This window comes from Benincasa hispida, chromosome 2 (assembly GCF_009727055.1).
Source record: "Benincasa hispida cultivar B227 chromosome 2, ASM972705v1, whole genome shotgun sequence".
Lineage (NCBI taxonomy): Eukaryota > Viridiplantae > Streptophyta > Magnoliopsida > Cucurbitales > Cucurbitaceae > Benincasa > Benincasa hispida.
This window is the reverse complement of record NC_052350.1, coordinates 1,216,055-1,284,278: the sequence shown is the minus strand read 5'-3', so window position 1 is coordinate 1,284,278 and position 68,224 is coordinate 1,216,055. Positions and strand designations below refer to the sequence as shown.

Sequence of the window (68,224 nt, the reverse complement as noted above, 5' to 3'; positions counted from 1 at the left end):
ATTCAAGTTTCACCCCAATTTAAAATTTTGGAATTAAAAATGAAAATTCAAGTTCCATTTTTAATTTAAGAAAAAATTCAAGTTATATCCCTAATTTAATTTGATTGGAGATAAAAACTTAAGATTTGCATTTCAAAAATGAAATTTGGAATATGGTCAAATTTTTAATTTAAGAAAAAATCAAATTTTATTCCCAAATTAATTTGATTTTGAATAAAATTTGGAATATGTTCAAATCTTTTAAAGATAAATTTAATGACAAAATCTAAAAAAAATAAATTAAACAAATTAAATAGGGAATTTGTTTAATTTAATTTTTTTAATTTAATTTGAAATCAGGGTAGAATCAAATTAGGAAATCTAATGAAAATCTAATATTTTAAATCAAATTTCTATTTAATTTGGATTTCTTAATTTGTTACGACATCTAGGAACCTCTATAAATAGGAGCCTGAACCCATCCATTATCCTCATCCTCTCCTCTTCTTCTACACTTTTCTTTCTCTCGTTTTCCTCTTCTTCTAACGTTTTCTTTCTTCTTCTCTCTTTTTTTTTTTTTTTATCCTTTCTTGTTTTCTTCTTTTTTTTTCACCATTTTTTTTCTTTTTATTGTATTTTCTTTTTCTTTTCTTTCCTTTTTCTACTTCCATTTGATATGATTTATTTTAACAAATCTCTTTAAAAACTTCCTATCGCTTCCTTTTTTTAATATAATATATATATATATTAAATTTTGTTTCAATATTCTTTCTACAAGCCGATCTTAGTCCGTGACCTGAAGACTCCACCCTAAGTTCTTGAAGACTTTGGCCTTTGTTGGCTTCGATCTTAGTACGCGGCATGAGGTTCCGTTGGTCTCAGCCCCAGTCAAATTTCAACTTGATGCTCTAATGGCTCTGATCTCCATCCCTTATTGGCTTCGATCTTAGTATCGGCCTGAGGGTTTCCGTCAGTTCCAGCCTCAGTCTTGACTTAAAGCATTCCGTCAGTTTCCAACTCAGTGCTCTAACGGCTGTTGATCTCCACTCTTTATTAGCTTCAATCTTAGTACGTGGTCTGAGGTTCCATCGATTCTAGCCTTAGACTTTGACTTGAACATTTCGTCGGTTTTCAATTCAGTGCTCTAACAACTCTGATCTCTGCCCTTATGCTTCGATTTAATACGCAGCCAGTTCTAGCCTCAGCCTTTGACCTGAGCATTCTGTCGGTTTCCAACTCAATGCTCTAACGCTCTGGTCTCTGACCCTTATTGGCTTCGAATATTAGTACACAGCCTGGGATTCCGCGGTTCCCACCTCAATCTTTTGACTTGAGTATTCATCAGTTTCCAACTCAATGCTCTAACGACTTGATCTCCACCCTTATTGGCTTCGATCTTAGTTACGCAGCCTGAGGATTCCGTCAATTCCTACCTCAATCTTTGACTTTGAGCATTCCGTCGGTTTTCAACTCAGTGCTCTAAAACGGCTCTGATCTCTACCCCTTATTGGCTTCGATCTTAGTACGCGGCTTGAGGGTTCTATCAGTTCCAACATCAGTCTTTGACTTGAGCATTCCATCGATTTCCAACTCAGTGCACTAACGGTTCTGATCTTTGCCCTTTATTGGCTTCGATCTTAGTACGCGACCTGATCTTGCACATAAGGCAAAGCTTGGCAGACCGAATGCGGAACCTGGTAGATTGGACTTGATCACTCAAATGAAGTGAAGCAAGGTAGACCGGATTTGACTGTGCAGTTGGGGCAAAGGCAATAGGGTCGGACTTGATCTCACATATAAGGCAAAGCTAGATAGACCAAACTTGATCTCACATATGAGGCAGAACCAAGTGGACCAGACTTGAATCAAAGCAAAGTTGCACCAACAATTTTAAGGTGGAAGGAAGCTGCACCAATATTTTGAAGTGAGTGTGAAGTATCCAAACCTAACTTTGAAAAGAAAGTGGTGAAGCCTTCAAACTTGAAGATGGAAGAGCATCGATGAAGCCTCTAAACTTGAAGATGGAGAAGCATCGTGAAGCCTCTGAACTTGAAGATGGAGAAGCATCAATGGAGCCTCTGAACTTGAGCTTGAAGTATCGGTGAACCCTCCGCACTTAAGTTTGAAGAAACATCGGTGAATCTTCGGCGTATGAGCTTAAAGTATTGGCAAATCCTCTGCATTTGAGCTTGAAGAAACATCAGCGAATCTTCCGCATTAACTTGATTTCACAACTTTAAGCATGAAGATGACAATGCAAAGCCTCTAAACTTAAGCATGAAGATGCAATATCGATGAAGTCTCTAAACTTGAAGATGGAGAAGCACTGACGAAGCTTCTAATTTAAAGATGGAGAAATACTGACGAAGCTTCTGAACTTGAAGATGGAATAGCATCGACAAAGCCTCTGAACTTGAAGATGGAGAAGCATCGACGAAGCCTCTGAACTTGAAGATGAAGAAGTATCGACAAAGCCTCTGAACTTAAATATGGAGGAGCATCGACGAAGCCTCTCGAAGATGGAAGAGCATCAACGAACCCTCTAAACTTGAAGACAGAGGAGCATCGATGAAACCTTTGAACTTGAAGATGGAGAGGCATCAATGAAACTGTCGAACTTAGAGTTGTAGAAGTAATAGTGCAACCCTCGAACTTAGAGACAGAGAAGCAGCAATGCAACCATCAAACTCGTAAATGGAGAAACAATTGTGCAACCATCAAAGTAGCGATCTGATCCTTGAACTTTGAGATGAAAAAGTAGCAACACTAACGTCTTTATAGAGGAGGTGGAACTACAACAACTTTTGGAGAAGAATCGAAGCTGCAGGGAATAATATATATATTGTTTTTTTAGGGCAAGTAGGGAAGTTACACCAAACTTGAACTTCGAAGAGGAAGAAAAGAAACATCCAAACTTGACTTCAACGAGGAAGTGGTGAAGCCTCCAAACTTGACTTCGAAGAGGAAGCAAAGTGCCATACCAAGTATTTGCTTTTAATTTACTGTGTTAGCTCATTACGAGGGATGAATATCTTCAATTTTTTATGTTGCCCCTTAGGGATGGACATCTTCAATCTGAAGAGTCATCCTTTAATAGGGATGATCAACATCAATCTTGTAATGTCATACTTAGGTGGTTATGGTACTCTTTTTAATGGACTGAACTTAAATTTCTTTAAGTTGTCCATGTACCCTTAAAGAAAGGGATCAAGCCATGACATAGTTCATATTTTTTGTTTGTTTAAACTGAACTTAGAGTTTCTTTCAAGCTGCCTACGTACCCTCTACAATGAATAGGGATCAAGTCATAACGTAGTTAAAAAAGAGATTTTTTTTCCCTTTTTTTTTTTTTTTTTTTGGGGGGGGGGGGGGGGGTGATTCACCTTTTTTAAGCTCATGTGAGCCAGGAGAAAAACAATTTAGGCTCCTCTTTTTTTTCATGTGACTGAACTTAAATTGCTTTAAGCTGCCTACGTACCCTTTATAACGACAGGGATCAAGTCATAACATAGTTCAATAGAATATATTTTTTATGCGTGACTGAATTTAAATTTCTTTAAGTTGCCTACTTACCCTTTATAATGACAAGGATCAAGTTGTAATGTAGTTCGTACAAAGATTTTTTTTTTTTACATTTGTTAAGTGTAAAACTTCTTGAGAAACTTGCCGTTGATTGGGTCGATTCTTACTTTGTCTTGATCAACTATCTTGTATGCTTCGTTTGTGTAGACTTCTTTGACGACGTAGGGCCCATCCCATTTAGGTGTAAACTTATTACCTGTATGTCTTGTTGTGATAATTGGTCTTCTTACGGCGAGCACTAGATCACCAACTTGAAAAGATCGAGGCTTTACATGTTTATCAAAGGCTTTAGATATTCGCGCTTGGTAACATTTCAACGCTTGTTGAGCTTCTAATCATTTTTCATCCAATGCTTCCAACTCTTGGAGACGCAGTTTGGCATTGTCCTCTATAGTCAATCCCTCTTGCATCGCCATTCTTAGATATGGAATTTCTCTTTCCAAAGGAAGAACAATGTCTACCCCATAAACGAGAGAGTATGGGGTGACTTCTACAGGGGTACGATGAGTGGTGCGATAAGACCACAACGCTTCACCGATCTTTTCCTGCCAATCTCTTTTCGACTTGAAGACAATTTTCTTCAGTAGGTTGCACAATGTCTTGTTGAATGCCTCCGCCAACCCATTTGCGGTGGTGTTATACATGGACGACTTGTACTGCTTGAATTTGAATTTTTCACATAACCTATCCATCAAGCTGTTGGAGAATTGCCTTCCGTTATCTATCACGATTCAATGGGGAATATCGTACCGATAAATGATGTGGGTGCAAATAAAGTCCACCACAGCTTCCCTTAAAGCGACAGCCTCAACCCATCTTAAAAAGTAATTAGTGGCTGCAAGGATATGAGAGTGCCCTGCTGATGACTTAGGTGTTATAGGGCCGACCAGATCAAGCCCCCATGCTTCGAAAGGCCACGAAGCTATAGTCGGATGCAAAGGCTCGGGTGGTCGATGAATGAAATTAACATGATATTGATAGGCTTCGCACTTCTTCACGTATTCTATCTAGTCCTGGATCATCCCCAGCCAATAGTAACCCATTCTTTTCAACTGGAATTATAGCTTTGGTCCAGCTTGATGTGCACCGCATACGCTTGAGTGTGCTTCCTCCAAAGCCTTTGCTAACTCCTCCTTACCGAGGCATCGAAGGAAGAGTCCTTCAAGGGATCGTAGCGATATAATACCTCTTTGTAGTAAATGAAATGCACAGCCCTCCTTTGAATCTCGGTTTTATTGCGAGGGTAGTTCGAGAGCCTTCCATGCCCAAGGTAATCTATGATGGGCATCTTTGACAATGTGTTATATCAAGGGGCACATTATCCAAGACCGTTAGGGCAATAGCTAGGTTTGCCAAGGCATCTACTTTCTTATTTCCATCCTCGGGACATGCTCCAATGTCACGCTTTTGAATTTTTTCATCACTGGCGAGCGTAAACAAAGTAAGGTTTCAAGTCATCATGCTTCACATCGTAATGGCATGAGAGTTAATTGATTATCAACTTTGAGTCACCGAAAATCTCTATCCAAGCCACCCCAATCTCCAAAGCCATTTGGAGACCAATTATCAAGGCTTGGTATTTAGCGATATTGTTCGAGCATAATTCAACAAGTGCGAAGCTATAAGGCAGCATGTGTTTTTCTGGCGAAATGAGAATGATGCATGGCCCTACACCACTTCTCCGTGCCGCACCATAAAAAAACATGACCCACAGTCCTGAGGTTTCTATGAAGATAATTTCATCGTCGGCAAATCTTCACTTAACTTCCAGTCTGATGGAACCGGGTGATCTGCCAAGAAGTCGACCAATGCCTGCCCTTTGACTACCTTTTGCGGTACATAAAAAATGTTGTACTGTTGAAGCATGATTGCCCACTTGGCTAAATGCCCCGAGATGATTGGCCTTGACAGAACATATTTGATGGGATCGGCTTCCGCAATTTAGTGGACTATGAAGGCTTGCATGTAGTGTCTCAACTTATCTATGGTGAAGAAGAGCGTAAGGCACGTCTTCTCAATAGGAGAATAGTTTATCTCAATTCCATTTAGGGTCCTACTTAAGTAGTAGAGAGCATGTTCTTTTCCCTTCTCTCCTTCTTGTGCCAACAGTGCCCCCAGTGATCTTTCTTGCACTACAATGTACAGTATCAACGACTTGCCCGCTACTGGGGCTCCTAAGACAAGATGACTGATCAGGTACCTCTCTTTGCTATCGAAGGCATTTTGGTAGGCCTCATCCCATTCGAATTTTTCTCCCTTTCTCATCAGTCTCTGAAAGGGTTAACATTACCTTACCAGGTTAAAAATAAACCTCCGGATGTAGGGCAGACGTTCTTGCAAGCTTCTCAACTCATGTAGATTCATTGGCCTTGGCATCTTCTAGATGGCATCGATCTTGGTTTGATCTATCTCTATCCCCCGATGTCTCACAACGAAGCCCAGAAATTTTCGTGGTTACGCTAAATGTGCACTTGAGGGGTTTCATCTTTAATTGGTACTTTCGTAGGCGATCGAACACGGTTTTTAGATCTTTCAAGTGGTCTTGTTGTCGCTTGGTCTTGACCATAAGGTCATCCACATAGCATTCCACGTGTTTGTGCAACATATCGTTAAACACCTTATGCATGGCACGTTGATAAGTAGTGTCAGCATTCTTCAACCCAAAGGACATCATCTTGTAGCAATATATCCCTTTTGGGGTTCAAAATGCAGTCATTTTCTCGTCTGCGAGGGCCATTCGTATCTGGTTATACCCAGATGATCCGTCCATGAAGGATAAAGCCTCATGTCCCGTCGTCGCATCGACCATGATCTCTTGATGGGCAATGGAAAATCGTCTTTCGGGCATGCGTTGTTTAGGTCGCGATAGTCCACGCAAACACGAAGTTGTCCATTTTTTTTTCTAACCGGGACAATGTTGGCTATCCACGTTGAGTATTCGACTTTGCAGATGAACCTAGCTTCAATCAACTTATTGATTTCAACCTCAATCTGGGGGATAAGTTCTGGTCGAAATCGTCGCTGAGTTTGTTTAATGGGTTGAAATCCTTGTTTGATCGTGAGATGGTGCACTACTACCTTTGAATCTAGTCCCGACATCTCTTTGTATGACAAAGCAAAAACATCCATGTATTTAGTGAGCAGACTCATGTATTCGTCCACTTTCTCTTCCGAGAAGGATGCACTAATGAAAGTCGGACGTGGCTCTTCTGCTGTGTCCAGATTTACCTCTTTGAGCTCGTCTACCGTGAATTGACCGCCATCCTCGAGACCTTGTGAAACATCCTCCACCTCCTCCTCGGTCATATCATCTTCAGATTCGTCGATGACGATGATGTGGTGGCATGAAGTTTCGCCCTTCTTATGCTCTAAGTCTTCCTTCTGGGGTTAGTAAAGACAACATCGTGCCTCTTTACTTTGAGTGAGCATTTCACTTGTATTTAGCATAACGAAGGTCTTTCTCTTCATTCTGAGGGGGCGTTACTACGAATTTCTTTATCGCTTTTTGCTTCACATGATAGTTTCTCATTCGATAGCCCTTCAGTGTCTTTAAGGCCGAGGCGTCGCCAGATTGACGCCCGGGGTATTGGCCCCCTTTTCTTGTAGTCCTGTTAAGGGCGTCACTGCAGGTCTTTTCCTTCCTCTTCACCTCACTGGAGACATGCTTTCCATAGTGATCTCCAATATTCTTGCGCTTCAGGCTATCAAAAATGGGTGTGCAGGGTTTTCCTTCACTTTTCTTCGGAACTACGCCTAATCTCTCAAAGGTTGAAGATCGCACCACTACCGGTGATTGACTGGTGATTTCCTCTTCTGTTTTGCTAGGTAGAGTCCATCTTTGAAAGGATGAGCGTCGAGTAACTCCAGGAATCGCACGCGGACTTCCTCTTTCTGCTTTCGTCATGCTTAATCTTTCGAAGACCAAAGTGCGTGCGGTCGATGGCCTAATATGATCGAAGGCTGAGGTTTTTTTTATCTTTGCCCTCATTCTCCTTTGTGTCATTGACCTCTTCCGTAATGATGTGATTACACCTTTTTCTTCACCTTTCTGGTTATGTGAACCAGCTCTGACGATCTGTATCCGAGTCCGGCCCTTAACGTAGGTATAGCGTGTCCCTCTTGCAAAAGCTTTTTCTGGGTCGACGAGAGTCTAGGTTACTCGTAGATCTTCAAGCTTTTAAACTCAATGTAAGTTATGAATTCATAACACGCCTTTGCCAACAGCTTGTAAGCATTGGGGTCGAATCCGTCTTTAGTTCACTTCTCAGGAAAATTTAATTTTGTCAGATCTACCTCTAGTTTGTGGACTTTCTGCTTTGTTATGGGTGTGAGAGATGTGACGAAACTCTCCTTTAGGATTTCTACATCGCCGACCTGCAAACCTTTTGAGCATTCTGTAAAAGGTGACTCACCCTTCTTTCGTCTTAACAAAGGGACATAACTCAGAATCAAAGGTTTTGAGGTCTTTTCATCCCTCACCACAGGTGCCTCTCCAACACTAGGGGATGTCTCACTCCCTTTTGGACTTGAGGCTTGTACCTTGCTATCCATTCCTTTCTTCGCGTTTATTGGCGAGCTTGACCAGGATCCACCTGCTTTCTTTGTCAGCAAGGTCCCTGCAAGTATTGTCTCATCAAAATTCTCACTCTTCGAGTAAAACTTCACATCTATGAAGTGAGACTCAGCCTTAGAAAATGGGTTAAAGTCTGCTTCAACCTTCTTAAACCCATCCTAGTAGAACTTGAAACATTGGTGCAATGTTGACATAATCACACCATTCTCGTGAATCCAAGGACGCCCCAATAGCAACCTATAACTGGTTTTTGAGTCTATCACATGAAACAGTACATCAGCCTTTAGATTGCCAATGAGGAGCTCTAAGCGTATCGTGCCTATCGCCATTTAGCTGCCTTGATTGAAACCTTGAATCACTAATTTTCTATTTGATAGCTCTACCATGAGTATGCCCAGTTATTTCATAGTCGTCTTAGGCACTATATTGATGGCAAATCCGTCATCGATGAGGATTCGACCCACTCTCTGTTCTCGAATGTATCCAGAGATGTACAAAGGCCTATTATGAAATTTGGATCCCAGTAGCAGAACTTTGTCTGAGAAGCCTATGGATGTACAACACGAGGCGTATGCATATGCTGCAGAGGTCGGTGCATCAGATGCGTTGGATTCCAACAATGCCTCAATGACAGTCGTCTTGGCTTCTTGTGGGAGTGAGAGCAGGTCGTCTATGTGGAATGATGATAAGCCCTTTGGCTCTTCTATGATTTTAATGGGCTTGGAAGGGTATCTTCTTCTTCCGCGATGCTGACAGCATGACATGTAGCAGCCTCTGGTGCTTCTTCTGAACCCCAATCAAAAGTTCTTCGGGAGAAAATCCGCCAACATCACCTATTGCCTGGGACGAGTCCTTGTTTCCCTAGTCAATAGCCTTGGGCCTATAGGCCTTTTTTCTACCCTTCTTTTTTTGCGCCTTGCTCCCTCTTCTGAAACTTCGATAGGAGCATGACTCTTTTTTGGTAGAGTTCAATCCTTTCTTCTTACGACATGTCACAAGGATCCAGCCTTCGTTATCATCATTATCAACATCCTCTCCTCTGTTGGCTTGGACCTTCTGCTGAAATCGCACGACCACAAGTTCGAAGGTCCAAAACTAGACCAAACTCTCACTTTCTTCATAACATATGATCGGTGCAAACACGCTTGGAGTTACTGTCACCGCAGCATGATTTGTTTGGACCACCTCGTCTAGATCCAACTCTATTTTTCTCTCACGGGCCAATTTGAGGATTAACTCCTTCAATACAAACCAATTTTCAACTGGGTGGTTAACGACCTTGTGATACTTGCAGTAATTGAGATTATCAACTTTGTCGGTTTGTTTCGGTCGTTTACACTCTGATAGTTGGATAAGGTGGTTCTCCAATAATTTCTCAAGCATATCTGCAACGTCGAAGTTGGGGAATGGATAGACTTTTTCCTGTCGCTCCTTCAGAGTTAGGTGACGTCTTTCACCTTCTTCGTCTTTCTTTTCTATCTTCTTCTCTTTCCCTTTCGAGGAAAACTTCAATGGGATCGTATTAACAACCATTGATTCCTTGGTGGCACCTTTCACAATCTTCTTGGTGCCCTTCATTTCCTTCTTATCTTTCTTCGACTCGGGGATCAGGAAATCCTTTTTTCCCCTATTGGCGATGCTTAGCTTCAGGTCGTGGGCATCGGTCACCATTTCTTCAAAGGTACAGGGCTTTATTCCCTGCAGGATATAGAGGAGTTCCCAGTGCATACCTTGAGTGCACATTTCTACAACAGATAATTCGGTGAGTCGATCTTTGTAGTCGAGACTCAAAGCCCTCCATCGATTGATGTAGTCAATGACTGGCTCGTCTTTCCGCTGCTTGGCGTTCGTCAGCTCCATCATGCTGACAGTGCGTCTAGTGCTATAGAAGCGATTCAAGTATTCCCTTTAAAACTACTCCCAACTTTTGATCATCTCAGGCTCTAAGCATGTGTACCAGTCAAACGCATTTCCTTTGAGAGTTTTGACGAACTGCTTAACTAGCAAATCTCCCCTTGTTCTCGCATTCTCGCATGTTTCTACGAAGTGGGCGATGTGTTTCTTTAGGTTGCTCTTACCATCGAACTACTGGAACTTTTGAGGTTGATACCCCGTAAGCATTCTCAAGTTGTCGATCCTCCGGGTGTATTGATAACGGACAGAAATGCAAGTTATTACAGTGCTAAGTTCTTAAACAATATTGGCTTGCATGGATAAAATATGTTAGATTGCATCCAAAAAGCATTAAGTTCATAACATTGCGGTCGCATGTGTTCATCGCATAGAAACAGTTAATTTTTGTATTTTTATGCAGAATATGCGGTGACGCAAGACAAAAAGTGCGATCACAAGAAATCAACAGACGAGCGCAGCATTACCGCAAGGCTTTGCGGTGATTTGTGTTCGCATACATCTGCTCAAGAATGATTGTCGCAAAGAGTCGGCGCAACCTGGTGGGTGCATCTGGGTGAAAGGCATAATTAATCACGATGGGACAGAAAGCTAAAAACGGTCGAATCCGAATTAAGTTGACAAGTTGTTAACGATAACAAATACATTTAGCTTTTCGATGACAAATATTCGACGCATCAATCAGAGAATTAAAGCCATCCCATCTGTACAATCATAAGAGAGAAGCCACCTTTCACCCCAAAGCTCTATAAATACCAAAGGCATCCTTCAGGAAAGGGGTTCACCAGTTCAGCAAGTTCGGATACTTAGATAAATTTCTCCATAGTTTAGCCTTGTCCATAGTTTTCCTTTTTATTTTAAGGCGGAGCAAGAGAAAGGCCCAGACGCTAGAAGATTGCTCAGGGCAACTCAAGAGAGAACCCGGAGGCGTAGAAAGCAGAGAGCGGGCTGACTCTCGCGAGAGTGAGATTATCTTTTGAACACGAGTAAAAAAGCCAGTGTAAAAGCCTGAGAAGCAAGAGATTGCTACCAGGCTCTTTATTCTCTTCTTACATTGTTATTTTGTACTTCAACTTTATATTTATACAATACAAGTTCTTATTCTACATATGTTCACTCTCTTAGCACGCATGAGTAGCTAAGCTTATCGAATGGGTTGAGAAGAACTAAGCTAATATGACCTAGGATCTTCATCGCATACGATTATCCTGTTTTATGTTGTGCTTAACATCCTTTTAGAGCTACTCGAGAGAGAGCCTAAAGAAAGAACCTGAGACTGGAGAAAGCTAGGTTAGAATCTAGACTCGAGAGAGCAAGATTAGATCTACATAAACAAGAGATAGGGACTTAAAGATAAGCTCTGTTTGTCAACCTGCATCGCATGCATCCTAAAGATAGGTATGATATTATGTGGTCGCCTTATTTATGTGTATGTCATTTTGTCATCGCATAAATAAGAATAGAGGCTTATGTGTAAGTCCTATAGACTTATCGCAGATATCGCATGCGTTTTAGCATTAGAAGCCGTAGCATTTGCATCGAGAGATGGTTTACTATTGTATGTGTGTTGCATGATCGCATAACATGAACGCATCCTAGGAAGTGTTAGCCGAAACCTTTCTCAACCCGTTCACCGCATACTCATCCCATCTTCCGTTTATCAACACTTTTCGAACTCCACCGCATTTGTTTATTTTTATCACCGCAAACAACATTCTCAATAATTACTTGATTTATTTGGTTACCGCAATGTGTTCTAAAAAATTACCACCACATATTGTTTTCCCAAGTCCCTGAGTTCGACCCTGGACTTACCAAGAAACTCAGTAGGGTTTACACTTGGATTCCACTGAGAAAACTTGAGTGTTCAACGCATTTTCATCATCGCATTTCATCCATAATTCCACAATCATAAAATAATGCATCAAATTTTTTACGTTATTGTCAGGGACTTCAACAAATCAGTGTACTAACAGTTATTTTTCTGATTTCTTTGCAGACTCTCAATCTCTGGCAAATTACGACCTGGAGATTGAGAGGATGTTCAAATGGAGATTAAGAGACCGCCAACAACAACAGCCAGATAAAGGAGATATGGTGGAGCAGCCTGGAAACAAAGCACCAAACGAAAACAACGCCATGCAAATCCAATCCTCCTAGCAAACGATCGTAATAGGCCCATCAGGGACTATGCATCGCCATACCTCTATGATTTCTCTTCAGGAATCATGAGGCCTGCCCTCGATGGAAGCCGATTCAAAATGAAACCGATGATGCTGCAGATGATCCAGACTGTAGGACAATTCGAAGGAAGGCATGGCGAGGACCTGCACACCCACCTCCGTAGCTTTATAGAAATCTGTACTATTTTTGTGTTCCCGAACATCTCTGTCGAAGAAGGTCGACTAACCCTGTTTCCATTTTCTCTGTATGATTAAGCAAGAAAATGGGCGTATTCCCTCAAGCTGAGAGAGATCACTTCATGGGAACAGGTCGTTGAGAAGTTTATGAATATTTCCACCTACTGAGAATGTTCGACGAAGGAAACTAATAACCAATTTTGAACAAGACATGGACAAATTGCTTAGCAATGCCTGGGCGAGGTTTAAGAGGTTGGTCAGGGACTGTCCACACAATGGATTGCCAGACTGCCTTCAGATGGAAATCTTTTATCATAGTTTAAAGCCCGCTTCGCAGACCGCTGCCAATGTGGCAGCAGCTGGTGGTCTGCTAGACAAGACGTATGATGATGCTACGAACATCTTGGATCGCATCTCTAAAAAACACGAGGATTGGAGAGAGTGTGATCAAAGACTGAGAATAAAGGATAACAACAAAAATAATGGTGCTATTGCTTCACTACAGAATCAGATGACCGCAATGATGAACTTAATTCGGAGAATTGCGATCAACAGTCCAACACCGCAAACTGGGAAAGTAAAAGCAATTAATCAAAACATCGCAAGGTGCGCAACTTGTGGTGACGGACACGCAATGGAAGAATGCCTACAGAATCCAAAGTCTATTTACTTTGTGAAAAATAATCCATTTTCTAATACCTACAACCCTGAATGGAGAAACCACCCCAATTTTGCATGGAAGAATCAGCAGCAGAATTTTCAATCTGTAGCGAAAAAAAAAGGGCCATTTGGATTTTTCCCGCGGAATAACGGTCAGACAAGCAATCAAGCCAGTAGCTCGCAACCACTGCAATCTTCCTCCTTGGAAAGCTTGTTAAAGTAGTATATAGAGAAAAACGAAACTGTGCTTCAAAGTCAGGCTACGTCCATCCGCAATCTAGAATTACAGATGGGCCAGATTGTAAGCGAGCTAAAGAACAGACCGTAAGGGGCTCTGCCGAGTTCAACAGAACTCCCACGCAACCGAGGGGGATCAAGTAAAGAGTAATGTCAGGTTGTGACATTACGGAGTAGAAAAACTTTAGAGGGAGAAAGAAAAGAGCCTAGTCAGACTGCTCCCATTGAGTTGGAACCTGAGATTGCGGTGACCCAAGAAAAAGAAAGGGAAAAAGAAGCGATAGAGCCAGAAGTTGCGTCTAACTCTAAGCCAACAGAAAAGGGGACCATGAGAGTGCAGTTACCACCTTTCCCGCAGACACTCAGAAAGAAAAAGAATGACGAGGTATAGTACCAACGCTTCCTGTCTATGTTAAAACAATTACATATCAATATTCCATTCAGTGAAGCAATTGAGGAGATGCCTGCTTACGTGAAGTTTCTGAAGGATATGGTAACTAAAAAAAGTGGCACTGGTAAGTTTGCCACGGTGGCTTTAACGCAAAGCTCAAAATCAATAATTCCATCGAAGATAAGTGATCCTGGGAGCTTTACTATACCTTGCTCCATTAGAGGATTGTACATTGGGCAAGCATTGTGTGACCTTGGAGCTAGCATCAATGTAATACCTCTGTCGATCTTTAAGCAGCTGAATGTGGGGCAACTTACGCCCACGACCGTGACTCTTCAACTTGCAGATAGATCTCTGGTGCATCCAGAGGGGAAGGTGAAGGACGTGCTGGTCACCATCGACAAATTTATACTACCAGCCAACTTCATCATCTTAGATTACGAAGTCGAAAAAGATGTGCCCATCATCTTGGGGCGACCATTTTTATCAACAGGTCGTGCTCAGATTGATGTGCACAAAGAAGAGATCACTTTAAGCATAAATGGACAGAAACTCAAATTCAACATAATCTGTGCCATGAAGTTTCCTGACGAAGAAAACCTGCATGACTCTGACGACGACCAGAATTTGACTGAAGAAGAAAAGCTTGACGAAGAGAATGAAGAGATGATACAAACGCATCCATTGTTGCATGTAATACGATCATAAAAAAAAAAAAACAAGGAAGTTGAGATGATCGCAACCCAAGAAGAGGAACCAACAGAAAAAGAAGAAAGAAAAACAACGCAACCGTTCTTAGTAAAACCATCAATATTGGAATTGAAGACCCTACCGAATCACTTAAAATATGCATTTTTAGGGCAGAATGAGAAGCTGCCAGTAATTATTTCCTTGAACTTAATGAGGACCAAAAGAATACGTTGATGAGCATTCTGAGGAAACATATGCGAGCAATTGGCTGGACGCTCGCAGACATTCGAGGAATTTTCCCCACATATTGTATGCACCGCATTCATCTCAAAGAAAACCACAAGGCATCAACCGAACATCAGCACAGACTCAACCCTGCGATGAAAGAGGTCATTAAAAAGGAGATCATTAAGTGGTTAGATGTGGGCATTATTTATCTGATAGCAGATAGCACGTGAGTCAGCCCCGTGCAATGTGTGCCGAAAAAAGGCAGCATGACGGTAGTCCCCAACAAGAATAATGAGTTGATACTGCAAAGAACCGTCACCGGATGGCGTATTTGCATGGACTACCGCAAGCTGAATGTGGCAATGAAGAAAGATCATTTTCCTCTACCGTTCATTGACCAAATGCTAGATCGTCTAAACGGAAATGACTTTTACTGCTTTCTGGATGGCTATGCCGGGTATAACCAGATTATGATTGCTCTAGAAGATCAGGACAAGACCACATTCACCTGCCCATATGGGACTTTTGCTTTTCGCCACATGTCGTTCGGCCTGCAATGCGCCGAGCACGTTCCAAAGGTACATGATAGCCATCTTTTCAGACTATCTTGAGGACTCTGTTGAAATCTTCATGGACGACTTCTCTATCTATGGGCACACCTATGAAGTCTATCTGACCAACCTGAAGAAGATACTGAAAAGATGCAAGGAGATGAATCTCGTTCTTAACTAGGAAAAATGTCATTTTATGGTAAGGGAGGGCATCGTGTTGGGGCACAAGGTTTCTTAGGACGGGCTGGAGGTGGATAAGCAAAAATAGAAGCAATTGAAAAACTCTCACCTCTAACAAGTGTGAAGGCTGTAAGAAGTTTCTTGGGGCATGCCAGATTCTATAGACGCTTTGTCAAGGACTTTTCGAAAATAGCACGATCACTGAATGCGTTGATGGAGGCTGACAGAAAATTTGATTTTGACAACAATTGCCTCAACGCATTCAGGATTTGGAAGAATGCGCTGACAACTGCACCCGTGTTAATCACACCTGATTGGACACTTCCTTTTGAGTTAATGTGCGATGCAAGCGGGTATGCGATGGGAGCAGCTCTGATACAAAAGAGAAAGACAATCTTACATCCCATCGCATATGCGAGTAAGACGTTCAATCCTGCTCAGACTAATTACACCACCACAGAAAAGAAGCTACTTGCGGTAATTTTTGAGTTGGAAAAATTTAGAGCATATCTGCTGGGAACAAAGGTACTTATCCACACTGATCATTCGGCGATAAAAGTATTTAATGATAAAAAAAATACGCGAAGCCGAGGTTGATCAGATGGGTTCTCCTCCTCCAAGAATTTGACATAGAAATAATTGATCGCAAGGGGACGGAGAACCAAGTTGCGGATCACTTGTCCAGACTGGAAATTCCTGAGGTTGATTGCAATGAGTAAGAAGTGAGTGCAGTGTTCCCAGATGAGCAGTTGTTCCATATTGAAGAATTACCATGGTACGCTGATATAGTCAACTATCTGGTTTGCGAGCAATTTCCAAAGGATTATATTAACCACCAGAAGAGGAGGCTCAAACACGAATGCAGATAATATTTTTGGAACGAGCCAAATCTATATAAAAAGGAGGCAGACTAGATTCTGCGACTATGTGTACCAAATGCTGCTCAACAACGCATATTATCACAGTGTCATGACTCACCATATGGTGGGCACTTTGGAGGACAGCGCACCGCAACTAAGGTTTTACAGAGTGGATTCTTTTGGCCAACATTGTTTAAGGATGCAGCCGACTACGTGATGAAGTGTGATAAGTGCCAACGCACAGGTAACATTTCATGGAAACATGCAATGTCGATGAACATCATCTTGGAGCTTGAGTTGTTTGACGTATGGGGTACCGACTTCATGGGACCATTCCCTCCATCGAATGGTAAAACTTATATTTTGTTAGCCGTCGACTATGTATCCAAGTGGGTAGAGGCAGTGGCATGCACCGCAAGCGATGCGATGGTAGTCTCTAAATTCCTGAAGAAAAATCTTTTCGTTCGTTTTGGCACCCCACGTGCTATAATAAGTGATGAAAGGTCTCACTTTGTCAATCATACTATCAAGGAACTGCTACGCAAATATAACATTTTCCACAAAGTGGCCACTGTATACCATCTGCAAACGAATGGTCAGGCTGAAGTGTCCAATCGAGAGATCAAGCTGATACTTGAAAAGGTAGTAAGGCCTTCACGAAAGGATTAGGCAACAAAGCTCGACGATGTGTTGTGGGCATACCAGACTGCATTTAAGACACCTATAGATATGTCCCCATATGCGTTGGTATTTAGTAAGGCGTGTCATTTGCCTCTGGAGCTAGAATACAAAGCACTATGGGCAGTAAAGAAGCTAAACTTTGACTTCAGGAAAGCAGGAGAAGTGAGAAAACTTCAATTGGTCAAGCTGGAGGAATGGAGGATCAATGCATATGAGAATGCAAATATTTACAAGAAGCGCGCAAAGTGCTAGCACGACAAACATATATGCAGCAAGAACCTCCAAGTCGGGCAAAGGGTCTTACTATTCAACTCACGATTACGGCTCTTCCCTGGAAAATTAAAGTCTCGTTGGTCTGGACCATTCATAGTTAGAGAAGTATTTTTGCATGGTGCGGTCGAATTATCGAATAATGACGGAACCAACATATTCAAAGTTAACAGGCAACGAATAAAAGTATATCACGGAGAAGGTTGGCATCGCCAAGTCGACTCCGTAGAACTAAGAGACTTTAAATAAGAAAGAAGTAGGTAGTTCATGCGCTATCAGACGATCGAAATTCATTAGGGATGCAAGTTTTGGGAATCATGAAATTTTCAACTTTTCTCTACTTTTCTCTACTACTCAGAATTTTCATTTCACTATATCTTTTCAGTTCTTTATCTATTGTACTCTATGGAAAAAAAATGAGGGGGGTGCAATCGTGTTAAACGATTGCAGTAAAAAAAAAAATCTTTTTGTTTAATATTATTTGACCCTCTCACTGTTTTTTTTGCAACGATCGAGGCAAACAATTGCGGAGGCGCCACACGATGAAGCAACTTATCTTATTCTATCATCGCAATCTAAAGAAAGAAGATCCCTGCAAAGAAAGATGCGTCAACAGACAATGCGGGCGACAACGCAAATTTGGGNTGGAAAAAAAATGAGGGGGGTGCAATCGTGTTAAACGATTGCAGTAAAAAAAAAAATCTTTTTGTTTAATATTATTTGACCCTCTCACTGTTTTTCTTGCAATGATCGAGGCGAACAATTGCGGAGGCGCCACACAATGAAGCAACTTATCTTATTCCGTCACCGCAATCTAAAGAAAGAAGATCACCGCAAAGATGGATGCGTCAACAAACAATATGGGCGACAGCACAAATTTAGGGGTTGTATTCTTTCTTGACTTTATTCCAAATTTTGCACTATCGCATCATATTTTAATTTAAAAGTTTTATCACCGCATCCTCTTTGATTACCACAATCATTTAACACTGATAAATTTAGTAAGTCATCGCATGTTGTCTCTTTGCCATGATGAAACACATGCTTCTATTTTTTTCATATATACTAGAATCAACTTAATCTTAGAAAAGTCACTTCATGAAATATTTCTAGAAGTTAGAGGTCTTCTAGCTTTCTTTCAAAATCTCTTTACATAGCTTCCTAAGAACATCGCATGACTTCTTTCAATCTTTTGGCAATAGGGACATTACCGCATTTTAAATTTGGGGGTGAGGTATTTATTTTTTGACCTTGTTATTTTTAGCTTTACGAAAAAAAAAATAAAAATAAAAATAAAAATAAATTTGAGAATAACAATTCTACTGTCAACGCAATGGGGAAACCCATGTTGATAAGAGTTAAGTTGTGAATGGCACTTACCCGTAGTTGGATGTCTGTGACACCGTGGGGGCAAGCCAAAACGAAAGTAAGACACCAGAATCAACGCATAAATAAATGACCGCAATTCCGCTGCCAAGTAGATATGAGTTTAGTCTGAGAAAGAGCGCATTGCTCGTAGTTGGATGTTCGCATGACACACGTGGGGGCAAGCCAAAACGAAGGCAAGGCATTTGGATCAGCGCAAGGTCAAAAAAAAAAATAATAATGTCAAAAAATATGTAAGGATAAAAATCATTTGACACCCCGGTGGAAAAGTTTTCTTTTTGAAATAAATCATGCGATGTCCCGAAATTTAGTAAAGTCCTTTTGAAGGTTAAGCTTGCGGTCCCTAGGTCTTAGAAATATTTTAAGATGTGACTTGAATAAGACTTAAGGAAATTTTTGTGTATAGGATTTGAATGAAGTATCCTTGAGAAATCTAGGAAAAGAGATTTGTGGTTGACTTGCTAAAGGAAATCTTTAGCTTATGCTTGAGGACAAGCATTGTTTAAATTTGGGGGTGTGATAACAGGCAGAAATGCACGTTATTACAGTGCTAAGTTCTTAAACAATTCTAGTTTGCGTTGATAAAATATGTTAGATTGCATCCAAAAAGCATTAAGTTCATAACATTGCGGTCGCATGCGTTCATCGCATAGAAACAGTTAATTTTTGTATTTTCATGCAAAATATGTGGTGACTCAAGGCAAAAAGCACGATCACAAGAAATCAACGAACGAGCACAGCATTATCACAAGGCTTTGCGGTGATTTGTGTTCGCATACATCTGCTAAAAAAGGATTGCCGCATAAAGCCGGCACAACCTGGTGAGCGCATCTGGGTGAAAGGCATAATTAATCACGATGGGACAGAAAGCTGATGACAGTCGAATTTGAATTAAGTTGACAAGTCGCTAACGATAACAAGTACATTCATCTTTTCAGTGACAAATGTTCGGCGCATCAGTCAAAGAATTAAAGCCATCCCATCTGTGCAATCATAAGAGAGAAGCCGCATTTCACCCCAAAGCTCTATAAATACCGAAGGCATCCTTCAGGAAAGGCACCAGTTCAGCAAGTTCGGATACTTAGATAAATTTCTCCATAGTTTAGCCTTGTCCATAGTTTTCCTTTTTATTTTAAGGCGAAGCAAGAGAAGAGCCGAGACGCCGGAAGATCGCTCAGGGCAACTCGAGAGAGAACCCGGTGTAACGGTAAAATTAGTTCCTTATTAATGATACATGCGTTAATGGACTCAATTCATGTATTACCACTTCTAAATATGCGTTATTAATGGATGCTCTTGTAGTATGTTGTGCATTTCTCATAAGTTTTCTTGCGTTGGAACCAAGTATAATTCCACCGCAAGTTTCTCGGTGTGATCCGAGGTCGAACACAGAGACTGTTTGAGGTTATTGCATTATGTTTATGATACATGCGACCAGGTTTTTCAATTTAATAAAAGTATTTGTGTACAAGTATATAAAGTTACGATGAAGTAAAGGAAAGCAATAAAAATGAGATGATAAAATAAAATGCAGTAACCTAAGCTAAGATGGCACAAGATACAAGCAGCATGATATAAAATACTGAGGGCAAGGCTGGCTGTGAAGATTATACACAGAACATGTGATGCGATGGAAAGTCTTATGTATGAAGCAGGAAGAGGAAGATGACTAATATAAACATCGCAAGTTTCTTAATTGCGCTAAAGTTATAAGTACGGTTCCATTTTTTCCTTAGCGTACACCTTTCAGTGATCAACCGCGTTCTCACATGTCTATTGTGATACAGAGACGAACGTAATGAACGTAAGGTTGCTTCTATTCCTGGAAGTACTACTCGCTCTAGTTAATGCATTCTTCTGACCTTCTCTCGATAGATCAGAATGACATCTTCACTTCTACTCTCACAGGTGAAGATGTCGTCTAGCATGCCTTAGCTAAACGCAATTATCTCTCTAACACAAATTAAGTACTCGTTTAATTCATATTGACTACCCGGGTATTAAGAACACTTCATGAAAAAAACGATAAATGGAGGAACTGAAATAGACAAAGAAGTGGTAATGAAAATGATTGGGACATTCAATATATCTATTTAACGTCTGATACATGGTGTGTGAATGAAGAGATAAAGAAGATGAGATACAATGATGAAAAGAGATAAAAACAAATACAAACAAGCGCCAACGTCTCGGCACCGATTTGGATGGAGATTTGCATGTCGGAATGGATGGATCGGGTGGAAGGATGAGCTTCCCTCTCAAGTTTGCTCAACCAGTAGCTGGGATTTGAGTATAGAGCTTCACGGCGGGGATCTGGCAGATTAACACTGAGACTCACCTCTCGGTCTTGTCTCTTCTTCTTCCCAGATTTCTTCAATTTAACACTCAGCTCAGCCTTTTTCTCAATATAATAGCAGCAATTAGCCCCGTATCAAGTAACATCCTTTTCTGTGAATTCTATGAGGTATTTATAGGTGAAGATCTTTGACTCCGGCCTTGTGGTCCCTACTTGTTGTTATGGAATTTCCGAAGATGGAGGGATATTATTCCTTTTGTTATGCAATCAAACCGTCAAATCTGCACAACCATTAGGCGTACATGTGGCACAATCCTCCGTATTTGCATTGCTCAGCTGCATCTTTCGATCGGGTGTTCGCATGCGGTGTTGTTTTTATTATCGCATGCAGTTGAAAATCAACTCTGGATCAACTGTCGTATTGCGCCATCATTGCGTTAATCGTCTTTTCATTGTTGATTGATGGGCGCAAAGTGTCAGAGATGCATTGGTCAGTTTTTCTTGAGCCTTAATCGCAAGTGGTGACTTGGTTTCCTGCAAAACAGAGTAGAAATCTCCTCTTCCTCCATCTTAATGATGTTAGTGAGTGTTAATTGTGATCATTCATAATTATTGTATTTCTAAGCTAATTTTCATACAATTGACGCATATCTATTCTCTTTTGGCCGCAATATCTAGATAAGGCAATATAAATAACTTGTATTTCTACAAGTTATCACTCGAAGGCATAGAAAGCAGAGAGCGAGCCGACTTTCGCGAGAGCAAAATTATCTTTTGAACACGAGTAGAAAAGCCAGTGTAAAAGCCTGGGAAGAAAGAGATTGCTACCAGGCTCTTTATCCTCTTCTTGCATTATTATTTTGTACTTCAACTTTATATTTATACAATGGAAGTTCTTATTCTATATTTGTTCACTCTCTTAGCACGCATGAGTAGTTAAACTTATCGAATGGGTTGAGAAGAACTAAGCTAATATGACCTAGGATCTTCATCGCATACGATTATCCTGTTTTATGTTGTGCTTAACATCCTTTTAGAGCTACTCGAGAGAGAGTCTAAAGAAATAACCTGAGACTGGAGAAAGCTAGATTAGAATCTAGACTCGAGAGGGCAAGATTAGATCTACATAAACAAGAGATAGGGACTTAAAGATAAGCTCTGTTTGTCAACCTGCATCGCATGCATCCTAGAGATAGGTATGATATTATGTGGTCGCCTTATTTGTGTGTATGTCATTTTTTCATCGCATAAATAAGAATAGAGGCTTATGTGTAGGTCCTATAGACTTATCGCAGATATCGCATGCGTTTTAGCATTAGAAGCCGTAGCATTTGCATCGAGAGATGGTTTACTATTGTATGTGTGTTGCATGATCGCATAACATGAACGCATCCTAGGAAGTGTTAGCCAAAACCTTTCTCAACCCGTTCACCGCATACTCATCGCATCTTCCGTTTATCAACACTTTTCGAACTCCACCGCATTTGTTTATTTTTATCACCGCAAACAGCATTCCCAACAACTACTTGATTTATTTGGTTACCGCAAAGTCTTCTAAAAAATTACCACCGCATATTGTTTTCCCAAGTCCCTGAGTTCGACCCTAGATTACCAGGAAACTCAATGGGGTTTACACTTAGATTCCACTGAGAAAACTTAAGTGCTCAATGCATTTTCATCATCGCATTTCATTCATAATTCCACAATCATAAAATAACGCATCATGTATGGCTTGGAATACATGAAGGAAGTCTGAGTCAGGCCTCCATACTGAGCCCTTATGGAGGTCATGATCCTGTCTTGCAGTTGTTGGACCGACAGAGAGGCCACCGAAGCTGACTGTTGCAGCTGGTTTTTTTGTAGCACAGTCTTCCCTTTGTCAGTTGCTTTGATCGTAGGTGCTTGGCTTGATTCAGCAGCCTCTCAAGACTGCATTTGTTCTCTCAGGACAACGATCTCACGATCTCGCTCCTCGACGGCCTTCATTAGAAAGTTGATCTTCCTTTCCATCTCTGCCATGGCCGCTTTAGTCGTTACATCAATCATCATGACAGAAATCACATCTGGCTGCGAATCCGGCTTGTTGGAGGCGGAAGTGGAGTTATCAAACAGAGGGTTCTCCTTGATGACAACCCTGCCTTGTAGGGATTCCGTCATTTGCCTTAAGATGTTATGTGCGATGAAGGAGCTTTGTTCTTGCTTCTGCATAACTTCCCTTGAGCGACTGCGGGTGACAGGTCCCGTGTAAGAGCTGTTTGTGGAAGAAGCTTTGGATGCCATCTTCTTCGATGCCATTTATCTTGTTTGGATGCTGAGAGAGAGATGAGAGGTCCCACCGGACGTGCCAATTTGTTCACACGAGGTTTTCGGAGAAATGTATTTCGTAGAGTTGAACTTGAGTTGGTGTTGATGTTAGTGTTGATTTGATGCGATATGGTTCGAACTCTAGTACTTGAGCCTCTTGTTCTCTCTCGGTTGAGTGGATGTGTTTGGTTTGAAGAAGAAAGGCACCGAACATTCTTGAAGTAGAAGTCTTGGAAGAGTCTTTGTGTCTTTAAGGGTCTTCTTTCTTTTAGGAGGGTAGCTTCAAGAGTCTTGGGAGTCTTCTACTTATGAATTCTCTCTAGGCTCTCTGAATGTAGAATTGTTGATCCTTACAAATGAGAGGAGTTTCTCTATTTATAGAGCTCCCTGATGGGCTTCATGGGCTTGGGCTTGGTTGGCCCATGTGTCTGGGCTTAATTGGCCCATGTGTCTGGGCTTAATTGGCCCATGGGCTTGACCTTTGGGCCTAATTAACTGGACCTGAACCTGGTCTTTGGGTCTAATTAATTGAACTTGGTCGGGCCTTTGAGCCTAACTATTTGGACTTGGTCTGGCCTTTGGGCCCAATTAACTGGACTTAGGCAGCCCATATTTGGGCGTAATTTGGGCCAACGCCTAAATTATATAGTCAAATTGGGCGAAATTAATTTTACTCAATCGACATCTACGACGAAAACACAGAGAATTTGTCCTCAATTTCAATTTGAGACACATGTCTAACTCTTATTTGGTCACAAATTTGACGATTTTCGAATTCTGTTATTAATTTAACAAATGACGTGGTTGTCCATGATTGGTCTGAAATACCTCCTCCAACACTGTTAATTTTGAAAGTATTTTCGCATATTATATTATATTATTTAACAAAATTTTAAAATCTATTAAAAATATATGTACTAAAATTGGACATTTAAAGTATAAAAATTAAAATTGAATAAACTTCAACCGAAACTAAAATGATAATTTAATGAAAAGGGAAAAAAAAGTATTGTTATAATAACAAATGACATCTTAAAAAAAAATGTTTGTTTAAACAAATAAAAAAAGAAAAAAATTGGCTTATGAAATGATTGAATTGGCTCCTAACGAAATGCCTCTATGTTCACGCACGTGCCACCTGCCGTCTCGCATATTCGTTTTCTTTCCCTTCAAATTCTTCACCCGCCCCTTCTCTTCCATCTGTCCCCAAATCAAAATTCTCTCTGTTTCTTCTTTCTTCTTCAGTCAAGCTTCATCAACATTCAACAATGGCGGACACCAAAACCACTTCCATTCCCACTCCTCTTCTCAGAGATGAGCTTGACATCGTCATCCCCACCATCCGTAACCTCGACTTCCTCGAAATGTGGAGGCCATTTTTCCAGCCCTATCACTTGATCATTGTCCAAGACGGCGACCCTTCCAAGACTATCAGAGTTCCTGATGGCTTTGACTATGAACTTTATAATCGTAACGATATCAATCGGATTCTCGGTCCTAAGGCCTCTTGCATTTCCTTTAAGGACTCTGCTTGTAGGTGCTTTGGCTACATGATTTCTAAGAAGAAGTATATCTTCACGATTGATGACGACTGCTTTGTGAGTTCACTTTACTTTCTTGTGTTTGATTCTTGTAACGGGTTTTACAATGTGGGTACTCGGCTACTGGCTTTGGCTATATCTTCTTGCTTAGTTCTGAATTTTTTATGTTTGAATGGAGAGTTCTTTTGTGATATGGTTTTCTTCAGTTTGATTATTTGGTCTCTCAATTCTATTCGATTGATATGTCAATCATCTTGTCCTGTTTTCTGCCAATCTGGTCTTTACCACTAAGTTTTCTTGAATTTGGGATGATGGTTCTTTGGAATTTCGGATAATTTCCAAAAGGATTGTTACTTCATAAATGTAGCTTTTAACGGCAGGCAGAGAGACTGCAGAGAAAAATGAAAAAAATGAAAGTGTAACGTATCTGTTGAATAAGAAACCTTGTCAATGTTAAAGGTTGAAGATGGAACTTCATGCTGGTCCATTAATTTCATGCTTCAGTTTCTGATGGTTTCAATCTGGTAGATGATTTAATGTTAAATTTAGCTTTACTTATGAGCTTAAGCTTTTGAGTTAATCAGTGATTTAAGATGATATCAAAGCAACCTTGTGTTCAAATCCCTGCAATACTATTTACTTCCCAATTAATATTGATTTTTACCTGTTGAGTCTTGTACATATTTTATGATTATATAATATTAAATTTACCTTCACCCATGAGTTTAAACTTCTGGATCAATCGGTAATTCAAGATGGTCTTTCCTATCTCTAGTTATTGAACTTTAGTTTAATTTGAAAATAGGGTAATGGTTGATTTTTGAATTGCCCTTTACATATTTAGAATTGTTGTACTCTTATTCTCTAAAACACTGCAATCACTGCATGCCATACTTTCACCTTGTATCTGGGCGCTTTTCAATCTTCTAAAAAATTTTTAAGGAATAAAATGTGCTTCTTTTAGAAACTTCTTGTGATATCCAACTGCAAACTGAAATGTTTGAGACAAGCAATGTGTTTTCTGAAAGCATGTTTCATTTAGATTCACTCAGCTCACAACTCATTTGTAGTAGTCCAGCTTTAGAATGATGATGAGATGTATAACTATAATCCCATCCCTCATTCGTGCAGCCACAAGAGAATTTCGAGTATAAAAATCTTCCGTGTGCATTTCATTGCTCTGTATTGGGATATTATTGTGCCTTCTTTAATCATACTTTTGTCTGGATATACGTTGATTCAAACTATGGATGTGAAGTTGCAGATGTTGATCTTGTAATGCAGGTTGCTAAAGACCCCTCTGGTAAAGAGATTAATGCACTTGAACAACACATTAAGAACATCTTGACGCCATCAACCCCATTTTTCTTCAACACCCTTTATGATCCATATAGAGAAGGTGCTGATTTTGTCCGTGGATATCCATTCAGTCTCAGGGAAGGTGTCCCCACAGCAGTGTCTCATGGACTTTGGCTAAACATTCCAGATTATGATGCACCCACCCAACTCGTTAAACCACTGGAGAAAAACACAAGGTACCCGGAGAGAGACACTTGCCAAACATTGTAGAAATTTGGATTTCATAATGTTTGTGCAAGAACACTTCTTAGTTCTTACTTTGATATTACAAACAAGATAAGCACCAATTATGGAAATATAAATTTGAGAGTGCTGGTATCTCTTCCTGCTATAGAACTACTGTTCTATTCAAAATACATGATGAAGAACGATAGCATACAAACAAACACAAAATATATCAGACTACTAAACTACCGTGCTAACAACCACTCCACATCCCACTATCCTTTTGTCCCCTGGTTAATTTCCTTACTGCCGTTTCCTAACATGAGTATTCACAATCGGCGGCCTAACAGTTTGCTTCTGGAATTCTAATGTTTTGACAGTGCCTTCACATCTCAGGTACGTCGATGCAGTTCTGACAATACCGAAGGGCACCTTCTTTCCCATGTGTGGAATGAATCTGGCATTCAACCGTGATCTAATCGGTCCCGCCATGTACTTTGGACTCATGGGAGATGGCCAACCCATTGGTCGCTATGACGATATGTGGGCTGGCTGGTGTATGAAGGTATATCTTATGCCTATATAACCACTCTCTTCAATAATATGGAATGTTCAGTTCAACCGTTCATGTCTTTCTTTCTGCATTCTGCATTCGTTCTGTTTTTGCAAACATAATCTCCAACAAACCCTCGAGTCGTAACCAAATGACTGACATCTTTTAGGTCATTTGTGACCACTTGGGATTTGGAGTGAAGACAGGATTGCCATATATCTGGCACAGCAAGGCAAGCAACCCATTTACAAACCTCAAGAAGGAATACAAAGGAATCTTTTGGCAGGAACAGATTATACCATTTTTCCAAACTGTTACCCTACCAAAGGATTGCAACACCGTGCAGAAGTGCTATATTGAACTCTCCAAGCTGGTGATGGAAAAACTCAGTTCAGTTGACGAGTATTTCGTCAAGCTTGCGGATGCCATGCTTACTTGGATTGAAGCTTGGGATGAGCTGAATCCATGTGGAGAGGAAGTAGTTGAATTATCCAAAGTTGTTTCAAAATAGTTTATTTGATGTTTTTTATTACTGCTTAAAGGTTTAACATTCATTCGATCAATGCTTTTGGTCTAAAGTTGTCTCAAAGTTCTGTGTGTTTTACGCACTCATTGTTCTTGTTTGAAAATGATTTGGCATTACATCTTGAATATCAAGAAAACCACATTTTTACTCCTATGCAAAAGGGAATCTTTAAACTTGGAACTTAGAAAATGAAATGAGGATAAATTTTGACATTTCTTATCAGATTAGGAATGAAAGAACATCTTTAAACTTTCTCTTCCGTTGTAATTTCAAATTCTTGTAATATTTCTTTTTGGGAAATTGCATTATATGGCAAATACATTTTAAAAAACCAATGTCATAACTTCAGTTTTTTGACATGTTTGCAAAAAAGTAAAACCTAGGGACACATGCCTAATTTTCAATTTTTTTTTTTTATTAAAGTTGTAGTTGTCCCTTTCTTTTTTATATGTGTATATATATATCATAAGAATATCAAACCTCTAACCTCAAGAGAATGAATACACAATTGAACTATTGCTCAATTTGGGTTTAAAAATATAAATATTGACACTTAAAAAAATGGCTAGTTAATTTTGGAATCAAATACATATTTATTTCAAATGAAAAAATGACTCTTGCCCATCTCTTACTTATCCAAAGCATCTCTTTCTCTTCCTTTTGACTTTTAAATTGAAGATTTTTTACTAAAAAATATGAACCGAGTTTGGCACCTTCCAAATGAAAAGGCCACCTTATCAAACTTTTGAAGTCATTTGGTAATAAGAGAATCCATATGAAATTGATTGCCATGTGAGATATGACCTACTTGGCTGGATATCTTTAATTTGATTCAACCTTTTAATCATCTATAACATTGTAACAAGTCCTTATGTTCCCAACAATCCTTGTTTGGACTGCACTGCAATAGTTCTGCTTTTGATTTCCCTTTTTGCTTTGTGAAAAACCCTACCAGACAAGCTCAACTTTCAAAGCTAGCAAAAAGGATCTCCAATCTTTTTTATCGTTTGAAATTTATCTCTTTAAAACAAGATCCATTTGTTAGACGAATATCTCTTCATTCTGTATAATATTATCCACTCAACTAAAAGAAATCATATTAGTAAAGATAAGGTCTTTACTTGTATACCTAGAACCTTTTCATGTGAGACTATATTTGGATCTCCAACATCGTCAAAGCGTTGTAATGAGCTTAAAGCTTTATCACTCCAATTCCCACCAATTCGATGAAATAGAAAACAATATCTTTCGCAAAAGGTATTCAACAAAAAGTACTACATCAAATAAGGATTCCAGATCTCAAGGATACAAGTAGAATACATCCTTAAAACGATGGATGCCAGAGAAGAATGAGTAGACAATTTTACAACTCAATAATAGAATACTTCAAGAATGGTCCAAGAACTGTACCAACATATCAATGTTTATGGAACAAAGTTAGTTCATATAAGAGAAACATATCATGCTACTTTATTTTGAAATTCTCCTCAGCCTACCAACAGCACTCCCAGCAGCAGTGCATCAAAATCCACTGCATTGTTCACAATCAGCACAAGTTTTGTCCTGTCACATCGCCTTTTCCAATATGAATCAGTCGTCAAAACCATCCAAGCCAGTGCTGCTTACGGATCTGAGTATATGCAACCGTTTACGACATAACAGAATAATCAGAGATGCAATAAGAGATTGTTTGTTCACAGTTCATATTGTTGAAGTGTATAAAGAGAGCATAATGTTTTTCTTATTCTAGATTTAACAATAATGTAACTGATACAGGCAGCTCCAATATGGTATGTGATAGGAATTTGAAAGCATACTAGTTCAACAAAGAAAGTAAAAGAAAAAAGTTGGTCGTTCTGCTTCCTAAGCATTGCGCATCACCTTCCAAACATGAAATCAAACTTCGACGAAAACCATTCCATGCATCATGATTCCTACTAACCCTTTCCCACGTAATTTAAAAAAAAAAAATCCTAAGCTACATTTCATGAGTTTCTCCTACAAAAGGCCCGAGTATAGATATGAAAATGAAACTTTGCACCATTTTATTTTGAACTAATGGATTTCTATGGAGGTTGTAGCATAAGCTTCCTTTAGAGATGCTGTATTATGGGTTCATCTATATAAAATCTCTTGTACTTTTGGTGGATGGGCTCCTAAACGAAAGAATACCGATAATGCATTCGAAGGAATAATATACATGAGCCACCCCAACTTTTAGGTAAAGGGGAAATGGTAAGACAAGGGATTTATTGTTTTCTTCTCTATGGCAAAGTATGCAATGATAGATAACAAGTTGGCAAAATTTAAAGAGTTGGATTTCTCTTTGGAAGCAACCATCCTGTGTTAATACCTCTCGAGTTTAAGCTCCAGAACTATAATCCAACTTCTCTGGAATTCCTTTACTCCCAAATGACTGTAGACATTTTTATGGACAGGATTAATTAACTCGTGGTGGGTTGGGAAAAAAACACTAGTAAAAGATTTACTACCATACTAGATAACTTTCAAATATTCATATCATTCTGCCTATTAATGTTTTTGCAATTTAAGATCTGAATGCAAGTTGGAAACCTCATCGATTTCGATATCATCAAGATGTCAGGAGAGAAGGATCCTCCAGGAATTAGTTCTAACATCCCAACAGTCTTTCACCATACCCTTCCCATACCTAATTGTGGTTCTAAAAACTCAACCTCCCCATTTAGAGTCTTGAAAGAAAAGGAATCCTCGCATCTCTTCCTACATTTGATCACAAAATTCCGTGGACAATGAGGTCTTAATATTACAGTAATGTCTAGCGAACCATCCACAACCACGAATAGTACTCTTCCCCCATAAATACTAGCAACCACTTAGAGACCAAAAGCTCGGTTCTTCTCTCGACGATTTCCCACCCAAAGGCTGCCACCTTATGGTTAGTAAAATTTTTCCATTCCACAAGTTGGTTTCCAGAATCAATGCCTTCATGAACCCAGAGGAAATTCACATGTTCACTTCAAGGATGCCAGAAACATTCATAGGGATTTTAAAGAAGGAAGATAACAAGTAGGTATAATGATCGGAACAGGCTCAGTGAAAGTAAATCCTCCCCTTTTAGAGAAATTAACATTCTTCCTTTTTTCAAGCCTTTCTGAAACCCCGTCAACCATAGAATTCCAAAAAGTTATCCTCATTGGGGTTACAACCAAATGCAAGCCAAGTCCTCCAATGGCCAACCAAGAATAGTGCTTTGGAGATAGATTCTCATACCTGAAGGCTGAAGCCCATTCAAAACCCTATTCTCTTAATAATCCCCTAAAATAATAATATCATTAACAAGCAGCAGGGCGTCCATTTTGGTTGTTCTCAGATGAACTTTCAAGGCTATACTGGAGACTACAAATCAATATTAGAAGGTTGATAGATCCCCTTGCCTCATGCCTCAAGAAGATTTCAGTTATAGATATTAATCTTTCCTTATTCACATTATACATACAGATGGTGGAACACATAATCTGGAATGAATCAACAAACTACCCAAAGTGGTCAACTTCATTCAGAATCAATGATTTCAGTTCCAACCTGATATTTTTATAATAAAGCTGTTTGGTTTTGTTTATTGCCAGTTCCAGCAGGACAGATCCTGACCAGGAAATAAAACCTATGATTCCAGTAGACCAGCTTTCCCCTATATTAAGTTATTCGATCCAACTTCTCATGTTACATTTTCTCTCTCCCCCTTTAGATCACATCCTTTCCTCTCCTGGCCTGCCCTTATCTTGTTTCCCTCCTAATCTTGTCTTAAATCTAGCATCTTTTCTCCTTCAAAACCACTTCATTCCAAAAGAAACCAACTCAACAACCTAATGGGCAACGGGACAAGATGTCCTCCCCAAAACCAAAAGGGATAACAAGAACACCTTCCGATTTAGGTTAATAGTGAAAGTGATGTCATTACAAAAGTGGCATACTTCTCTCATTTATCTCTTAAAAACCTTTTGCAGCATCTAAGAGGTTAAATTTGTTGGTATTTCTTTCCTCCTCCTCTCTTCCTCAAAAGCCACATTATTTCTCCCTCTCTCTCTCACTCATTCTAAATTGTTTGTGCTCAACATTTCAAGATGGTCACGTATAATGAAAAGTGTTAGTTGTAAAATCACCTTAGCCCTTAGGATTGCGTTACCTCCTTTCCCTCTTCTGTTTCTTTCTATTATATGGTTTTGATCCTGATTTTAACAACTATCAAGTTAGTTTTTGTTGGTTCATGCTATTTGTTGATTTTTGTCAATAAGGCTCTCATTGTAAACACAACTTCAGTAATACAGTAAATCAATGACAAGAACAGTTGGTAAACAGCTAAAATCACATGCTTTCCAAAAGCCATCACAACTCAACTACATATTTCAGGAATACAGTAAATCAATGACAAGAACAAGAAAACTTCCATTTAACAAATATATATATCTATATACACACACACATATCGGTAAGGGCCATATCAAATAAATTAATTCTAAGTGAATATGATTATACATTCAACTCTTGATCTTCATGTTATGTTAATGGAATTGACATGGTGAAGATAATCCAGCTCGCAGTCAAATAAATGAAGCTAATTTTGTTTTAAAATGAAAGTAAAACATAGAATATTTCATTTTCCTTTCCAGATATTTCCTGAGGAATTCCTTCAGCTCGGGCTTACTAACGTGGGAATAAAAATCCAGTTTTGCAAGAGAGAATCATTGGTAGGTACCTGTTTTTTCATAAAATCTAAGTGATCCGGAGGCAGCAAAAAGCATTACTTTCTTGCTTCACCTGCATGGCTTGCCTCTGGTGCTCAACGCGCTGGAGTTGTGATGAAAGCTGCAACAAGTCAATGGTGGGGCCACCTTCACTAGGATCTGCCAAATTTGATCCATGGAAAATCCGATTTGTAATTTCAAAATTTACTGCATCACTGGTTTCAGATGTTGATATGGGACCAAGGGTACAACCTTCCGAAGCATTCAACCCTGATGAATTGAATTTATTGGACACACCACTCACAGAAACATGAGAGCTTACTCCCATGAGCTTTTCAGAAAGTTGACTCATGCTATAATGATTTTGGCCATCAAGCAAGACCAAAGGACGACCAATGGGAATCCCTGATGAATGAGTTGAGGAGTTTTGTGTTTGAGATGACAGAAGAGAGAGAGCACAACCGGAGTCTGATAATCCTGATAGTCGGTCGGTTGATGCTGCACTAAAAACACTGAAGTATTCACTGCCTAATGAGGGGTTGTGAAAGTAAGAACGAGAACTGGAATTCACACCTCCTACACTAAGAGGATATTGATTACTGTTCTCCTTGAACATATTTGTGGCAGATGCATTCGGTCCATTGTCATGGAAAGGGGGAACTTGAGTTTCGATGTCGTAAGGAGAGAAGAGGGGTTTTGAATGCAAGTGGCCAATAGGAAGATGAACAGCAGACAAAGGCATATATTCATTCTTGTCTTCAATTTTCACAGTCCTACACCAATCACTTGTTCCATATTTCTCTGGGTGCAAAAGACCATTTGGTAATAACTCTTGGCAGATAAAGGACGTTGCTGTTAATGCCGTTCCTTGAAGCCTGCTACCTGTAGTTTATTTAAACAGTTACACGACCAGAAAATTGATGTCTGGAACATTAAAACTAAAATAAAAATAATAATAAACCGTTTAAAGTATTCACATGAACAAAATATTAAATCAAGAATCATGAATTGGAAAGCAGAATATTGGTGCCTTTGGTTAGTTTGTGTGTGAAACGAATTTGGTAACGTGACATTCCACAGAGTGCAGAACCAATAGTTACACAAACATTTGACAATACAAATATAGGAAGCTGCAGGTGTTTTTAATATTTTTTAAAAACTAGTTTTGGATCTTGATATTTCCAATTGATATTCAGGCCACTCAGAATCAGCTGTCACAAACAAAAATCTTTGTTGACGTGAATCTCATTACATCAGGATCAGAGAGAAGTTGAAGAGAAAAAGAGATGATAGAAGCCAAAATTTCCATTGAGCTCTTTCAGTTTTATAATGGGTTTTTGTTTGGAAAAAATTATTTGACAGTAAAAAGATACTCTACAATTCAGATGTATCTTTAGGTCATATTTATGTTGTTAATTTAATAGCTACAATAACTGTATGGAATTCCTTGCATGTCAAAATAAAACATCTCCAATTGATGGATAATGTCATTTCCATGTATAAGTAATGGCACCAGATTCAAAATAAAGGTTCAACACTCAGAAACTAATCTAAACCTTTAGTTTCTCTTGATAAGACCCAAGAAGAAGAAAAAACAAAAAACCCAAAGAAGTTCATTAGTTGTTATGTTAACATTTGGAAAACCATTTAGACTATGTTTCTGTTTACATTGTCCTCAGTCTAAGCGTATATCAGAATCAGATAAATATTTAAGAAGATCCACGAATATCAATTGCATGATATATGGGTGTATCTAAGAAAGATCATAGGAACCAAGAACATGAGGGAAGCTAAAAGCGCATATAAAAAATGATGAGCAAGATCATGGTTAAGCACACTGAATAATAAAGATTCCTTCTCATCTTGATGATTTTCAATAAATAAAATTTTAAGAAACAGAATGTACATTGATAAAAAAAAAATGTGGTCGGGAACTCTAGATGCTAATTAATTGAGCATATTAGGATAGATCAATAAATAGTTTAGACAATGAAATCAGAATGCACAGATGCAGCCAGTATAATGAAAGAAAGATTGCAAGAGATGCTCCAGCTTTAATACCATTATATGACTGAAGAAACCTTCCAGCCCTGCCAGAATTTATAGCCACCTGAGGCTTTCTTCGACGTTCATTATGACCTGCAAGACGTTTACGACAGCTGCGCTTACCATCATCAAACTCGGCTAGCAAATGAAACCTGGAAGTCAAAAGCTAAAACATGTTACAGCAGCATTCGATTTGCTTTGTGGGTGGAGAACAAGTAGTAAAAGCCTAAGGTAAGTGCCCAATCAGGACATTCAATGAGGTCACCCACTTCCCCCTCATTTGATGTTAAGTGTAAAGTTAACGAGGATGTTAATCAGCATAAAAATCAGGTTCAAATGGACTAAAATTAATTTCATGAACCTGTGTGGATCTCCAGAGTGAACGACATGAACATACATATAGCTTGGGATACCTTTTACACCAAAGACATTTATAGAACAATATGTAAAAGCTATATGCTAATTTTGCAACTAACTTTATACAGATCAAACAAAACTAATTTAGCAAATACATTGACCTTGATGAAGAAAGAGATAAGCACAGAAAAGATTAGAAGTAAAATAAACAAAACTAGTTTTATGATTTCAGAAGAATCTGTGTAAAGCAAAACACTTAATATCCTGAACAAATTTTAAAGGGAAAATGGAGATTTTTAGGATAAGTTAGAAAAAAAAAGAAGTAAATGAAGTCAGGGATCTTGATTCGAGGGAATTAATTACTTGAAAGAACAGTTGGTAACAATTGTACAAAATAGAACCTCCTTTCTTTTTGCTTTTTACTTTTAAGGAGAAAAACCTTGTTTTTGTTTCAATAGATGCGAAGAAAGAAAGTACATCCGACGTGTGAAGCTTTGTTCAAGTATGAAGTTATTTCTTTTTCATGTTAATTGCTATCAGTTATGGGAGACAAAAAAGTAAGCACATAGGATTATGACTGATGAAAATTAACAAACCTGCTACATTGCTGACAAAATCTTTGTTCTATACCATTCACAATAACTTTTGCAGTCTTTGAGTGAACTTCACAAACTTTATGCCTCTTGTGGTAATCTTTAGAGGAGCTGAGATCTTTATTACAGCCATAAACTTGGCAGAAATAAGTTTGCGAATTCAAACCGGAAGCCCGTACCCGTTTTGAAGGCATCGACGACTCCGATGATGATAAAATGGGGGCTCCCTTAAAGAATTTGTAACCATGAGGATCCCTTTGGTCAGCAAATCTCCCCAGCTTTAAATCGATAAATGACGAATCCCGGCTGCTAGAATCCACAATAGAGCCAGAGAGCTTTGAAGTGGATTCATCCTCCCCCAGAAATGCATTGGAGGAATTCATAGTTGGATTCAAAAATCTTCCACCAACAACCTTACTGCTCAAAATATCACAAACTGAATTGTCAGGTAATTGTTTCCCAATCATTTCAGGGAAAACAAGTTCCCCAAAACCTTGATTATCAACTTGTTGACTTGTTGGTAACATATTGCTACCAAAGCTGCAAGGATTTTTGAATTCCCATCCCAACAAAGAATCTTTATTCCTTGCAAGTGAACTAGTAGGTGAATTCATTTCATCAGACATACATCCCTTTCCTTCAGAAACATAACTCCAAGACTCCATTACAGAAACAGAATGAATCAGCAAGAGCTCGCCTCGAAAGGAAAAAGAAAACAGCCTTGAAAATTTCAAGAACCACCAACTCCCTCTGGTGCAAATTTACCCAAATTTCAAAGCAAAGTTGTACTTCACTAGTTAAACATGGAAGATCTTTCATAATCACTGTTCAAAATCTCAAAACCCCCACTTGAACACAAGAAGAAGAAAACCCATATGTCGTTTCCAGCTCTTCCCCAACCCAACATCATGGCCAAAAAAACAGAAAACCCCAAATGGGTTTTGGGGGTAAAAAAAGAAGAATATATAAAAGAGAATCTCAGCTCAGAGAAGCACACGGCCAGAAAGCACCAAAATCAACCCAAAAACTCTGAACCCTATGTTGAATCATCAAAAGGAAAAGGAAGAAATCAAGAAAAAACCAATCAATAAACTGAATGCAAAGAAAGTCCCAGAGAAATTACAGAGCAAAAATGCAAAAGCACACAGACCCAAGTACTGAAAAGCCATCAGAGAGAGGGCTATAAGAAGGAAAACAATGAAAGTTACTGTGAGAGAGAGGGAGAGAGGAGAGAGAGAGAGAGAGAGAGAGAAGAACTCACTTTAGCAGTGCACACTGTTCATAAGGGGTATTATGAAAAAGGGCTGAAATGGGGTTTCACTTAATGTCAAAGATATTTTTGGTGTGCTACACAAACTCCATGGAAGAAGAGCCTTGTGGCTGCCATTTCTGGGGACAGAAAAAAAGGAAAAAAGAGGAAAAGGGGATTAGAAGGTAACGGTTTTTAGCTTTGCAGAGCAGTCGTTTTCCCAAATGAGTTATTTGCTCTGATTAGTTACAAACAAAGTAATTGATGGATCAAAAAGAGAGAAATTTCCCACTAAAATTGACACATTCATGGGGTTGTCTTTGCCAAGGAGGCAAAATATTGATTGATTCCCCCATTAGCCTTGTTTGAGTCAACGATTATTACCCAAAGCTTTTAAGACAAACAACAAAAGGCTGTCCTTTTCTTCTTCTTCTCTCTCTTTTTCTACTAAATCATTACGTTATTAAACAGTTAAACCTTACCAAATTTTGTACCTAATTCTCCCATTACCATTATTGACGGTGTAGCATTTCATTTCTTCTTTTTTTTCAAAAATGTTGTTTTTTTTTTAAAGAAAAATCCAAGCTTTGTCCACTCAATGTTCATTCATCCATTGTCTGATCTGACCACCCCTTTGCATTAATTTTCTTTCAACCCAAATTTTTCACATTTTTTTCTCGTTTGTAAATACTTTTTTATTTCTAAATTTTGGATTTATTTTCGATTTGATTTTCGAAATGTCACATATTTAATCTTAAAGTTTAGTCTATAGTTTCAAAAAATTATAATTTTATCTAAATTTGAGTTTTATTTCAATTTAATCCTTAAATGTCAAGATTCATACTTTAAACATCGAATTTTTTTTATTAAATACTTGCTTTTTATCTTTAGAGTTGACATCTATTAATTAATTTAAAAGAAGTATCAATAATAAATTTTGCTATTTGAGTAACTAATAAAAAATCGATGTTAAAAGTGTAAATCGTTAAATTTAAAGATCGATTTAAAATAAAAACCAAACTTCAAAGTTTAAATTGTAATATTTTGAAATTTAGGGATTAAACTAAAATCAAACTCAATATTCGAAGGCTAAATATATAGCATTTTAAAAAATAGTGATAAAATTGAAACTAGACCAAAGATTCAAGGGACTAGTTTTTTTTTTTTTTTTTCTTGGTCAAGCTTCAATAAATTTAACAACTTGGGAGCTAAAAGCTTGAAATCCAGTCCAGCTATTATTCAGAAGTCTTTTCTGTAGAGAAAATAAAAGCAAAAAATTTATTAAAAAAAAAAAAAAACTGTTAGAAGACAAAATGTGGTGATAATCTTTAACAAGTTGGGAATCCCTCCATTCTTACTCTGTACTTTTATAACAAAACAAACAAAAAAACAAAATATCATTTTCTAAAAAGAAATAATAAAAGAAAGTGTGAAAAAGAATATGTGAAATGAATGGTGATAAACTTTCATTTGTAAGAATGAAATGAATTTAAAAAATAAAAATAAAAAAACTTAACTTAATTTGATAACGATTTTGTTTGATAATATACAATTTTCACTTTTATTAAAAAGCATCTGAAATATTTATTAAATTCTACAAAAAAAATATTTTTTAAGAACTAATTTCTCTTTTTTTATTAAAAAAAAATATTGATTTGATTTTCAAAAGTATGGATAGAATAGATAAGTAAGCAAAAAAAAAAACACTTTATAAAAGTTAAGATTTTCATAAATAAATTTAAATGGCCTCTATGGTTTAACAGGCTTAAATAAAAATTAGAATTTCATAAATAGATAAAATGTTTATAAATAATATCTATAAAAGTTTTTATAATATTTTAGGAACTAAATTCTAATAATGAAATAGAGTGGTTAAATTCTAATTTTCTTCGAATTATAAAAATCAAATTTTTAAGCTAATCATTCCGTTACTATAATTTCCACTTTTCTTTCAATTCTACCCATAAAAACATGTTTTTAATTTTATTTTTTTTTCAAAACGTGTTTTAGTTTTTAAAACATGAGTGGAAACAAAACGAGTGACAAAATAAATATATATTTATGTAAAAATAATATTTATAAAGTGAGGAGAAAAGAAAAACATAAAACCAATAGGAGTTTGTTGGGAGTTTGAAAATTCAACAGAAACAGAAGCATGCAGATTCGAAATAAATAAGGTGAGAGGGACAAGTAATTAAGCATGAAATTACGAAGTCAGTCAACACCAACAACTATAAGTTCTTATTTATTATTTTATTTAATAAATTAAATTAATTAATTGTTATGATTTTATATTTATATTTTGAAGATGTTGGGATCTAAAAGACAGACCCCACAGGCAGCAAGCACTGTCATAATTTAAGATTTTTTTTTTTACGTATGACTTTTTAACCTTATATTCTCCATCCAACGGTCTCTATCTCTTCTCAGACATCTTTGTCTTATCGCTATCAAACATTAATCATCATTTAATTTCCATTTGGTCTATTCTGTTTGGATTTTCAGATTTTTTTTTCCCTTTTAACTAAATTCAATTTTTTTCAAAAAAAATATTTCTTTTTGGGTTTGTTTTGATTTTGGTTGGTCCAAAAGGAACAATTAAACCGATATAGAGTACCTATTTTAGATTCGGATCTTCCAACCCCAACTTATGTAAGGGGAAAAAAAGGACAAAAATTTGGCTAAATTGATTGGGACCAAAGTAAATTGAAAAAATGAAGAGGGACAATTTAATTATATTTGTTTTAGATTCAATTATATGAAAGAAATTTAAAATTTGAGGTTGTACTTTTAGTTTTCCATTAAAGATTTTGGAGTAATGTGGGTAAAAAAAATTGGGAGGTCATGTAAGCTAATCGATTCTTTTTTTTTTCTTTTTTAATAGTGTTTATTTTCTTGTAACTTATTTATCATGATTTTCAATTATAGTTACTAAACAGTTTAATTTTAAACTATACCCCAAATCAAAAACTTCCTTTTTTTAGGCTTTAATAATCCTTTCGTTTCTTTTTTTTTTTTTTTCTAAAATTTTAATGATTTATTTTGAGTTTTTGTAATCAACATTTGAATTCTTAGTTAAAATCTAAAAATAATATTTTTTTTCAAAAATTAACTTAATTTTTTAAAAACATTGGTTGAAAGTGGACAACACAATATATAAACTATTTTAGTCCCTATACTTTTGGTTTTGGTTCATTTTGATTCTTATACTTTAAAATTGTTTATTTTGATCTCTATACTATTGACTTTGGTTCATTTCGGTTCCTATAATTTAAAAATGTTCATTTTAGTCATTGTACTTTTAACTTTATTTCATTTTGATCCTCATACTTTTAAAAAGTTGTTATTTTGGTCTATTCCTTTTCATTTATAAAGGATAAAAATAGTCACTTTTTTAAAATTCAATGAACAACATGAACTAAGGTTTAAAATATAGGAACCAAAATGAACATTTTGAAAGCAGAGGACCAAAATGAACAAAACTCAAAAGTATAATGACTAAAATAGTATTTAAATCTAAAGAAACTTAGAGGAAAAAGTAGAATCTATAAGCTGAATTTTCAAAAACAAAAAATCAAAAGACTATCAAAATGGGACTTTAAAATGTGGCTTGATTTTTAAAATATTCCTAAAAGTAAATAATAAAACAAACAAAATAATCGACCAAAGTAGTATTTATAAACTTTATTTTAAAAAATAAAGTAAATACAAAGAATCAATTGGTAATAAATCACGCCTAAAATTTTGATAAATTTGCTCATCGATCCGAGGACCCTTTATTTGAAATATTTATTTTGGGCTCTAATAGAAAAAAGTGAGAGAGATATTATTTTTTTTAATACATAATTATAAGTGATTTTTTTTTTCTTGGCAAAGTAGTTGTAAATGAGTTCACGAGTCATATTTATTAAATTAATGTTGACTAAATTGAAGTGACTAGTGGCTAACAATAAAAAATCAATCTTAATTAGTTGCGTTAACATTTTGTTAATAGTGTTAGATTAATTATATATTAGAAGGTCGAACTTGAAATTACGCACGTTTTCTTTTTAGTTTGTGTCCCTAAGAAATGAAACTTGATTTGAAATAAGACATCAAAATCAAATCTAATATTTCATAGCTTTCATATGTGCTTTTCTTTTTTTAAAAAAAAAAAATCACGTATACGGTTAGCCTTACTAGTTTTATAATATGTGGGTGGAGGACCGAACTTTCAATCCCGGAGTTGATAGTACAAATATATATTATTTAAAGTATGCTTACATTGGCCACAACATTAATATTTATATACTAACAACTCAAAAAATATATATATTAAGATTTAAAAAATATCGATATTGATAGAAATATCGAAATCTCAATTTTAATGAAATATGTTGGCATTGGCATATATATATTTATGACAAAGAGTAAAAAAGCAAAAAATAAAATAAATATTTAATTTAATAAATAAACCTGAAATACAAGTTAAAAAGATATTAATTTCATTTCGTCATTTATTTTTTATGTTTCACATTTTTTTTATTTAATAAAAATATTGATTCACCCACTATATCGATGTCGAACCTTTGTAAACATAGAAATACCAATATATCATTAGAGATTTAATATTATATATACAAAGTTAAATTTGATCTTAACATTCAATTTCAATTATAAATTAAACTTTTATAAATAACACTAATTTAAGTGTAGTTCTCTCTTGCTTAAGTTAAATTATAGATTTGAACCTCTAGTCATATATGAATTTTTATTTTTTTTTTAAAAAAAAGAAGAATAAATAATAAATGGTTAAATTTCTATTTTGTATCTCATATGCATTTTTGTCCAACAGGTCATTGACCTATTTGAAATATTTTATTGCTTAGCTTTAATTTTTGTTCTTTGTTTAAAAAAAAAAATCCAACAGGTCATTTTCTTTTTCTATTTTATTTGATTAGCTTGAGTATTTTGACATTTGATTTAATTTTTTTTATTGCACAACCCAATTGTTTTCTTTTTCCAAGTTAATTTTGAGTAAAGTTAAAGTCAATAAAATTAAAATAAAGGGAAATTATTTTAAAGAAAAAAATGGTTGAAAATATTTATAAGATATAGCAAAATTTTAGTGATTGATAGACATTGATAGAAGTCTATCCGAAATTTTCTATATTTTGTAAATATTTTAGTTCATTTTTTTATATTTAAAAACAGTCTTAAAATAAATGGATACACGTAATTAAAAGCAACTTGAAAAATGAAGATTTCTCGATATAAAATTTATTGAAAAAGTTTAAATTTTTAGGGAAAAAAACATTCTAAACAAATGATGGTATATATAATAGTGGAATAAATTTAAAGAGAAGTCCTTTCAATTATTTAAGTGAATTATTTGAATATCTTTGGAGTAATATAGTATATTTTGGCACCATAGAAGGTAGAGGCTAAAGAGGAGAGATAAAGCAAATCTCACTGTTCCAATACTGTTTGGGTTTTTGGTTGAGGATTGAAAGCTCCATTCCACCAAAATATTTCTCTTTTCTCTCTCTCATCCCCACCAAAACTTAATGCATTTTATTTATGTGTAAATCCCAACGTAGTTGAATAGATAAGACAAATATTTATTATCCTATCATAAAATTACGATACTTATTTCTACCTCCTTAAACTATAAGAGAAGAAAAAAATAAATTCCATCATATATATTTCGTTGACACTTTTTAACGGGGGCCAATATGAGATTTGGTAAAGATAAAACGAAAAAAACGAGGATCGTTAGAGAAAATGGAGTGATTTTATTTGATTTATAAGGTTATTTTTATTAGTTCCATAATTCATAATATTTGGAGATTTAACTATCTATACAAAAATTCAATTTCTATTTTTTTTAGAGAGGAAATGCATTGGAAAAAGTTATTTTTAATATTTTAAATTAGGAGTTGTGAATTAAATTTGAGTTACGATTTATTCTTTAGTTGAGTTGGTTTAATCTTTTATTTTTGAAATATAAATTAATTGGATATCATCTTGTTTGCTCTTCTGATGATAGTAGTCATTAGAAAATAAAGTTATTTATTAATAATTATTTTTAATGTTAATTTACTTTCTAAAAACTATGGCTCTAACTTAAATTTGAGTTATGTTTTCTTGATTAATCAATTTGGTAAAATCATTCATTTACAAATATAAATTAATTGGATATCATCGTGTTTGATTATAATAATTATTTTAATTGATTAAACTAAAAGTGAAGCTACGAAGGTTTATGTTTAAAGTAAACAATATCATAGATATAGATTCTATTATCAATCTATTTATTTTAAATTTTGAAATAATATTTCAAAGATAGTTTTATAATTTATAAAATTAGATAATAAGACGAAGAGTTTTTTTTAAAAAAAAAACAAACAATACAGAGCGAAACTAATGAAGACAAAGAACGCCTAATATAACGAAATTGACATACAATTACATCCTTATTCACATCCATAATCTCCTTGGCCCAAGATGTAACATTCGTCGAATTGACGTCCTGACCAGTTAATATCCACATGACAAATAAGCTTATCCAATTCAACAATAATGGAACACTGACCTTGAGAGGCAATCGCCTTCAAACCTTCATCTATAGCTAGTGGCATATCCAGAAATTTAAGACAAATTTATCACTAAACTACCTAATGATTTTGATAGTAGGTTAGTTTATATATAATATATATATATAATATATATATATATTATATATATATATTATATAAAGAACATAAAGTTGAGAGACTCATGGGTTCATATTAAATCGGTCAACTGACAACCGACAACCGACACCTCGTAGCAAATTTTCTTGATCTGGTAGGAGCCCTCCAATAGACTCCCACAAGAAAGACGATGGAAACCTCCCCAACGTCTACGTCCGCCACAAAACCACCAACAACCTCAACACATCACCACAACACCCATCCTCCCGCCCGCAGTTTGTGTAAAACACTTATCACTTCAAACTCATTATTTTTAATAAAACTCCACCCACAAATCAATCAACAAATATTACATAATTCTTCATAATATATAAACTCACAACTTTAAAGAATTTTTTTTTTCTTATCTCCTTTTTTTTAAAGTCCTATCAATATCCTACGTTTATACTAAATATATAACATAATTAAGATAAAGATCAATATATGTTATCAAGTTTGAAGATAATAAGTAAGAACCCTTTAAATTAATGTCTTTATCAGTTGAGTTGTTGCTTAAAGTTGTCGCTCGGGTTCGATTCGAGCATTAGAAATAGAGTTGGATAGATTTTATTTTTACAGCTGAACGTCTTAAATTTACTGCACCAGGAGGGTTTACCACCCCACTAGCAGTTAAAAAAAATCCTCATTTAGGGTTGGTAGGTAGAACAAGTGGACCATCTCCAACAATAAAGTGATAATAATTCACAGTAAATATTAATAAATGTTTGTTCCTTATTTGTACCATTTAGACTTTGTTTTACTTAGTAAGAAATCAAAATATCTAAAATGTAAATAAATCGAAATCAAATCAATTGCTATGTTCTTTACTGAAAGTTATCTGAAATCCCAATGAGTGTACCAACGTTTTGTTTTGTGTTTTTTTTTTTTTTTACTTCAAATTATAGTAATCAAAATAGAAATATTCTAAACTAATTAAAAATAAATTACTAAATAATTTGTTATTGTTATTTTTTAAGTTAACATAATGATAATATGGTTCAAAAAAAAAAAGTTATCGTAATAGTATTCGATGATAAATTTAAATTTATTTTATTACATTTTTTTGTTTCATAGTAATAATTAGTTAAAATAATTAAAATAAATTACATCAACTAACAAGTATTAATATAATGATAAATTTAAATTGAATAATTTATTCGTTATCGATCAGTGATCATAACTAACCAAAATAAGGTACATCAACTAAAAAAGATTAAAATAAATTTATTAGAAAAATATAAACCAATTTTCTTTTATGTTATCTAATGAAAATTTATTTGACCAAATTAAATAAAAAATAGTTTCTAAATAAAATTAAATAACAATTTCCATTATATAGAAAAATTGCACGTGAGCTTCTTTTTTTTTTTTTTGGGGGGGGGGAATAAAAAATATATAATTAATGTGGATAAGGAAGATATAAAAGTTGTAAGATAATTAATATAGGATCTAATTAATAAATAAGGGAGAAAAAGATCAAAGTTGTTAAGTAATTAATAAAAAAAAAATGCAGACCTGCATAACGAAGTGAAAATATCTACTACTCTTGTCGTGTATACTACTTTATTCATAATTCAACACATTATTAAATAATATTTTAATTTATTTCATGAACTACACGTTATTCTTTAATATTACTATTTTGTTCATAATAAATGTCAATAAGATTGATTACAGTTTTGGAGGAGAATAAAATCACTTCTCATAGGTGATTGAGATTTTCAAAATCAGTAGTGAATTATACCAATTGATTTCATTTAAAAAGTTGTGGTAAGGACCATCAAAAGGGAAAGAAAGCCTTCATTCTCAATCCTTTGGAGTAAAGAGACGCATTGAATGTATTTATTATTATATTTCTAATTTATTTTAACTACTTATAAATCCAAAATAAATAAATAATTGGAATTTTTTTTAAAATCACAAAACTACTTAAAATATTTACAAATAATAGTAAAATATTACAATTTATCTGTGATAAACTGCAATAGACTATTGTCTATATCTATTATGACACATATAGATACAGATAGTAGTCTATCACGGTATATCACAGATAAATAGTGAAATTTTGCTATATTTATTAAATATTTTTATTCATTTTCTTATATTTGAAAATATTCCTAAATAATAGTCACGACTTCTTTTTCCTTTTTCAATTAAAAAATGTCAAGATTTGAATATGTAAACTTTTCATTGATGATATATGTTCTAATTAATTAAAAGATCTGAGAATTGGCTAAATATTTTATCTACTAAAATTAAGCTACTAATTGGCAAAAAGAACGGTCTTTTTGAAGCATGATCTTTCTTCTATTTATGATTAATTGGTTTAGGACTTTGTTTGAAAAATCAAGATGACTTCAAAATTCAAATTATTTTTTCAAGCTACGTCTCTATTTTATAAACTATTTTTGTATTATAAAGAAATAATGAGTAAAAATTGACCTTTTAGTATAATATATGTGTGGTTTATTGATTTATAGTAATATAAAGATTAACATATATATATAATAAGTAGTTTATTTATTAAAAAAAAACGAGATATAATGTAATATGAGGCTTATACATCTTGAGAGAAATAAATTTATTAACTAAATGAACTCACATATCAAATATATCAGCACCATTTCTATCTCAAAATTATATAAACCTACCCTAAAAGTCTAACTAGTTTTCCCTTAATATAGTTAGCTTGATAGAAATTCTTCATTCATACATGTGATGTTTATATATACTTCTGTCTCTATCTTCATTACATAGTTTAGTTAGTCTAATTAAAATTCTTCATTTAGACGTTCTCATTAATTTTGGTTTCTATCCTCATTAATAAACGTTATAAATAATTTATTCCATATTCTCAATTCTTATCTGAAAGGATTGATTTTTTTTTTTTGTTGACTATTTGTTTGGAAAATAAAGATTATATTCAAGTTATGTTCCCCTTTTGTAATATAAAGATCGATTTATCTTTTTTATCTTCATATATTACTTCTTATCCATAATGTCAATTGAATGGCTGGTTGCTGACATGTGTATCAAATGTATACGTTGAAACTCCTTCAAAAAAAAAAAAAAATACAACGTACAAAAAAAAGTTGTACATATTTTTCAAAAGAAAAATTACATCACACAAACCAATTAAAAAAAAAAATTGAATTGTCATAATTTTACCATTTTTACCATCCAACGTAAAGTAGAATGAAGCACAAGGCAAAGATAAATATTTAGGAGTGTTTGAAAATTGCTATGTGTATGGACCAAATTAATTTATTGAAACCAACAAGTTGGTAGTTGCATAGGAAGATTTTGTCTTTTTTCATGGCCCCCTCCCCACCCCCCAAACAGCTGCCTATGGTCCTCCTAATGAATGGCATTTTAATGCTTTTTTTTTATATTATTATTTAAATAAAAATATAAAATAATATAAATGTTGCAATAATTTTACTCTTAATATAGGCGTTTTAGTTGAATAAGAACAAATTTTGTTAAAAAGAGATTCTTCTTCTATATAAATTTCTTTTTGGATGTTTGCATATAGATGATAAATAATTTTAGTAATGTTGACATCTTATGCTAAAAAATGGGAATAATGTATTACAAACCAAATAAAAGTATTGATTTAAAACTTTTGGGGACTAGAAAAATACCATATCCTAAATGTCTATTAGTTCAATAGAAGATTTAAAAAAGGAGTGATTTTGGAAATCAATCACTGTCATCCTAATTTTAAGGAAACGAAAAGTTTGCATTTGAGTATGATTGCAACAAAAAGAGTAAACAATTAATGGATTTTGCAATTTTTTAAAGTTTTGATTGCTACATAATTATGTAAGTTTAGAGATGGATGGATCGTCAAATTGAAAATTTGATAATGTAATTGTAAATTGTAACTATTACAAGTGAGTTTAGACATAGTAAAATAGGCCCACGATTAGAAAAACAATTAGTTCTATTAAATTCAAACTAATTAATCAACTACTCAACTAGAATCCTAATCTGTTCAAGATTATGACAACATTTATGATTTATTGGTAGTTTTTGCTAATTTAATTTTAAAAAACCAACTTTCAATGATTTTTTTTTTTCTTTTTGGATCTATCATTGAACTGTTAGTTAACAGTTGTAATTGTTATGTTGGACAGTGATCAGGACACCACTTGACTATGGCCCAAGCCTAAATTACACTAAATTTATTTTATATCTCAAAATAATGTTGGTATTTGATTTTTTTTTTTTTTTCCAATTTGATATTTAGTGAAACAAATAATAGACAATATTTTTCCTTGTTTAACATGCTTTTTCTTAACAAAAAAAAAAAAAATGAAAAGTAAAGAAAGAAGTTATATTAACATGTCCAGCCTATGGGGTTTGGGGTTTGAAAAAGATAATATATTGTAAAAAAAAAAAATAGGATTAAAAAATTAAATAGAATTATCAATCTAAGTCTATTACCTTATTTAACATGTTTGGGTTTTATTTTATTTTGTTTTTTTTACGGATAACATTGATCTAGGATGTTTAATATTGTCTATCTAATGAAGATAATTTTGTGTCATTATCAAAACAAAATAAGAACGTGTTAACCATTCATACTATCCTATGCGTACAATTAATGAAAATTCAAAGCGACAAATGTGAGTGAGAAAAGAAGAAGTGTGAGCGTGATGAAGTAAATGAAAGAAGAACCTTAGCGTGTGAGAGTACAATTGTATTGGACTAGTTGAACGTAAGCACGAGCATAAAAATATGAAACACACTTGTGAACATGAGGGAGGGAGGAAGAGACCTAACGTAAGAAAGCATTATTGTACGGATGACCTTAATTTTATCCTCACTAAAATCGTGATGGATAGTATAGATAATTAATACAATCTTAGTACGCTTTGACAGTAGCAGAGAATAATATTTCGCATTAGTTTCAAAAATCGAGACAAACGATATTAAACCTCCGAAATTTAGGTCATTCATTAAAAAAAGAAAAAAATCATTCCTTAGTTTTTTTAAAACACAATGGAGTCAAATTAAATTAAAAGGTCTCGTTTAATTGAAGTAATATTGTATTATATCAATCTATTGTCATATATAATTTTCAATTTTTTTTTTTTCCTTTTCCCTTCTTTTGAACTATCAACTTCACCTTTTTGTGCTTCAAGTGAAATTCAAAAGGAATAGGGTAGCTAATTTCAATTTTAAGGTAGAAAAAGTACACTAAAATTTTCTTAATATTAGTTTCCATTACTATAAATTTATTTCACAATTTAATTTTTATGCAAATAGAGAAATAAATACTTTCATCACTACCAAAGTACAAATTAAAATACTTTGAAAAATAAAAAGTACAAACTAAAAGGGACCCACATGATAATAATGTTTTTTTGTTTTATATTTCAAAAATAAGTTTGTCAAATCCCAACTATTTTTAATGATTTATTTAAATAAGGATAGTGGGCAATTTGAATGTATTTATATTTTCACTTTCATTTCAGTTTTGTCTCTGTATCTTAAGTTTTATTTTTCATCCTTATACTTTAATTTATTTATCTAGAAGTCCCTACTATTAATTAGTCATTAATAATATCATTGACTATTATTACCAAAGCTAATCACTATCTATCAAAACCCTATGCACACAATGTTTTATAACTTCTTTTTGTGACATTTAACACTATTTATTGTACATTGAGATTAATGCATTAACAAAATGTGAGATTTATACTTTTAAAAGTAGACCAAAATAACATCACCTTGATATACAAAGAAAAAAGTTTTAACTAATTATTTCAACTTGTCCCTCTGTATTTCAATGTCTTTCTACATTTTTTTAGTGTTACAATTCAAACATTGAACTAGTGTATAAATATATATAACTTTGAAGAAATATTATTAATATTTGGAAAGATATCAGTTTATACCCTTAAACTAGGGAGTTGTATCAATTAAATCTTGAACTATAATTGAATCAATTTAAACCTCCGAACTTTCACCAGTCTATCAATTTACGTCTTCCGTTAGATTTCTTTTGACCAATATCATGTGAACTTATAATTTGAGTCAATTGAACTCTTAAATTTTCATAAGTCAATAAATTTAGACCTTTCATTACACATTGATTTTCAAACGTGTGTAGACTTCTTCAAATGTCAGTTTTACAAAATTAACAATTACAGTAAATGCATAGCAAAGAAAATTCTGACTAAGAGTCTAAATTGATTTATTTACGAAGTTTAGAAGTTTAATTGATACACGTAGGGAGAAAAAAACCAACAATATACTTATATGTTTCACACGAGGTTTTTCCAACGTGGAACATAATAAAATATTTGAATTGATACACTTACAAGAGTTCGGATTTAAATTGATACACCCCATAAATTATATATATATATATATATATATATATATATATATATATATTATATATATATATTATATATTTTATATTTTTTCTTAATATTTTAACCAGTTGAATCATGTGGTTGGATGATCTAAAAAATGTAAAGAAAGCATTAAGAAAAGGGTACGAGAGGAACAAATGAAGTGAGGTGGAAGCCAACAAACAAGTTAAGGTAAGTAGGGGCCAATATGAGAGAGAAAGAGAAAGAGAGTTTTTTTTTTGGGGGGGGGGGAATTGGATGGTTGGGTGTGAAAAGGGCCACTTGCCCTTGATTCAAAGGGTGAAAATGATGCCCATACCCTATTCATTCACTTGTCCATCTCAAAGAACATAACCAAAGAAAAGATTAAAAAAAAAAAAAAGAAAAGAAAAAAAGAAAAAAAAGAAAAAAAGAAAATAGAATTTTGGATGGCCAGGGGTAGTGATGGTAAACAAATTAAATATAATTGGGGCCCACACCATTTAGTTCCCCCATGAGGGTAAGGCCTTTGCCCTCTTTGTGTTGTGTTGTCTCATTGATCTTTCTTCTATTACAATTATGATGCCCCCTTTTCCCCCTTTGATGAGAAATAAAGAAGAAAAAAAAAAGGGGGATAGAAAGGACAACTTGTCTTACTCTTCAATAATTTTCTTCCCCATTCTCATTTAACTCACATACATATACTCTTACTCTAAAATCCGACAATTCTTTCACTCTTCTGTCTCGAGCTACGTTGTCGTAGATCTACCGTACTCGTGATTTCGAAGAAAAAAAGAAAAAACAATCCGAGATATGGGACTTGCTTCATTCATTCGGTTATTGTTCTGACTATCTTAGTTGATGTCTATGTCAATTATCAATTACTTAATGCTATGTATAACAAGATTGTCTTCTTGACTTCATTGATATTTAAGAAAAAGGACAAAAGAAAAAAATTGTTATTTACTTAAATTGTTTAAAGGGAAAAGGAAACAAAAAAAGTCTTTTGAATTGGTGGGCCAAAGAAATTGGGTAGCCTTAGGTATCAAGCCCATTTAATGATCCTAAAAGGAGAAATCCAAGACTGCATTTATACAATATGCATGATGAAAGAAATTTTTTTTAAATAATAAAAAAAAAGTTCAATAATGTTTGCTTCATTATATACTATATATGCTTGCCTATAATTTAACATTTTTTTTATAATAATAAAAAAAATACTTTTTAAAATTTATATTGGTTAGTTATTATTTATTTTCTCTATTTATATATCAATTTTTTTTTTTTTTTTTTGCACCCACTCTCTCTATTACCTTTTATGAAAAATAGCCTAGAGAGAAGAAAAATTGAAATGTTTGATCTTTTGATACAAAGACTATATAAAGAGGTGAAAATAACATATAATTGTTGAATTAAAAAAATTGTGTATCATAGTAGTTAAGATGTTACTTCTTTTTAAGTTCGACTCTGATTCACAATTGTTGTACTAAAAAAATTTATTTGACTTTGAAGTATGAAGTTCAAAACCTACCTTCTACTAATTAAAGAAAATCAATTAAAGAGAACATTTGATGGACTACATTATTTCATAATAAATTACGTGTTATTTTGTTTTTTCCCCGATGAGCATTTTAACAAGTGGCATCCACGTGCGCAATATTGAGTCTAAAAATGAAATCAGTATAAATATTTATGATAAAACATAATTTAGGTTGTTAGATTATAGATTGGTTGAATAAAGTATATGTCAAAATAAGTATAACTTAACTGAAATAAAATATGTACTATCAATTTCAAAGTTAAAGGTCTAAAATGACCTTTGACATCCCATAAACATTTTAAAAATATATTATTTGAGTAGAAATCAATCTAGAGCTGTAATGATCTAGTGGTGTGGATCATTCCAACCTTCGATTGATTTCTACTCAAAGTTTTTTTAAAAAAATTTAGAATTCTAACACTGTCACATTTGTTTCAAATCTCATTTGTATTAAAAAAATCTTATAAAAGTTTTTACTTTTGAGGACAATTTCGAAACAAATAGGAAAGGTGAATGGTAATAATGTAATTTTAAAAGAATAAATGTATTTTTTTATAAAACAAATAGTCAAGGGATAAGTTTGTAATTTAACCTTTTTTCCCTTCAAAAGTTCAATGGACTACGGATTGTAGTGTTCGACCCACGATAGGTGAAATTGGGCTATTGGGTTTTAATCCAACATACTTAGGTTTGTCTATTTTTCTAAAAGGATTTCTATACTTAGCTATTTATATATTTATTGAATCACTTATTTGGTAATTGCAATCAGAGCATTTTAGGTTAATAATTGAGTGCATAATAATATTTTAAAAAAAATTCAAATGTAATCAAATTTATCGGTTATCACGGATAGATTCTGAGAGTTGGATCTAATATTTATTATATCTGCAAATTCTTTTGCATTGTGTTATACATATTAATATTTTGAGTATGATTACTACATTTGCAACTACCTCTATTTCTTTAGGGGTGTTTGGCTGTCTAATATGAGCTAGGTTAAGTTGGTAATTTGGTAAAAGCTATTAACTCAATATTTGGCTAACCAACTTGAAATGTTGATGGACTTAAGTTCGTTATTTAACCAACTCAACCCAAAGCCCAACTCTCCCTCCCTTACATGTTTCCTACGGCTCCACCCAGTCACCTTCATGCGACCAACTCTAGTAACTAACTTCCAATGACAACTTCGATAAATACCACCTCTAACACAAATTTCGATAAATACCACATTTAATGATCAACTACGGTGAGAACTATCTTTGGTGGCCAGTTGTGACGATCACCTCAGGCGAGTTAATCATTTCCTTAGGTATCAGTTACTTTTCTCTTTAAAGAATTATATATATTAGTTTTTTTTTTTCATGTTTATTTATTAATTTTTTGTTTGTACCAACAAGACTTTATGATACGAAATTAATAATCAAATAAAAAATAAATAAAACTACAGAGGCCAAATGGAAAAAAAAATGGAATTGAATGGACAAAAATAAATTTAAATAAAAAATTCTCTATTTTTTCCCCATTTTATTTAGAACATTCATTGATAAATTACATTATAAATTTTCATATGATTATATTTTAATAATATTATAAAAAAAAAAAAAAAAAAAAAAACGCACACAATTGGGATCTTAGCAAGAAGATATACCTACCAAATTTGGGATAAAGATTGCCAATAATTTTTTTTTTTTTTAAAAAGAAAATTGGCATATTTTGAGTATTCTAAATTCTAATATACTTTAAATTAAACGGTTTGCCTTTAAATTCTAGAATATTAATCATGAGTTTGACATTTTATATTTCATATTGCAATCCTCCCTACCATATTGCCTAATCTCCGCCATCCACTCTTAGAATAAGAATTTTTACCTAAAATAGCCTCTTTAGGTCATGTATTTAAAAAATATCAATATTATTTTCGAACAATTTTATTATTTTCTATTATTTGGATTTTAGATTTTTATATATATTTTTCTATTGAAGAAGTTTTCTTAATGATTGAGAGAGAAAATGCATTTAATATGATTTTTTTAATATTTTCAAATCTATAGAGAAAATGCATTTATTCGTTGAGATTTTTCTTTTATTTAATTTAATTGGAGAGAGAAATTACATTTAATGAAATTTTATTTTCCATTTTTGTTTGTTTCTTTTTTTTTTTTAGATCCATAGTAATTTAAAATATACTTTAGAACATTTTGTTAGATATTTGAAAATATTCTAACAAATATATGGAATATACACAGTATATAACTTAAAGATTGATTCAATTTTTTATGTAAAGCACCATTTTTGTTTTTCATGTTGATTTTTGATATTATGTGAAATATTCCATTGTTTGTTCACTTGTGCATGTAATATATTCCATTGTTTATTTGCAAATATTCTAAAAAATATATGAAATATACTAGTAAATATATTTGATATCTACTCAAATATTCATGGTTATTTTTAAATATACCTTACAACATAAATTTCAAAACATACATACAAGCGTGTATATATCATATATCATAAATTCAAAGTAGTTGGAAATCAACAAAAATATCTACCATAGTATATAAATCACAGATGGACCTGATGTTCAACATAGAACATATATACAAACGTATATATAACAAAACAAGAAATCTAAATACAAAAATCATCATCGTTATATAAAATAGACGAATATATATATATATCGTTATATATCACAATATATATGTATATATATTCTTGTTTTGTGTGTCCAACGACTCTCCTCATCTTCATCTCTTATTCTCCCTATCTTCATCTCGTCCAAAAACCTTGTCATCTACCAGATCTTCTTGCCTAACTCCATCGACTGGATCTGCCTGAATCCGCGTGCGGATCTACTCACGCTTGGTGTCGAAAGCTTCGTCATGTCGTCTCATGCCATCCGTTTGCTCGAGCCCACGTCATCATTGACTGGATCTGCCCAAGTCCGTGTCGAATTTGCTCGCGCCCGGTGCCGGAAGCTTCGCCCTGCACTATATCGTCTCACGCCTTCCGTTTGCAACCGAGTCGTCGTTTGCTCGAGCCCCCACTGGATCTACTCGTGCCTGACATCAGAAGTTTCGCCTTATGTGAGGTCGTCCTGAGCCATCCGTCTGCAACCACATTGTCGGGAAAGAGAAAAAGAAAGGGAGGAGGAAGAAAGAATAGGGATGAAGGATAAGGAAAAAGATTCCAACTTATTTTTCTTCTTTAAAAAGCAACATAAATGGGTGCAAAGCCCTAGGATTGTGTATGGGGGAGATAGAATCAAATATATATTTTTTATATTTTTTTTTATGTATAAAAAAAATATGGATGAGGCCTAAATGGTAAATACACACCAACTTTAGTGAAAACTTATATTCTATTGGTTTATTGTTAAAAAATTAAATGTTAAAGAAAAAAGTGTAAACGAATCTATTTTTTATGTAACTTAAACATGTATGTAGAGACATACAGGTGGATCATATTTAAGTGATAACCTAAATGGTCTATAGTATATGGATAAGGTTGGGTGCCTTATCCTGGTAACACTCTTGATATGCCCCATTTTGTAGTTGTTATAATTGTTGTAAAATACTACAAATGATCTGATCCTTATCATTCATGTGGAGACATGTGAGCGGGGGTATCTTATACAGAAGAGTTTGTATAAAGACCAGACCACAAAATGTTAAGTCTCTTTTTATAACGTCTTTGTTAGAAAAGACTTACATTTCACCAAGATGATCATAGGTAACCTTGATCTTAATTTTGAGTGAGTTGTGAACTTCTACTTATGAGAGCGATCATTTTATTTGTATAGGTGAGAGTGGCCAAATTCGCCGACTCAATAAACCTACCATTTTGGAGACTCGTCTGATTGGGTAGCTGGGAACATAGCTACATAAGAAGGAATTCACTCATTCCCTATAGTTAGGGTAAGAAGATAAATTACTCTTTTAAGGACTGATTCTGAGACTTGAACAATAAGGCACCTCACTCTCTCCTGGCCCGAGAGGGGTTCTAACTGTTCATTAGAAGGATCGCTGGTACTTAAGCAGTTAGATGTAACTACAGAGGTAAAATAATAATTTGACCTAGCTGTACTTACGAGCAATTTTTGAAGGATTAACGCATTGTTGATTGGTTATATCCAATCGACGCAAAAATATATCTATATTACGAAGAGCTTAGCTGTCGATTTTTACTGGAATGACCGATAGTTAATGAATGTTAATTAATTTAATTAAAAGAGTTTAATCAATTAATCTCGTATCATTAGAGCTTCAATCTATAGGTTCATAAGGTCCTCTTATTAGCTCAATGAGGACTGGTGGGAATCAAACTAATTTTGGTTTAATTTGAATTGTTCAAATTAATTATAGAGAATTAATTGTATAAGATACAATTAAATAATGTATAGTGATACATTATGTAATTTTATGAGAGAAATAAATATTTGAATATGATTCATATAAAATTTATATGTTAAAATTTACTGTAAATATGGTTCATATTAAATTTATATAGTTTTATGAGAAAAATAAATATTTGAATGTGATTCAAATATTAATTATATGAATATGATTTATATAAAATATATATGTTAAAATTTAATGTGAATATGATTCATATTAAATTTATATAGTTTTACGAGAGAATTAAATATTTAAATATTAATTATGTGAATATGATTCACATAGAAACTATGTGTTAAAATTAATATGAATATGATTCATATTAAATTTATATAGTTTGTTGAGAGAGGTTGTTATTTGAAATTTGAATGTAATTCAAATGTTAAATTATATTGATGTGATTTATATAAAAACTATAGATTATATTATATGTGATATAACATAATTCAAATTTTTAGTTTGAATTTTGAACTAAAGGGGAGAGAGTTATACCTCCCTCAACCATTCAACTCCTAATCTCATGTAAAGAAAGGAGAGAGAGAAAAAAAGTTCTTTCATTTTCATCTCCTTCCTCCTGATTCTCTCTAGTAGAAGGGGAACTTTCCCAAATCTCTAATCAAAAGGAAATCGAATACGAGGATTTCCATGAGTAGCGGAATGATCTTTCCAAATTTCAATCGTATATGAACATTACAGTTACAATCTCAAACGGAAACATATGGTTATGCGAAATACAGAAATTATAGCATGCTATACAAAAAATCAAGGACAAGAATCAACACACTTTTGTAAATTCATCTTCGAGTTCCTTGATCACGAACACTCGATCACAGCAACATAGAAACACGAACGCTCGTCCAACACGACCACTACACTGCACGAACACCGCGCACTCGAACTAAGTGATCGCAAGGTCACGAACATACCGAACACTGCGAACAACCTCCACAGAACATCGACGACGTCAAGTTGAGTATGACACCACCAAGAAGGTTACCTTGATATTCTTGGTGTGAGAATACAGAATGTGGGCTCTATGTGGACTTGGTTTGAGGCAGAAAACAGAGGAAACACAATCGTGTAAAGGATTGAGCAAGTGGGAGATGGAAGAACCTATCGTATAGGTCGATGCCCAATCATTTAGAAAAAGTTATGTGATCGTCTAGCAAAAGCTATGCAATCGTTTAGCACATTGCTTAACTGAGTGTCTATTGCCTAAGAACACTCCACGATCGTTTAACTAACTCCAAGTTGTCGCTTAGTAAATCTAATTTACTTGACAACTTCTCATGAGTATTTTTCGAGATTGGAATTCTTGAAACAACAATTTTCTTCCTTACTAAAATTAGGAAAACATTTTTTCTGTTATCTCACGGTTACCATGAAACCACCAATAACCTCTCACTCAATTGGTTATTAGAGAAAAATAGATAATTATCCAATAATTAATATTATTATAAATATAAAATATAAATGATAACTAACTTATCATAATATATTTATAACATATAGTTTTAATATTTCATCTCATGAAACATATAAATCATAACTCTTTTTCTATTTCATGGCAGTTAATGTAAATCTCATTTATATTAACCCTCCACTAGATGTATCTCATACATCATACTGATCATATCATATATAATTGAATTACCTCTTGTCAATTTAAACATTTCAAACCAACACTAAGAACTGATCCTCATCTTGAATCCATTGAGCTACCAAGGGGATCTTATGGACATGTAGCTCGAAGCTCCAACGGTACATGAATAACTGACTAAACTCTTTAGTCACGGGATCCACCATTCGTTAACTGCCAGACATTTAACTAAAGACTAACAGCTGAACTCTCCTTACCACAGATGTATTATGTGTCAATCTTAAGCAATCAATAGTGCGACAACTTTTCACAGATCTCTTGTAAGTACAGCTCGGTAACCGTTATGCCCCTGTAGTTACATCTAACTTTTTAAGTACCATTGAATCCTCTAATGAACATAAGTCATAGTTCTACTATGATTCAGTCCTCTCTTCCAAAGAGAAGTTGTGGCCAGTATGTTCAAGCCCCGGAATCAGCCTTTAAGGGAGCAATCTCTCTACTTACCCCTGCTTCGAGGAAGGAGTGAACCATCTTGTATAAATGAGTTCCCAGCTCCCAGATCAGACAAGCCCCTAAAAAGGTAGGCATGTTGAGTTGGCAATCTGGCCACTCTCACCTATACTAATCAAAGGACCACCCTCAAAGGCAGGAGTTCCCAAAACACTCAGGATTGAGGTCGTGTCACCTATGGTCATTTAGGTGAGATGTAAGTCTCCAGTATCAATGGCGTTATATACAGAGTCTAGTCATCTCGTGGTCCGGTCTTATACGAACTCTTTGTATAGGATACCCCGCTCGCATGTCTCTACATGAATGGCCAGGATCTATCATCTGTAGCAGTTTATTGAAGAAACTCTTATTCAAGAGTACCTACGAGCGGACGCGGATCTTTCCAATTTATTGTAACAGAATTACCACATATACATTCAAACATACTTTCATAATGCTAAAGGGATCAAGAAATCATACCAGATGAAGATTTATTCTTCACAGCGAGTCTGAAGCCCAACTGTCTACCTCGAATAGTCACCACTCGGACAGAAGAAAATGGAGAAGACAACACCACTCAGAGCTCTCAGTATTCTTAGATTGAGAATCCAAAGTGTGGGCTTTGTTCGGATTTGGTAGAGGGAAAAAGGAAGAGAGACCATACAAAACAATCAAGCAAGTGGGAGATGCGGTCGTCTACCACATAGACAACATACTTGATCGTTTGAGTGAAGTATACGATCGTGTAGTAAAAGTAAGCGATCGTCTAAATGATCATGTAGGAAAAGGTAAACGATCGTGTAGGAAAAGGGTGAGCGATCGTCCAAACAATCGCGTAGGAAAAACTAAGCAATCGTCTATACGATCATTTAGATAATAGCGCACAACGGTGTAATTGGTATGCGATCGCTTAACAATATCATATATGTAAGCGATCGTGCAGTCACTATCATATAGGCACTAATTTTCTAAACGATGACACTATCTTTTTCACAATATCCGTGCACACCAAGATCAATACACCGTCTGCTATTTATAATGTACTCATCCGTTATTTAGAACAAAAAGGCGCTTTCCCATTTCCTTTATAACCGTCCAATGAATGTGATCTTATCACATTCATAACTTATAAATTAATATCATATATTAATTATAATATTTTCTTTTACTAGATATAAATCATATTTATATCCAATTTCTTCCAAATTAATGTATCTCATACATAAAGTTAACTATATCATATTTAATTAACTCGTTCAATTATATCATATATAATCAAACTCCCTCTTGTCAATTCGAACATTTCAAATTGACCCAAAAACTGACTCTAACTTATATCCAAGCTACCAAGGGGACCTTATGGACCTATGGCTCGAAGCTTAAACGGTATATGAATAGCTGACTAAACTCTTTAGTCACGATATCCACCATCCGTTAACTGCTAGGCATTCCACTAAAGACCGACAGTTGAACTCTTCTTGCCATAAATATAATTCTATGTCCATTGGATATAACAAATCATCAGTACGATGAACCTTCACAGATGCTCGTAATTATAGCAGGCCAATTTACCGTTTTGCCCCTGTAATTACATCTTCCTCCTTAAGTACCACTGATCCCTCTAATGAACAATACAACATAGTCCTACTATATGTGAACACCTCTCGGGCCATGAGAAGACGTGTGGCACCACATCGTTCAAGCCCTGGAATCAACCTTAAGGGAGCTATCTATCTACTTACCCCTGCCTCGAGGAAGGAGTGAATTCCATCTTGTGTAGCTGAGTTCTCAGCTTCCAAATCAGATGAATCCCCAAAATGGTAGGTTTGAGTCAGCATTCTGGCCACTCGCACCTATGCAAATCAAAGGACCTTCCTCAATGGCAAAAGTTTCCAACTCACTCAGGATTGAGGTCATGTTACCTATGGTCATCCTAATGAAGTGAAGTCTTAGTTATGAACGGTGTTATATATCGAGACGTTAACACTTCGTGGTCAGGTCTTATATAAACTATTTGTATAGGGCTTCCGCTCACATGTCCCCTACACGAATGATCAGGATCAGACCATCTGTGACAAGTCACAATACTTGTGACCATTCCACAAAGCGGACCACATTCGTAGCATTACCAGGATAAGGTTTCCCTCCTATATCCATATACTACAGACTATTTTGGTTATCACTCAAGACATGATCCACTTGTATGTCACCACATATATGATTAAGTTACATACAGATAACTAGGGATATTAAGTTTATTGGTTTGTGGTAAAATATAAAACATCTAAATGTGCAAACCCCAACATTTACAACACTTGCAAACCTCTACAAAGCGAGTCGTATCCGTAGTGTCACAAGGATTAGGTATCCCATCTTAATCCTTATACTACAGACTTATCTAGGTTATCACTTAAGGCATGATTCACTTGTATATCTCATATACATACTTAAGTTTACATAAAATAACAATGGAGCTTTGTTTATTGGATATGAGTAAATGGCAAAACAATGTATATAATTACAAACAATGAGAGTCCGAGAGAATTAGGACACTAATCCCAACATCTCTCATACTCCTCCCTATGCCAAAATTGAGTGCAAACCCACACCTTTGCACGATGCTCGTCCCTGAGAATAACGAAAAAGACTTCGTGGTGGTGTCCGATTGCGGTGTTCATGAGATTGGGAGAAGATGATGCAAATTGGAGAGGAACACGAAGAATTGGTCTTCAATGGTATGTGATTCCCTTTATATCTTTCTTCTTTATTTGATTAACACAGTAGATACACATGCTTAAGTTAATATTGTTTATCGTTTCCGTCTCTCTATATTTTTATGTTATGTAAAACGAAGTTTAGAGATCAATGCATTCAATTGTTTCCACTGTAGGGAATTTCAATCCCTTCAATTGGAATAAGAGCCATCTCGAATCTCTAGATTTTGTTTTTGAAACTTTAATTCAGAGTTTTGGTGGGTGCATGATGCATTTTGAATGTATGGCTTTTTGCATATTAGATGGTTTTGAAATTGGCCTAGAATTTACTGTTTTAAAGGTGTTTAAATTTGTAATTGCCCGATGTTTTGGGATTTTAAATTCATGTAATCGAGTTTGTAATTATCTGTGTCATTCGTGATGGAGTTCCGACTTCGATTACATGAAATTTTGGAGTAAGAACGGAACAAATAGGATGAATGGGTGAAGCAGAACAAACTTTCTGCCTTACAGTATCGCAACCTATGAAGCACTGATACAGATACGAATACATGATACAGATATGATCGGATACGACGATTCGTCAATTTCTAAAAAACTAAGATACGGATACGTCTAAGGATACACCATTTTTTATATATATTTCTAAAAAGTGAGGATATTGATACGCTGAAAATACATTTTTCTAAAGAAAATATAGGATATAGATAAATTTAGCATACAAGTTAATAACAACAACACAAAATAGAATACAAACACTGAAATACAATACAAAAAAGGAAACATCTAAGATGTTGAAGTACAATAGTTAATAAAATGCAATAGAAAAGTGACTTATATTACAAAGAAGAAGAAGAAGATTAGAGGGAGAAGTATGAAGATAAACGAAGAACTTCTTCATTGAATTGTTGAAGATATCCAAATGGTTTATATTTTGGTGGACTTTGTGGGGACTTAAAGGTGAAGATGGAGATTATATGATTCTAATTTAGGGTTTGGTCCGTTATTTATTTATTTTTTCTTTTAATTTTGGACTCGAGTAGTGAGCTTTATAAATAGGTTGTCTAATTTTAGATTAGGAAAGATTAGACAAGTTACTTGTCTTTTTTCTTTTTTTAAAAAAAAGTACGCATAGAAATAGATACGTTAAATCACGTATCAGATACGTATCTGGAAAGTATCTGAAAATATAGATAAGTCAAATCGCATGTCAGATATGTATCTGGGAAGTATATGGAAGTATCGGAATTTGATACGTGTCTGATATTGATTCTTTGTCTCACATGAAGTATCTGTGCTTCATAGATCGCAACGCTCCAGCCACAACGTTGCAATACTGCATGAAGCGTTGCAACGCTGCGGCAATATAAAAGCCAGTGCCGCAACGCTACACCAAATAGTCCATGTGCGTGTCAGGAAACCTTCAGATCGTTGGTTCGAGCCCCTCGAGCGGTTTCTTTGCGGTTTTTCTATTTTTTAGTCATTAATTTGTAATAATTAATTATTTATTGTACTTTTATTAATTAAATTAATATAAGTGTAATATTAATTTAATTAATGTTTAGGATGCCAATTTCGGTCCAATATTGCCATTTTATTTAATTATACATATGATGCACGATTTTAATTATTTATATGTCATATTATATGTCACATAGTATAATGCTCACCATAGGATAAACATAAAATCATGCATCATTTTAATATAAAAGTTATATTACATAGTTGCATGATTAAGTTAAGTATGCTCATGCATCATATTTAATATAAGAGTGATATTATATGATTGCATGCATAGTAACATGTCCATGCATCATACTTTATTATAAATGTTATATTTGTATGATGTATAATATAAGTGTTATATTATGTAATAGATGTGTTATTTGTTTTCATTATTGGATTATATAAATGTTATATTATTGTGAAACCCAGATTTTCATTTTCCTACTTAAGCAGATGGTTAAGGAAATTAACTAAGTGAAAGCTAAATTCTATGTTGAAGAGAAGGAAATTTCTAAGTGTTGAATAGATTTTCCTTGAGTAGTTTTGAGTTAAGCTTTAATTGATGAAATATTGGTTAAGTGTAAAGTCAAAAAGGACTCATGTGTGAAGTATTAGGAGACATTAACGCATAAGTTGAAAAGGCAACCATGCGTTTGTAAGGTTGGACGCATGATTGGCCAAAATATTGGCAAGAGGCATTGCCAAGAGTTGTCATGCATTGGAAGCCAAGGAGAAAATTTGACTAAGTGTTGGAATAGGTATTGCTATGCGTTAGCCATAAGATCTTGGAAAGATTACTTGGGCAAAGGGAGAAGTTGAAGTAGGGTCAAGAGTGATGCATGCCTTGGAGGTTAGACCAACGCATTAGGCTCGATTGATGCGTGGCATACGTTGGACGCGGTGGAATGCGACCATACGGCTGAAGGAAGGCAACCGAGGGTGATGCGTTGGTATGGCACGAGGGCGGGCCGTGCAAAGGCAGGCAAGGGCGCGAGGGGATGCGAGGGCCGCGTTGGCCCCGATGGACACATTGGACCAGCCGGGTGTCCTATGCGTCAATGCGGCTGAGCATCCTATGCGTCGATGCCTTCCAGCCGAGCGACCCATACGTCAATGCGGTCGAGCATCCCATGCGTCGATGCCTTGCGACCGAGGGTCCTATGCGTCGATGCTACCGAGCGACCCATGCGTCGATGTTGTTGAGCGACCTATGCGTCGATGACGAGCGAGCTATGCGTTGATGCTAAGCAACTGTTCTATACGTCGAGGCCATGTGACCATGTTATGCGTTGGAAGTTGACGATGCCATGCACGATGGATACGTTGGACATAGGCCATGAGATGGGCTAGGTTGGACGCATGGTGGTTGGCTCTTGCGATGGTTAAGGCTTGCGATGACTGAGTAAGTTGGATTGCAATGGTGTTGGGTTGAAAATCAAGGGGAACCAAGGGTTGCTATGCGTTGATTTCCCACTATGTGTTGATGATTACACTATGCGCTGATGGCCAACTATGCGTTGATGGCCAATTATGCACTGATGGCATACTATGCGTTGAACATCCAAGGGTTTGTGGACGCATATGAAAGATGAGCTCATATGGAGGATGTCATCCGAACATGTGGCTAGTTAGGAGGAAATCATAAGCCTTAAGAAAATTAGGTGGATGCATAAGAAGACACGTAAAAGTTGAGAGCTATGCGTTGGTGAAAGGAGAAGAAGACACTTTGGCTTGTGCTAATGTAAGAATGCGTTTGATGGTGTGAGGAAAAGACACTTGGACATGTGGCCAAGTAGGAGGTGTCGGCTGTGGAGCAATCTTGGACGCCTATAAATAGGGCCAAGGACTTCAGATGAGAACTCAAATTCTATTCAAAGGACATAAACAAGAGTGTATGAGGATTAATTGGGAGAATATTATGCGTTGATAGAAGAACGCATGCGTTGGTAGCAAGACCATGCGTTGGTCTAGAAGTTCCAAGAAGGGAGATGCTGTCGGGCAGAAAAGACAGGAAGTAGCATCAACTTGGAATGAGAAGTTCTCCCAGAATACTCGTGCGTTTGATATGATTCCAAAGCCATCTGAAAGCTAAAAGAGTCTAGTTTTTAGGGTAGGGCTTCCAGAGAAGAAGCTCAAGGAATCGGGTTGGAGAATGAGGACAAGATAGAGGAGTTGAGCTATCGGATAAGCTGGGCCAGTCTCGATGTTTTGATGTTTACGGCCAAACCACGAAGATTTATGAACTAAAAGTTTATGGTAAGCTTCCCGAGACATTTTAGAACATGTTTGTAGAAGGAAGTATCTTAAAATATTCTAGAACTATGAGTAATCTGAGCTTTAAATTAAATCTGGATCGTAGGGTTTAAAATGGAGCCCGATGTGACCAAAGGAACTTCTAGAGGGAGGTTCCTAAACGATCAAGGTGAGTGGTTATTGTGTTGTTGTATTTTTGATATAATTTATATATATAGGAAAATATATATATAGGGGATAAGGTTAAAATGACATGATCAGGGATATATGTTTGTCTTGTTATTATGCTTGTTAAGATATTGCTTGTATGTTTGTGTTGGAAACTGAAATTGTACCCGGGATGTATAGTTAGCATGCTTGAAAAGGTACTTGATGGGAAAATATAGTTGGCTTCGGCTGGTGGGAAAATATAGTCGGCTTCGATCGGCGGAAAATGATAGTCGGTGACGACCGGCGGGAAATATAGTCAAGTTACCTAAGCATAGCTAGGTGGGAAATAGTCGATATGCACATTGGCGGGATAATAGGGTACAGGGAAAGTTTCCATAGGAATTGTTGTTGTGTTAGTATACGTGTTAAAGTGCTGGGAAAAAATGTATGAACATGCTAGGGATAACCAACGGTTAAGCTGAGGTTGATTGATTTTAATCAGAGATTGAGCTGGGGATAATCTAGCGGTCTAGCTGGAGAAATAATTGTGAACTTGTGGTAATGTTCTGGTTGACTATGCATTGCTTTCCAAAAAGTATATTTCTGTAATCAAAGTTATTTGTTTATTTAAAGGCACCACTCACTGGGCTTTATAGCTCATGCTTTCTAAATGTTTTTCTTTTTTCCCCCCAGGTAGCGAAAGGTGAGGAGTTCCAGGGTGCTACTAAGGTCAAGGTCTGCCACATACCACAGTTACACTTCCAGAGGGTTTTACAGTTGTTCTTGTAAATTTGTTGTTAAATCTTGGAGTTGTATAAACGTTACATTGTTGTAATTAAATGGGTCTACTTAATCAGTTGATTGTTGAATTTGTTCATTGGTATCAAAGTTATTTCCGCAAGAGTTATTAAGCAGTAAGTGTCAACAAAAGGGTTGATAACTGCTGCAGTCACATCCTCTCTTAGGCTTAGAGGGTAGTCTGGGGTGGGGTGTGACATTTATATAATGAAAATGAAAATGCATGAAGTATGACATATTACCTTAGAAATATAATTGTTATATTTTTATGAATGTCATTAGATGCATAACTTAGGTTTTAATTGTTTCATTAAACTTTATAATAGTTATAAGTTAAATGAAATTAGAATTAAAATCTATCATCAAGAGTTGCAAATAAAAGATTAAATTTGTAACAAATTTATCTATAAGGGACCTTTGTCTTAGAACGGTTCTGTCTAGGCTGATGTATTTAAACTGACAGAAATATAACATCCCTACCTGTGAATTGACCTGGAAGGTGGATTAAATAAATTTGTTACAAGCATACAATGAGTGATTAATATTTATTAAAATTTTTAATGAACATAAATCGACGTTGTTAAACTATCCAAAATAATTGTTACGTTGTGCAAAGTTAACAAATCACTTAGATAAATTTATTAGCCTAATTTACCTAAGTTATGAACCCCCATTTGCAAAATACTCAGTGGGAGGAAAATGATGTATATGATATTTCAATTTTCTTTTCATGTTTCTCCCTAAATAGTTCACATCATGAGATCTATACTTGGTCTCGAGACACCTTTGCTTGTTACGGATGGTGTTTGCATAGTCATACCAAAGTTAATGGAGAGAGTGTTTATAGTAAGCGGAAAAGGGAAGAGTGTCAACACATCCCATGGTCTCCTTCATTGGTTTACAGTAAACTTTCATGCTCGTCCTGGAGACATCTTTGCTTGTGTCCCCCAACGAATGATGTTTACATAATATTTTACCCAAAATTCAGAAATGGATAGGATTGCTTTAGTTTTTGCCCCAATCGTTGTTTTTCTACGATTGACTCATTGCGGCAAAACTCTAGAATCTAAAATGAAGGGTTACACTTACAAGAAACTGTTAAGTAAGTTAATGGTTTATTGACCAAAATATGGTAACTAGATGTTATATAAATAAAGAGTTATTCTAGTGTAACATTTGGTTGAGAGTGTCTCAATCCAATGAAGGAATGATTGACTGCTCTACGGTGGTTTTTATTCTAGCTCACTAGAGTATCATAGCAATAGAAATTTTACATTTATATGAATGGGATTCATATTCAAATTTATGGGTTCATCTTTAAATTTCTTTGTTGAATTAGAATGGATAATAAATTGCATATAATTGATTAACATATTTTATATAATCAATGTTATGTCCTTTTCTCTAAAAGTTTTAATTACCGATATAAGTCAAAGGTTTTGATGAATATATTTCATTGAAAATTTCATTAACACATAATAGCAGTGTAATTTTATCCTTTAATTTGGGTTTCAGAAGAATTGTTGTCATTTCATGAAATGTTCATGAATAAACTTTGCAACAATAGCTTATTGTAATTGTCTACATAACATATGATGTGTCTAGATTAAAAACATGACAAACCATATTGTATGTTGGAGTCATGGGAAGCTAAATGACCTACAAAGTTAAATATCATCGGGGTTCCAAGAAAATTATAATTACTAGAGCTAATGAGGAAAAAGTTTCTGTTAATTAATTTAGTTTTAAGTTTTGAGTTTTGTTTTAATTTAGTTCATAAGTTTCAGAATGTTACAATTTTACCCTTGAGGTTTGAATTTTGTTTCAGTTTGGTCCATAAATTTCAAGATTTTACATTTTTTACCTCACTTTTTCATTAAATACTTATTTTCAATCATTGATATCAATTTTTGTTAATTAATTAAAAATAATTAGAAGTGAAATTTTAAATTTAATTTTAAAAGTGATAAAAATAGTGAAACTTAATTAATTATAATTCTTTTAATATTTTTAATTTATTAATATGAATTAACTTTTAAAAGATGGAAAATGATCATTTAGTGAAAAATTGAGGTTAAATGTATAAATCTCGAGAAATATGGACCAAATTAAAGCAAAATTCAAATGTGAATACTAAAATTGTAGCATTTTGAACCTTAGGGACTAAACTAAAATCAAGCTCAAGACTTAAGGACTAAATATATAACATTTTAAAATTTAGGGACTAAATAGAAATTAAATCTAAAATCTAGGGACAAAAAGAATTATTTTTCTTAAAAAAGAAACAAAAAAAAGATTAATCTATTCACATGCGTTCAATCTAGAGACGTGGAATTTGTTTATCATCAACCGACGAATATCTTAGTTGCAGACGTGCGGAAATATAATAACAAATCCATACTTAAAACTAAAATAAAATGTATAAAAAAAGAACGAGAGAGAATTTGATTAAATTAAATATACATAATCATCTAAGTAATTTTCAATTTATATTTCGATAAGATAGCCTTTTGAGTATTATTGAAAAATACTTGGGTACGTTTCTAGTTGAACTTAACTTTATCAATCATACTAAATTATATAATTATAATTTATCATGTGACAAATTCTTCTTGTTTTCTTTTTGAAATATTTTAATTCATTTTTTTGTTTGTGTGATGGGAATGTGATACACAAAAATATATTATTCTTAAAGTATTGATATTTAGAATAGTAATTGGTACTTTACTATTTTTTTTTAACTCAACAATCATGAAGCGGGGAATTAAGTTATCGACATTTAAGATGATAATTGATGTGTTATCTATAAAACTATATTTGAATCGGTTAGTACCTTACTCACTAAATTAGGTTAAGTGGCTTTGTACATGTCCAAACATGTCAACAAATAAATAATTTAATGAAATATCAACATTTCGTTAAAAAAAAAAAAAAAACTAAATTACAAGGAGTATCCTAAAATTGTTCATTGTTTTTTTTTTTTTTTTTAAAAAAACTTATAATTTGTTAAAAGTAGCAGTAATTATTCTTGACCTTTCATAAACGTTTCAAAACTACTATTGAAGTAGAAATAATGTGTTAGAATGTTAGAAAAAAATTAGGAATTGAAATGATGTAGTAATGACATGGGACATAATATGAGACCCAAACATAACCACATTTTCTATTCCAAGTCATCATCGTACCCGTTTTGATTTTAAATCTATCTTATAAAGTAAGATGCTATTTTATCTCAAAATCAATTTACGATGAAAAGAGTACCTCATGTTTCTTGAGATACCTTAATTTTTTTCGAAATAATGTGGACATTTTTCTTATAGTATCCAACGAAGAATTTATAATGCGTCCAAAGTAAAATCATTTTTTTTAAAAAAAACAAAACTTTAATTGAACGTGAAACAAGAAGAGTATAAGTTATCTTTTTTTTTTTTTTTTTTTTTTTTTTTTTTTTTTTTT

At 34.8% G+C, this 68,224-nt stretch overlaps 2 protein-coding genes across 4 annotated transcripts; one reads left to right on the top strand and one right to left on the bottom strand.

Moving 5' to 3' along the window:
- Window positions 1–24,302: 24,302 nt before the first annotated feature.
- Window positions 24,303–27,438, top strand: LOC120071580 (probable UDP-arabinopyranose mutase 2). 2 transcript variants are annotated; one of them, XM_039023918.1, is made up of 4 exons: window positions 24,303–24,737; window positions 25,965–26,215; window positions 26,601–26,769; window positions 26,960–27,438. In XM_039023918.1, exons 1-4 carry the CDS (start codon window positions 24,408–24,410, stop codon window positions 27,266–27,268), a joined length of 1,059 nt encoding a protein of 352 aa, XP_038879846.1. In that variant the 5' UTR covers window positions 24,303–24,407; the 3' UTR covers window positions 27,269–27,438. The 2 variants fall into 2 exon arrangements, with proteins under 2 accessions (XP_038879846.1, XP_038879845.1); XM_039023917.1 differs by having other exon boundaries at window positions 24,307–24,737; window positions 26,927–27,433.
- A 1,103-nt stretch (window positions 27,439–28,541) lies between these two features.
- LOC120072244 (squamosa promoter-binding-like protein 6) lies at window positions 28,542–36,580 on the bottom strand. 2 transcript variants are annotated; one of them, XM_039024663.1, is made up of 5 exons: window positions 36,265–36,580; window positions 35,007–36,039; window positions 34,069–34,205; window positions 32,019–32,889; window positions 28,542–28,913 (listed from the first exon to the last, which is right to left on the bottom strand). In XM_039024663.1, the coding sequence occupies exons 2-4, from the start codon at window positions 35,666–35,668 to the stop codon at window positions 32,036–32,038; spliced, it is 1,653 nt and encodes a 550-aa protein (XP_038880591.1). In that variant the 5' UTR covers window positions 35,669–36,039; window positions 36,265–36,580; the 3' UTR covers window positions 28,542–28,913; window positions 32,019–32,035. The 2 variants fall into 2 exon arrangements, with proteins under 2 accessions (XP_038880591.1, XP_038880590.1); XM_039024662.1 differs by lacking the exon at window positions 36,265–36,580 and having other exon boundaries at window positions 35,007–36,258.
- Between the last annotated feature and the right edge of the window lie 31,644 nt (window positions 36,581–68,224).

Excerpts from the sequence above, each read along its gene's own strand:
- LOC120071580 (XM_039023917.1), top strand. The coding sequence starts at position 24,408 with ATGGCGGACACCAAAACCACTTCCATTCCCACTCCTCTTCTCAGAGAT. Across the intron at positions 26,216-26,600 it reads CCACTGGAGAAAAACACAAG|GTACGTCGATGCAGTTCTGA; the intron begins GTACCCGGAGAG and ends TTCACATCTCAG. Across the intron at positions 26,770-26,926 it reads GGGCTGGCTGGTGTATGAAG|GTCATTTGTGACCACTTGGG; the intron begins GTATATCTTATG and ends GACATCTTTTAG.
- LOC120072244 (XM_039024663.1), bottom strand. The coding sequence starts at position 35,668 with ATGGAGTCTTGGAGTTATGTTTCTGAAGGAAAGGGATGTATGTCTGAT. Across the intron at positions 34,206-35,006 it reads TTTTGTCAGCAATGTAGCAG|GTTTCATTTGCTAGCCGAGT; the intron begins GTTTGTTAATTT and ends TTTGACTTCCAG. Across the intron at positions 32,890-34,068 it reads GTTTCTTCAGTCATATAATG|GTAGCAGGCTTCAAGGAACG; the intron begins GTATTAAAGCTG and ends AATAAACTACAG.